The 70,040-nt window shown below is 35.2% G+C and overlaps 7 protein-coding genes and 1 long non-coding RNA gene across 16 annotated transcripts; 3 read left to right on the top strand and 5 right to left on the bottom strand.

Moving 5' to 3' along the window:
* Nucleotides 1-18,006: 18,006 nt before the first annotated feature.
* Nucleotides 18,007-22,940, top strand: LOC113719905 (uncharacterized). Its single transcript, XM_072068854.1, has 4 exons — nt 18,007-18,554; nt 18,918-18,981; nt 21,255-21,480; nt 22,237-22,940. Exons 1-4 carry the CDS (start codon nt 18,104-18,106, stop codon nt 22,855-22,857), a joined length of 1,362 nt encoding a protein of 453 aa, XP_071924955.1. The 5' UTR covers nt 18,007-18,103; the 3' UTR covers nt 22,858-22,940.
* A 3,652-nt stretch (nt 22,941-26,592) lies between these two features.
* On the top strand, nt 26,593-34,960 carry LOC113715229 (BTB/POZ domain-containing protein At2g04740-like). 3 transcript variants are annotated; one of them, XR_003453874.2, is made up of 8 exons: nt 26,593-26,818; nt 27,564-28,192; nt 28,816-28,938; nt 29,773-30,222; nt 31,476-32,342; nt 33,088-33,124; nt 33,245-33,378; nt 34,312-34,383. XR_003453874.2 is itself a non-coding variant. In XM_072069366.1 (8 exons), the coding sequence occupies exons 3-8, from the start codon at nt 28,902-28,904 to the stop codon at nt 34,679-34,681; spliced, it is 1,788 nt and encodes a 595-aa protein (XP_071925467.1). In that variant the 5' UTR covers nt 26,593-26,818; nt 27,564-28,192; nt 28,816-28,901; the 3' UTR covers nt 34,682-34,960. The 3 variants fall into 3 exon arrangements, 2 of the variants coding, with proteins under 2 accessions (XP_071925467.1, XP_027095289.1); XM_072069366.1 differs by having other exon boundaries at nt 31,476-32,235; nt 34,312-34,960; XM_027239488.2 differs by lacking the exon at nt 28,816-28,938 and having other exon boundaries at nt 31,476-32,235; nt 34,312-34,960.
* A 923-nt stretch (nt 34,961-35,883) lies between these two features.
* LOC113715231 (uncharacterized) lies at nt 35,884-36,908 on the bottom strand. Its single transcript, XR_003453875.2, has 3 exons — nt 36,751-36,908; nt 36,346-36,414; nt 35,884-36,234 (listed from the first exon to the last, which is right to left on the bottom strand). It is a non-coding gene; the product is annotated as an uncharacterized lncRNA (long non-coding RNA).
* Nucleotides 36,909-42,447: 5,539 nt separating this feature from the next.
* On the bottom strand, nt 42,448-43,499 carry LOC113715230 (metallothionein-like protein type 2). Its single transcript, XM_027239490.2, has 3 exons — nt 43,371-43,499; nt 42,930-42,998; nt 42,448-42,820 (listed from the first exon to the last, which is right to left on the bottom strand). The coding sequence occupies exons 1-3, from the start codon at nt 43,427-43,429 to the stop codon at nt 42,724-42,726; spliced, it is 225 nt and encodes a 74-aa protein (XP_027095291.2). The 5' UTR covers nt 43,430-43,499; the 3' UTR covers nt 42,448-42,723.
* Nucleotides 43,500-46,952: 3,453 nt separating this feature from the next.
* On the bottom strand, nt 46,953-50,561 carry LOC113713349 (probable GTP-binding protein OBGM, mitochondrial). 6 transcript variants are annotated; one of them, XM_027237062.2, is made up of 6 exons: nt 50,442-50,561; nt 49,252-49,646; nt 48,882-48,990; nt 48,495-48,577; nt 48,296-48,358; nt 46,953-48,188 (listed from the first exon to the last, which is right to left on the bottom strand). In XM_027237062.2, exons 2-6 carry the CDS (start codon nt 49,381-49,383, stop codon nt 47,043-47,045), a joined length of 1,533 nt encoding a protein of 510 aa, XP_027092863.1. In that variant the 5' UTR covers nt 49,384-49,646; nt 50,442-50,561; the 3' UTR covers nt 46,953-47,042. The 6 variants fall into 6 exon arrangements, with proteins under 6 accessions (XP_027092863.1, XP_027092864.1, XP_071925570.1 ...); XM_027237063.2 differs by having other exon boundaries at nt 50,320-50,459; XM_072069469.1 differs by lacking the exon at nt 49,252-49,646 and having other exon boundaries at nt 50,442-50,489.
* Nucleotides 50,562-51,858: 1,297 nt separating this feature from the next.
* LOC113713395 (uncharacterized) lies at nt 51,859-56,772 on the bottom strand. 2 transcript variants are annotated; one of them, XM_027237117.2, is made up of 5 exons: nt 56,220-56,767; nt 55,058-55,172; nt 54,891-54,972; nt 53,746-53,797; nt 51,859-52,248 (listed from the first exon to the last, which is right to left on the bottom strand). In XM_027237117.2, exons 1-5 carry the CDS (start codon nt 56,592-56,594, stop codon nt 52,186-52,188), a joined length of 687 nt encoding a protein of 228 aa, XP_027092918.1. In that variant the 5' UTR covers nt 56,595-56,767; the 3' UTR covers nt 51,859-52,185. The 2 variants fall into 2 exon arrangements, with proteins under 2 accessions (XP_027092918.1, XP_027092919.1); XM_027237118.2 differs by lacking the exon at nt 53,746-53,797 and having other exon boundaries at nt 56,220-56,772.
* A 1,123-nt stretch (nt 56,773-57,895) lies between these two features.
* On the bottom strand, nt 57,896-60,118 carry LOC113713187 (small ribosomal subunit protein uS7). The gene is made up of 4 exons (XM_027236835.2): nt 59,937-60,118; nt 58,894-59,165; nt 58,429-58,632; nt 57,896-58,223 (listed from the first exon to the last, which is right to left on the bottom strand). Exons 1-4 carry the CDS (start codon nt 60,015-60,017, stop codon nt 58,169-58,171), a joined length of 612 nt encoding a protein of 203 aa, XP_027092636.1. The 5' UTR covers nt 60,018-60,118; the 3' UTR covers nt 57,896-58,168.
* Nucleotides 60,119-67,521: 7,403 nt separating this feature from the next.
* Nucleotides 67,522-68,106, top strand: LOC113713754 (ethylene-responsive transcription factor ERF021-like). The gene has a single exon (XM_027237538.2). The coding sequence runs from the start codon at nt 67,522-67,524 to the stop codon at nt 68,104-68,106; it is 585 nt and encodes a 194-aa protein (XP_027093339.1).
* The last annotated feature ends 1,934 nt before the right edge of the window (nt 68,107-70,040 follow it).

The following is a 70,040-nucleotide window of genomic DNA, read 5'->3' as shown; positions in this document are numbered from 1 at the left end:
GAAAAGAAAAAAAATCAAAAAAAAAAAGAGAAAAGAAAAAAAAAAGAAGAAGAAAAATGTGAAAAAAAAGTGAAGGTTGTGTTAGTGTGTAATAAAAATCAGCTTGCCGAATTATGGATTTAATGTTGAGATTTTGGTTAATAGTTGGACCATTTGCTGATAAATGTTATGCGTCATTCATTTTTCTTAGATTAGTTAACCTGAAATTAGAGGAGTTTGTGGTTTAGAAGCTAACCGAAGTGATGTTTCTTGGATCTTGGTCACCCATGCTTGATATATATTTTTCTTGGTATTTTGGCAATATGGTAGATGGAGCAATGACCATTGTCAAATATTGGTACTTATTTGCTGTTCTCATGCTTGAGGACAAGCATGGTCTAGGTGTGGGGGGAATTGATAGGGTGTAATTTTATCATTTATTTTATTATTAATTTTTCCTATTACCTGACCCGATGTGGATTAATTGCTGGATTCTACTCATTTTTAGTGTTTTGCATATATTCCAGAGAGTAGAACAAAAATATGATAACAAGTGCTAATTTGACAAAAAAGGAGTCTAAGGCACAGAGCTCACCCCAGGGGCATTGTTGGCAAAGGCAAGCTTATGCCCATTTTAGTAATTGCCGAAGACAAAAGCATTAAAAGGAGCAACGAAGGGCTGAAGGCAGGGGTCGGCTTCTTCCTCTCCGGAAGGAGAGCCGCCGCAGAGGAGATAGGAAATATAGAAATAGCATAGGACTAGCACTACGGAAGCTTAGCTTTTGATTTCTCTTTGGAGAGCTTTTCGTCTTGTAGCTTAGCCGCAGTTGTTGACTTTTCTTCTTAGTCTTTGTTAGTTAGCTTTTTCTTACGCATGGAAGATTGCTGAGGAGCTTAGCTTATGTCTTTGATTCTGCCTATTCAATTTCTCTTCTCCGAATGTCGGGCAAAAGCGAACACACTCAGTGGACTCTTGTAGCTTTCTTTCTTTATTGAATAGACGAATTGAATTCGCCCAGCTTCCCAATTGATGGCCGCAGCTTTTGCAACAATTTCTGGCGGATTTAGTTCATCAATTATGAACTAATTTTCTTTCTCTAGTCAAGGGACAATGGATGCTTTGGATTGCCTAAAACTTGTGAGATCGATTTAATTTTATCTTTTTCTCTTATTTATTGGTATTTGCATATTCCCTGATTGCAGTGCTTATGGTTGTTTAATTAATTGATTGTCTTGGATCCGGATAATTAGTTAATTTAATAATCTATTGTCAATTGAGGTGTTAAATCCGTAATTGTTTAATTGTCTCAAAATAGTGATAACTGGCATGATTGGGTTTGTGTCAGGGGAATACGCGGGCTAATCTAAAATAACCCTGGTAGTGCGTTATTTGGTTAGAATAGGGCTCCTCTAATACGTAAGGCAATTGAGGAATTAAATTCTACGGGCGTACCTAGGATTATTTCTCAATTAGAGCAGTGATTAACGGGCGTACCTTGATCACCGACACAGTAAGGAGGGGTTGACTGTCATCGCTTGTTTGGCAGTTATAACCTATTTATTAGTAAATAATTGGAATTGCCTTTGCTTATCGATGATCAATTAGGTGCACCTTTGCTGAAGTTATTCCTTGGCTAGATCCTTAATTATCACTCATTTGATTTTAGTAATTTGTTATTTAATTTTTAGTAGCTTTTTATTTTAGTTGAATTTCTTTGATTGTCACCTTCTGCATAAAAACACTCCCCTTGTCACTGTGAACTTGAAAAGAAATAATTACTCCCACTCCCTGTGGATTCGACCCTGCTCACCACTATCTACAGAAACTACTTTTAGTTTGAGCAGGTATTTATTATTGCACAGGCTTCGACAACCTGTAACTTAATTATTATATAATGATGAAAATGACTTTACACAAACTGGAACTACAATAGTAATTGATATGGAAGAGGTCATAGATTCTGGAATAGAATCCTCAAGAAATGTCAATTTGTATGTATACCGGGAATGAGGGCCAAAATCACAAAGGAAATATATTCCAAAGCTACCTTCTGTCCAAATTCACAAAATACTATAACCAAATGGTCTGAACATGAAGTGACCATTTTAAGTGCCAGCGTAAAACAGCACTTAACATGGTAAAACGGTTTTACCAAAACCCGTCTAAAACGGCAGAAAATTTGACAGGGTCATATATCTCATAACTTCATAACAAGTCTCACAATTATAACTTGTATTTGATTCAGATACTTGGCAAAAACACTTAGCTTCTCGAAAAGTTCAATGCATATAACATATCAAATATATATATATATATATATATATATATATATAGTTTGAGGTGTAACGTACATTTTGTTGCTAGGGAGTAAATTTTAACTTACCCAGAAAAAAAGTTTGTGACTTGGAAAGACCATTATTTATGCCCGGTTTAGTATAAGTAAATTATGGATATAACCTTTCATCATATATGTGCAAGAAATTTTACACAGTATTAGAAAATATTATTTAACGAAGTCACACTGCTTGAGAACAATAAAAGGTCATCCTTCACCTAAACAGAGTTCTAAAGTACTATCGTGACTACAGTATCAAAGAAAATGGAATTTCAACACATAACTGATTTCCCTTTCATTCATGTTCAAGACTATCTCTCATCTCTTAATTTCTGAAGAGAGTTTTTATTACTCTATCTGCCTGTATTCTATCGCAAGGCTAGCTTGGAATTAGAGGTGTCAAAATAGGTGATTTGGACGGGTTTAGGTTGGTTAAAATGGGTAATGGGTCTGAGTGAGTCAACATATTTATACCCATTTAATTAGATGGATATAAATGGGTAAGTTAAAAAATGAATTGGATAATCCAATTGCCTATTTATAACCCATTTATTTTGACTTTTTGTAAACTCATTTAAATTTATTTTTGTAAACTAAGTTATCAATTTATATCACCCTTTGCACCCATCATTCTTAAGTTCCTAGTTTATATGGAATTACTTCATTGTCTAGCACTAAATCAATGAATAGGCAAAAGATAATTAAGCTAAAAAGAACAGCTTTCATCGTGTTGGAATAATTCATCATCTCAGATGCTGACCAATCCTTTCATCCATAAACATCAAAAATACTTAAAGAGGAAAAAAATAGAAGATGTCCTGCCATGATTATTATGTAGTGACTAGAACTGCAAACGAACCGAGCCGCGAGCTGGCTCGAATCGAAATCGAGCTCGAATTCGAGCTCAAGATATTAAGCTCGTTAGCTCGCGAGCCGGCTCGCTAGCTCGAGTATATATATATATATATATATATTATTTTTTTATTTTAAGTATATATATTTTTTATTTTAAGTATATATATTTTTTATTTTTTATTTTAATAATAAAATTACATATATATTCTTAATATTTTATTATTTAGGAGAAGAATGAGACGCGCAAAGGTTGACAATAGTTCACTAGATGAATTTTGAAGCATCTAAAATTTAAAACAGCAAATAAGAGGCGGTATGACATGATTAGATGAAAGATCAAAGCAGTTACTCTCTTTCATTCGAATTGGATACTCTCTGTACGCTAGCCTGAATCATTTCTCGATGCGTCTATTTCAAATCATATGCTTCCAGATATATACGAGGAATTGGTCGGACAGAAAAGGAGTACATTTTATTGCACATAGGATAGGCAAAGTTGGAGGAATGTTGGCATAAGATATATAGAAAATGTGATATTAGTTAAAATTCGTCATTTTGAAAAAAAAAAAAAAAAAAAAAAAGAATACCTATCCAAATTGCATTGTCCAAATATTTTTAAGAGGAAGTTTTCTCGGGCATATTAAGGAACTTTTGTTCTGTCCAATGCTCCTAAATTCTATTGCACAGATATTAAGCAACTTTTTTTCTCGGATACAGTTATTCAATTACGTTAATACTGGCGACCATCCTCAACTAAACTAGAGACAGTTTTTTTTTTTTATTTAAACTTTTTTATTTTATTAATGAAAGAGATATACACAATATTTTTCCTTACAGACGTCTAATTTTCCGAACTGAGGGCAAACCCAACTTGTCTAGAAAAATTGCCCCACGAGCTACCCTTGGGAGCATAGTTAAGCTGTCATAAATCTTGACTTGTTGGTGGGGATGAGATGTTCCGACATTGGATAAAGCGTCAGCAACTGTGTTAGCCTCTCGATAACAGTGTGATAAATGAGCAGGATCTTTCAAGAGCTTCAAAATCTGTCTGATTTCCCTTCGAATCTCCCATGGACATTGAATACGCTGCTGAATGATCTCAACTAAAAGCAATGAATCTGATTGAACCCTTATATTTTCGAAGCCCCTATTTTTACATGTTTGAAGACCAATAAGGAGGGCCCAAGTCTCTGCACGGAGAGATGTAGTGTGTCCAAGATAAGCCGAGAAAGCAATCACTGGTACGCCAAATGAATCTCGGAGAACTCCACCACCTCCACCCACTCCTGGATTACCTTTAGAGCATCCATCCGTGTTGAGTATCAACCTCCCTGTCTCCTTTATTTCCCAGCGAACCAATTTATATGCAATTCTACTGACAGATACATGCGATCGATCATACAAATGATGAAAAGACTGCAATTGAAGTTCTTGTTTGAAATGAATCCCCACCATAGACTGTATTTCTGAGAAAATGTTCTTACAAATAGCAGACGATTGCATCTGGACACCCTCAAACATTGCTCTATTTCTTGCTTTCCAAATCTGCCAGCAAAGTACACTAGGTAGAATGCGGTCGATAAGTCGTCGTGTCTCAGAGTCATGTAAACGTAGCCACCATCCTACGATGCGAGGACGCAAAAAAGATCCTGGACACCTGAATCCACATAGGCCTCCAAAATAGTTCCAAACTACCGAGGCAATATGTCCGTTGGCAAATAGGTGCTCAATAGACTCCACAGATGCCGAGGAGCAGCAAAAACACTTTGAGGGAAGTTGGAAGCCAAGCTTACCTAACCTATCTGGTAATGGTAGTCTTCTCAGAAACAATCTTAACATGAAGAATGAGACTTTCCAAGGAATCTGAGGATGCCAAATGTAAGTAAAAGCCATTGACTTGTTGATAAGTGACTAATTTACGTAATAATTGTATGACATTTTATATTATTTTTAGTCACTTTGGTTATATTATTGGAAGAATATGAATCATTTTGGCTATAATTGGTGAAAAATGCTTTTAAGTGATTAAATGAGGTTTTTATCACTTTTTAGTGGGATTTTGTGTATTTTGACAGTTTTGACACGTTTTCGTATTTCGGCTATAACTTGAGCTACAATGATCGGATTAAGATGATTCTTGAACCAATTTGAAGATAAGAGATAGATCTACAATTTTGGTGAAGACATCTAAATCCAGTTTGAAGGTTTTCCAGGTCAAAATGCCGAATTACAATAGCAAATTTCTACTGGTCGAAACTGGAACAAGGCATGGAGCAGGCAAGGGTATTTCAGTCATATCTCAGCCTACACAGATCCAAATGAGGTGATTCTTGATGCATTAGAAATATAAGTCAAAAGGCTACAACTTTCGTGTTTTAGACATGAGCTGGTTCAGCCTCTAACATCAAGAAAAGATCGGTTGAAGTTGGGCCAAAAACAGAACAAGTGATCCACACTCGGATCCACTATTCATCCGAACCCTCGGCTGTTTCTGGGTTAGTGGAACCGAGCTCGGATCCATACGGATCCGAGGCACTGTAGCACCTCGGATCACTGTAGCAGCCCAGATTTACTGTAGCAATCCGGCCGGAATTTGGCCGGATTTGTGGCCGGATTCCTGGCCGGATTGTGGTCAGAGAAGTCTGCTTTTTACGCGGAAAACTCAATTTCACCTCCACCAACTCACATGGGATGCTAGACATGTGAGAAACATTACCAGCTGTAAGGAGAAAGTGTAAAGCTTCATTCCTTGACCATTTTCATCATTAAAAAGAGCCAAATTCATTGGAAGAAAGAAAAAAGAGGAGATAGAGCAAAAGGAGATGGAGTTCATAGCAGCAAAATAGGGAGAGACATACGGGAGAAGCTTGGAGTCTGCAGAAATGTAGCTCTTTCATCTTCCTAGTGTTAGTTTAGCTTAGTATAGAGTAGTATAGTTCAACCATTCTTGTTTATTATCTAGATTAGGATGAAGATGGAGGATGAAGAAGGCAAGGAAGAAAGCTCATGTGACAAGGGTTGTATTCCTTCCAAACTCTTTATCTTTTGTATTTGATTCCAAGTTTAGTTAATATACAAGTTCTGGATTTTGTGTTTAATATGTGTATCTAAAGTTTAAGCCTTGGGTTTGGTTGAACTTTCTATAATTGTTAGTGTTTATTATTTGGTTATTTGACTGCTATGATTTGAGCAAGTTATTTAGTACTTTAGCTCTTGAAATCATGATTAATCTGGTACCATTAATTGTGATTATCTAAGGTGTTGTTTCTGCAATGAAAATTGAGATTTAACACTAGTTCAAGAAGTGCTAAACATAGGGAGTACACTCACGAAAGTAGAGGTGCACTTATGTGGTTTTTAGTGATTCATTTCATGTAATTTCATTGAAGAAATGAACTTGTAGCTAATTTCATAACCATGAAAATAGGTATGGATTAGTTATGAGTATAGTTGATTCACTACGAAAGTAGGTTTCACATGTTTAAGGAAATTACGCCATAATTAGCTTAGATGTAGTATTCAATGATCCAAATATAGCACTTGCATGAGTAGTTAGGGATACCACAACCTAAGGAGCTTTCATTTGCTATTTTCTTGTATAATTTCAGTAGGTTAAATTTGTTATAATTCATTGATAGTCTAAATAATAGAGAAGCTTTAGTAGTACCGGTAATTGCAATTTTCCTTGTGGGATCGACCCTTAATACCCTATACTCGCTCACGATTCGTATACTTGCGATAAATCGCGTGTGGGGTGTTTAGGAGTTTATAAATGTAAAACTTGATTAGAATGAGATTAAATTGATATGTATACCCTGCGCACGTCAAGTTTTTGGCGCCGTTGCCGGGGAAGATTTGGCAATATCGGTGTGAAGAGCAACTTTATTAATTTAGACAATTTCACTTGTTTTTGTTGGTTAAGTGTCTTGTTTGTTTTGAGTCTTGTTGAGTCTTTTATGTTTAATGTCTTGTTTTTGTATGTTTAAAGTCATCTATTCTTCTTGACTAAACTTGTTTTTGAGCTACTTTGAGAGCATGTTTAGGGGATCAAGGAGAGTAGAAAACAGGGGAGGACAATGCTTGAGAAATGGAGGTTTGACAATGGATGGTTACCAAGTGCAAAGCTCCTTCAACAGAGGTAACCAAGAATTTACTGAATGTATGTATTTTGAGGATGGTTTAAGGTGTTTAAAGGCAAAATTTGATGTAATTAAGTTACAAGTTCAAATGGACACCATGATGCATGAAATTGAGCAAGGGAGGAATGCTAATGCTTTTAATTCTTATCATGTGATTTGTGACTTGTGTGGAGGTTATCATGCTACTAATACATGTATGCAAGCACAAAATGTGGATTATTATGATGAATTAGAGCATTACAATCCTTGTTTTGATCAAAATAGTGATAAATGGAGCAATTCTCCTGCTTATGGTTGGGATAATCAATTTACTTATAGTAATTCTTCATATTTTTATGATTACCAATCTGAATGTGTCCAATATGAATCAAAACCATCTTGGGAGTTGGCAATAGAAAAAGTAGCTAATGATTCTAAGCCATCTTGGGAGTTAGCTATAGAAAAATTAGCTAATATGACTTTCGACCGTTTTGATAGGATTGAGAAAAGAATAGATGAATTAACTTCTCACTTTGGCAGAATAAATGAGCAATTGAATGCATTGTGTGAAGTTATTTCTTCTAATAAATTGCAAAATGATCCTAGCATGAATGGTAGGAATGTTGTATGTGAAAATGGGTTGCATTTTGATGAAAATGATGAACCTCAAGAGTGTTTTAATGAGCAAATATCCATTTCACATGATAATATCTTTGGAACTAACTTTGAATCTCAAGAGGTGAGTTTTAATGACTCATTTTTCACCCCTCTTGAAGAGTGCATTGAAAGTATAGGTTCTAAGGGTATTGCTGCCCAAGATACTCTCATGGCATTTCATTTGGTAAGTTCTCAAGTGGTGCATATTCAAGGTAATATCTATGAAACACTTGGGATAGGTAAGTCACTTCCATTTCTCACATCATTAGATCATGTGGCTTTTTCTATTAAGTCACCTTACAATGATCCACCAAGGCCTAAAATGGTGGATTATTCGTTAACTAAACCTCCTTGAAAAATGAGGTGAAATAGTCAAGCTATTGACTTTAAAGAATCGCTTATTGGGAGGCAACCCAATGCTTGTTTAAGTTGGTGTTACTTTGGAGTGATTTTATGTTTAAAGTATAAGTTTGAGTAATTTTGTTGTTTTTCATTTGTAGGTTTTGGAAAAAGATGCAAAAGTGACCAAATGAGATGAAAAAGGCGAAGTTTGATCAAAGATCTCAATACCTCAAATTCAGTAATTATGGTTTTTGATGCATTAAAAAGGTTTAGAATGCATGTTTAGATCATTTTACATGTGCGTGAATGGTTTATTTTGACATAGAAATGATCTAGGGTGTATTTTGAAGAATTGAGGTCAAACTGAAAATTGCAAAAAATTCTGCAATAAGTGCAGATTCAATGGATCCGAGGCCTCGGATCCACTTCTGCAATCAGAGAAAAACTTCGAGCTTCTTGATCCGAGCTCAATCATCATGATCCGACCTTGGATCCTTTTAAAAACGAAGGCTTGGATCACTTTTCAACTCCATTTTTCGTCTTGTTGGCTTGTTTTTAGTAAGTTTTAGTTGTTCGATTAATGTTTTTTTTGTGTTTTGTAGGTGGCAATGGCAAGAGTTCATGCAAATGATCTCAATTGCAAAGGTGTTTATATTAAGGCAAAGGGAGTTTTCATGTTCAATTGCTGCATTTCATGCATTTAAAGTGTTTCATGTTTAAGTTATATTCATGCATGATCATGTTAAATTTGAATTTTATTCAAAAAACATGAAGTAGGTTGAATGTGGAAGGTTGGCCAAGCAAATTTGGAGGAAAAACTGCAGAAAACAGCTTTTTCTGCAGCAAATCCGGCCATAAATCCGGCCAACATTTGGCCGGATTGAAGGCCGGATAGTCAGGGGAGAAAAGAAATTTTTTTCGAGCATTCTGGACAGAATCCGGCCGAAAATTCGGCCTGAAATCCGGCCAAAAACTGGCCGGATTGTAAAAAAAAAAAAAAAAAATCTGTCCACTGTAGCAAATCCGGCCAAGAATCCGGCCGGATATGCAACAGTATAAAAAAAAAAAAAAAATTTTTTTCCCAGAATCCCTCCACGAATCCCTCCAATTTCTGGCCGGATTGTGAACAGTAACCAGCGTAAGATGAATCCGTTTCACGGATTCCTCACAATTTTTCTCCCTTCTTCTTCAACCCAACTCACACACTAACACCTCAAACACACACCACTCACTAAAGCACCATTTTTCACCATTTAATCTTCAAATAACCTTCATCAATTCACTTTCTTCCATCCTCTAGAGTGAATTTCATAGTTCATATTTTTTCAAAAACAACTCTAAAGTGGTTTCAAACTTACCATTAGTTAGGGTTCTACCTTCTTGAAATCACTCAATTGAGGTCAAATTGGAGTAAGTTTTTTTTGGGGGTTTTTCACATCATATTCATCTCTAAACATCACCAAACCACCTTGAGGTAACAATTCTTTACCTAACTTTGTTATTTGAATTTTGCCATGAATGAATATTTTCTATTTTTAGGCAATTTTTAATATGTGAAGTTAGGTGCATTTATTTGAGCTTATTGATGCTATTGGTGATTGTTAGTGATAACTATATTTTGTGATTTGCAGTTATTGTACTTATTTGGTGAATTCTTGCTAGTTTTATGCTTAATTTGGCTTGATGACGAAGTTGCATATTAAGTAGCCAAATGTAGCATTTTAATTAGCTTAGTGGGAGTTTTTTATATTTATGTGAGTAATTTAGATTATCTAATGAATGAAAAGGTGCTTGATTGAATGATTTTGTGAATTCTTAGGTAATTCTAAAAGAAGAGGTGAATTGAAGATGACCTTAATTGATGAAATTCATAAATGCACTTACAATTTTTGTGGTTCAATAGTTTTAGTATTTCATGAATTCTCACGAAGGTCATTTATATTTTGGTTTGGTGTGTTTGTCTCCATTTTGAGATTGCTTTTGTACTTGCGGGGATTTGATCATTGATGACAAAATGTATAAATGGAACTTATTTTGTTCATGATTGTGGATTTTTTTCCCTTTGCTTTGGATACTATTGCACATATTTGATTAGCAAAGATTAGCTCATTTCATGTTTTTATCCCTTGAACATTGTATGGTTCCACATGCTTGATCATTTTTCCTTTTTCCTTGAATTGCATGATTTTGTTGATTGCAACCTTTTATTTTTAAGAAATTTATTTGTTTTGATTTTGTCTTTTTCAGGGTGCAATAAGTGAACTCTCCATTCTTTCTCAAATACGGTTGGAAATTCATCACTTGGACATGGATTCGGATTACGCAAGTTCAATTGAGCAGTATTTTCTTTTACTCCTTATTTATTTTCCTTTTCTCACATTGAGGACAATGTGAAGTTTAAGTGTGGGGGAGGAAAGTATTGAACTTGCATTTACTTGCTAGGTGATGATATTTTGTGGATTTAAATGCTTAGAAATGTTGGAATTATGTTTGAAATGTTTGTCATGTGGATAATTTGCTTGAAATTGGGTTTGTTGGCAGGGAGTTTTCATCCATTTATAAGGAGAAACTCTGTAAAAATTTTTCTAAAATCTTTTCCAATATTTCACTATGACCCAAAAGTTCTTCAAATTCTTGCATTCTCATTCAAAAAGGGCTAATTGTTCCAACCTTATTCTTCCAATTGTTGAAATGTTATATGTATTTTGGAAGGTTTAGTCCTCATTTAACTTGGAAATGTTTATTACGCAATTAGAATTTTTACATTTTAGAAAGTATATTTGGTAAAATGAGGAAAATTATGCCTATAATTTTACATGTTTAATGAGATTTCTTCTCTTTACTTAATTTTGCAAGTAAGTGATTGATATAGTCGATAAAGGTTATATTTCTCCTTTGATTATTCTTATATATTTTCTAAGAGGGAATATCTATTTATTGTCCTTTATTTCTGAAAAAGAAAAAAAAAGTAAAAAAAAAAGAGAGAAAAGAAAAGAAAGTAAATAAAAATTGTTCTACTCCAATGATTCTCGTACCGAGTAACCGGGGGTTGGCATCTACAAATGTCGACATTCGCGTAAAAAGGTACTTGAATTAAGAGTATGCATTAGCAACTTGAATAAGTGAAATGTTGAGTAACCGGGGATCTTCACCTAAAAGTGTCGATTTTCGCGTAAAAAGGCATTCTCACTATTTAAGTAAAATTTGTGTGAATAAATCCCTCTTAGTTATAGAATTTTGAGAAAAAGATGATTATAGGAGGAGGAAAGCTATAAATTGACTATGTGATTTGCTTATTTGTGAAATTAAGTTAGGGTAAGAGATTAAGTTTAACTTGTTGAATTTAGGGTATAATTATCTTTCCTTTACTTGATATTATGAGTATTTAGTGTAAATTGAATAATTCTATAATAATTATTTTCCAAGTTTTGAGGAATTAAATTGGACAAAGTGCATATATTGTTTCACCTCTTGAATCATTGCATTTGATTATGTGTGAATTGCTTGAGGACAAGCAATGATTTAAGTGTGGGGGAGTTTGATAAGTGACTAATTTACGTAATAATTGTATGACATTTTATATTATTTTTAGTCACTTTGGTTATATTATTGGAAGAATATGAATCATTTTGGCTATAATTGGTGAAAAATGCTTTTAAGTGATTAAATGAGGTTTTTATCACTTTTTAGTGGGATTTTGTGTATTTTGACAGTTTTGACACGTTTTCGTATTTCGGCTATAACTTGAGCTACAATGATCGGATTAAGATGATTCTTGAACCAATTTGAAGATAAGAGATAGATCTACAACTTTGGTGAAGACATCTAAATCCAGTTTGAAGGTTTTCCAGGTCAAAATGCCGAATTACAATAGCAAATTTCTACTGGTCGAAACTGGAACAAGGCATGGAGCAGGCAAGGGTATTTCAGTCATATCTCAGCCTACACAGATCCAAATGAGGTGATTCTTGATGCATTGGAAAGATAAGTCAAAAGGCTACAACTTTCGTGTTTTAGACATGAGCTGGTTCAGCCTCTAACATCAAGAAAAGATCGGTTGAAGTTGGACCAAAAACAGAGCAAGTGATCCACACTCGGATCCACTATTCATCCGAACCCTCGGCTGTTTCTGGGTTAGTGGAACCGAGCTCGGATCCATACGGATCCAAGGCACTGTAGCACCTCGGATCACTGTAGCAGCCCAGATTTACTGTAGCAATCCGGCCGGAATTTGGCCGGATTTGTGGCCGGATTCCTGGCCGGATTGTGGTCAGAGAAGTCTGCTTTTTACGCGGAAAACTCAATTTCACCTCCACCAACTCACATGGGATGCTAGACATGTGAGAAACATTACCAACTGTAAGGAGAAAGTGTAAAGCTTCATTTCTTGACCATTTTCATCATTAAAAAGAGCCAAATTCATTGGAAGAAAGAAAAAAGAGGAGATAGAGCAAAAGGAGATGGAGTTCATAGCAGAAAAATAGGGAGAGACATACGGGAGAAGCTTGGAGTCTGCAGAAATGTAGCTCTTTCATCTTCCTAGTGTTAGTTTAGCTTAGTATAGAGTAGTATAGTTCAACCATTCTTGTTTATTATCTAGATTAGGATGAAGATGGAGGATGAAGAAGGCAAGGAAGAAAGCTCATGTGACAAGGGTTGTATTCCTTCCAAACTCTTTATCTTTTGTATTTGATTCCAAGTTTAGTTAATATACAAGTTCTGGATTTTGTGTTTAATATGTGTATCTAAAGTTTAAGCCTTGGGTTTGGTTGAACTTTCTATAATTGTTAGTGTTTATTATTTGGTTATTTGACTGCTATGATTTGAGCAAGTTATTTAGCACTTTGGCTCTTGAAATCATGATTAATCTGGTACCATTAATTGTGATTATCTAAGGTGTTGTTTCTGCAATGAAAATTGAGATTTAACACTAGTTCAAGAAGTGCTAAACATAGGGAGTACACTCACGAAAGTAGAGGTGCACTTATGTGGTTTTTAGTGATTCATTTCATGTAATTTCATTGAAAAAATGAACTTGTAGCTAATTTCATAACCATGAAAATAGGTATGGATTAGTTATGAGTATAGTTGATTCACTACGAAAGTAGGTTTCACATGTTTAAGAAAATTACACCATAATTAGCTTAGATGTAGTATTCAATGATCCAAATATAGCACTTGCATGAGTAGTTAGGGATACCACAACCTAAGAAGCTTTCATTTGCTATTTTCTTGTATAATTTCAGTGGGTTAAATTTGTTATAATTCATTGATAGTCTAAATAATAGAGAAGCTTTAGTAGTACCGGTAATTGCAATCTTCCTTGTGGGATCGACCCTTAATACCCTATACTCGCTCACGATTCGTATACTTGCGATAAATCGCGTGTGGGGTGTTTAGGAGTTTATAAATGTAAAACTTGATTAAAATGAGGTTAAATTGATATGTATACCCTGCGCACGTCACTTGTGTCGGGTCTGCCTGACGTCCCCAAAAGCCGATTGGAGAGAGAACTTACCAGATGTCGTGGGCATCCAAAAGACTTCAACTTCCCTCCCTTCCTCTGGTACCGGGTGTGCCAAAATGGAAGTAAGTTTCTCGCTTGGCATCGTCGAATGTAAGAGATTTATATTCCAGTGACCATTGGTGATAAAATTTTGGAATGACAAATTTGGGATAACTTTTGCATGTAGAAATAACGCACCACTTCCCAACCAGTTGTCATACCAAAAATGACAAGCTCCATCCCATAACATTGAGAGCTCCACTTGTCTACTTACGTTGATCATCCTTCTCCAGATTGCCGAGTCCGTTGTTCTGAGTTCGATCTGACAAGGATGAAGGCTTCCGCAATATTTTGCTTTCATGAACGATGCCCACAAGGATGATCCTGTTCGGAAATTCCACCAAAGCTTGCATGAAAAAGCTTGATATACGTCTCGTAGTCTCCGGAATCCGACTCCCCCTTCCTCAACCGGGTAACACATGTGAGACCATCGTATCCAGTGGAATTTCGAGTCGTCGGTTGATAATCTCCACAGGAAGTTCGAGCACGAACTTTCTATAATTTTGAACACCTTGGCCGGGATCACAGCAGCTGACATTAGATGCATTGGCATAGAAGCCAACACGTGCTTGATTAGAACTATTTTGCCTCCAGAGGAAAGCAGCCTTGATTTCCATGACAAAATCCTCCCTAGAATAGACTGACACACTTCTCCAAAATATGAAGATTTGCATCTTCCAGAATAAAGAGGGAATCCCAAATAACGTATCGGAAATGACTGCCAGGCAAACCCAGTGATACGTTCAATCACCCTTCGTCTCGCCGGTGGCATCGATGGGTGGACCAAATAACAGCTTTTTTGCACATTTATGAGTTGCCCTGAACACCTTTGATATGCCTGTAACACCTGCATGATTGCCTTCAGAGAAGACGAGGATCCATTTGCGAATATAAGAACATCATCCGCAAATGCCAAGTGAGTAATAGTCGGACACCGATATGGAACTTTGAAACCCAGGAACCTCGATTGCATGGTGAGGTTATTCAGTCCTCTAGACAAAACCTCAGATCCTATAATGAATAATGCAGGAGATAATGGGTCTCCCTGACGAAGACCTCTCGAAGACTTGAAGAAACCGTAGGAGGAACCATTTATAATGATTGAAAACCAGACATTAGAGAGTAACCACCATATAAGGTCAATAAATATTTTCCCGAATCCAAACCTCCTTAGAATATTAATAATATGGCCCCATGACATCCGGTCATATGCCTTGGACATGTCTAGTTTCATTAAAACATTTCCACCTCTATTCTTTTTCCCCATGCTTGATACCATCTCTTGAGCTAGTAGAAAATTTTCAGTTATATTGCGGCCCTTCACAAAACCTGCCTGATGTGGGGAAATGATTTTTGGTAGTAAACAAGCCATCCTGTCTGTCAAAATCCGAGATAACACTTTATTGAAAAAATTGCATAGACTGATAGGCCTGAATTGAGAGAATTCCTGAGGATTTGGCGTCTTTGGAATTAGTATAATTGAAGTAGAAGTGATGAATTGTGGTAGCTCCGCCCCATAGAAGAAGCTCAGTACCGCATTGTAAACATCTTGAGCGATCACTTCCCAAGCAAATGTAAAAAATTTGCCTGTAAAACCGTCTGGGCCAGCTGCACTTTCTCCATCCATTAACTTTATGACTCCATATACCTCCTCAATTGAAGGTAATGCTTCCAGTTTTCCATTATCCTCTTCCGTAACCAAGTGCGGAATTAAATGTAGCATATCAGTAGATGATTCCAAAGAGCCCGTGAAAAGATCATTGAAATATGCCGTTGCCTCACTTGCTATATCATCGTCCTTTTCCACCCACTCACCAGTGGACTTTTTGATGCGGTGTATCATTCCTTGAGCTCTTCTCTGCCTTACTACCGCATGAAAATATCTTGTATTCCTATCTCCATGACGAAGCCATTTGACCCTGGCCTTCTGTCTCCAATACTGTTCTTCAATTGACATTGAATACCGCAATTCTGCTTGTGCCTTATTAAGCTCAATTTGACACTCTTCGGAATAATCGTGGTCTAGCAACTCCTCAGCTCGTTGAACCGCCATTTCTGAAGAACGGACAGCGTCAAAAACATTCCCAAAATGTTGATTGTTCCATGATTGAATAGCTCTCCTTGTTGCCAATAATTTAGAACACAATACGCGTAGCGGAGGCCCACCCACATCTTGTTTCCAAACATGGCGAATCACTTCCAAGAGATCTGGTTTGGAAGTCCAAACATTCAGAAATCGGAACGGCCGAGGTTTGTTATCTGACCGAGTTACAAAAGAAACCTTCAATGGTGCATGATCGGAGGGATGTCTTGCCAAGTGAAGTACCGAAATGTCATTTGAAAAATCCAAACAAGGTCCATTGACTAAAAATCTGTCCAACCTTTTTGAAATCCGAGCTCTACTCCGTCGATTATTAGACCATGTGAAAACTAGAGACAGTTATTACTTAAATTAAGAACAAATCTAATCTTTGTACACCGAAATAATCTTTTTCTCACTTGCAAGTTGGCAAAAGACAAACGAGCAGACAAGAAAAGTTCTTATCATGTTACAATAGCACATCTTCTGTGATGTTCGGCAAGCATTTTCATCCATTAACATCGAAATACTAAGAAAGGAAAGAAAGAGAAAGGGTGCCCTGCCATGATTTTAGAGGGACCGGACAAAATTAAAAGCACAGTACTTCAATATTCGTCACCGCTGGAGAGTACTTTTGTGTTTTTGGAATTCTCGTATCAGTAAACTCTAATCCTTTAAAAACACTCAAGAGATCATTCCTTAACAATGTCACAATGGAAGTTTTTTGAGCACGTAACACGAGGAATGCCTGTCTTTTTTAAGCTATAAATTAGTTTAAACAGGAACCTTGATTATAATAAAATATAAGCAAAGGCTGGAAGAATTGAATATATCGGCCTAGTACTGTGATGGCTCAGCATGATATCGAGGCTGGTAAGATGCAGAGCATGGAAGAGATGCTAAAAATTAAGAGCGGAAAAAATACCGAGGGTGGTGAGTCATCGAGCAAGGCAGAGGCGCCTGCTGAGAGGGTGACCAAGGAAGAGCTGCTTAAAACTATGAGTGAAAAAAATATCGAGCTGCCTTCCGGGTTGGTGACCGACGAAGAGAAGCGTAAAATTAAGAAGATGTACGGTAAGAATTAATCATTTGGTGCTTTTTGGTATATATTAAATCAGGGCTTAATTAAGTTATATTACTTTATATAGCTTTATGTCAAAGTTCTATATCCTATTTAATTTGGGTGATTGGAAAGTTTTGGTTTGAGTCTATGCCGCACTGGATTCATAACCCTGTGCTCTTAGTTTCTCGTACTAAATTTTGTATGCTTTTCAAACACGGTTTAAGAAAATTAGATTAGAAGCCAATGGGTTGGTTTAGCTAGCTGAGACTCAGTTTACCTTGGGGAAGGAAAGTTCGAATTCTAATCCCACAATAAGTAGCCTACATTAGTTGGCAATGTATAAAAACCATTATAAAACCTTGCAAATTTTGGTAATCGTGACATTGGAGTAATCTTCCCCTCCTACACTTAAAAAAAAATCTTCACGAGCTAATTAAGTTGAAAATATGTATGTATTACATATATCTTGTGCATTATTGATGTGGTGAATAAAAGAAAAAATTGTTCAAAATCTTCTTTAGACCAACTACAATAGTAAACAAGTTAGGTTGGACAATTTAGTTGAATTCAAGTTCCACAAAAATATGCATCTAGCTTTGGAGAAATATGGGTTCAGCCCTAGTCAAGCCAGCCTACAAGTCATTTCAGTTATAAGTATTCAAACCTTAATTTTGTAAAAGTTTTTAAGAGTAATAAAATAGTGCACAAATATTTGTATAACTTTTGGGTAGTTCCATGTTGATGCATAAATTTTGGGCTTCTTATACTTACAACAATTTTATATTGAGTGCGAGTATGGTTAGAAATCTTATGGTTAAACTTAGAAGTTAAGTTGTGTTATGAAAGTTTTAAAAAAATAATAATCAGAATAACATAAATGTTCCGCATTATTAGTATTATTATTAATAGAAACTATGTGATATGGGGATGTAATGGCATGATTATTTTGATACGATTACTGTTTTTATTACGAGTCCCTTCTGAATCCATCTGAATCTGCTAGACGCCGCCAATTTGGAGGCATTAAGCTCAGGAGGACCGGAGCATCGGGAACAGCAAATTACTAAGGCTGATTCAGCCAATGTCGCAGAACTATACAAAGCAGCAATGAAAGGAAAATGGAAAGATGCTAAAGCCATATTTCGCAGGAATGAAAATGCAAAGACCACAAAAATATCCAACCTTGGCATGACAGCCCTTCATGTGGCGGCGAGCTGTGGGCAGTCGGACTTTGTGGTGCAAATAGTCAAGACACTAACTAAGAAGCAGCTTGAAGCCACCGACCAAGTTGGCCGCACTGCTCTTCATTATGTGGCCTTAGCTGCAAATGCGGAGGCCGCCGAAGCAATGGTGAAGAAGAATCCAGATTTGCCTCACCTTGGGGATTTACAAAACCTCACTCCCCTCTTCTATGCTGCTAAATGGCGACATCCAGAACAAAGCCAGGAAATGGTGTATTACCTCCACCTAGTTACTGAGGAGAGAGAACCTTGTTACCCCTTCACGGGTGATTCAGCTGCCGATCTCATTATAGCAATGACTGCTTCGGGGTCCTATGGTAAGCCCATATAGGATAAATTCCATGTCGAACATTTTCTTTGCTTTTCTTTAAATCTTTAAAAAGAAAAAAAGTCTAAACTTAAGTACTACAATTTAGTGAATTAAAACTCCAAGTGAAGCTTATGGAATCAACGCAAAATATTAAGAAGCTTATGTGGGAACAAAAACGTTAATTCATAAGTAAAATTCTTAGAACTCTAGAATTTGAATAGGGAAAAACATAAATTTCTCAAAGTTGGGAGTGGTTACCCTCTCTGTTCCATAATTGCTTCTGAAGTAAGAAAGATTTTTGCAAATGCTTAATGTCTGAGTTGAATTCTTTCAAACCAACTGTACTAATGATTATAGATTTCTTTTGCAGATACAGCCTTGTGTACGCTCAGGAGATATCCTCAATTAGCTCTTCGAACAAATGATCAAAGAATGTCCGTACTTCATGCACTTGCAATGCAGCCTTTAGCGTTTCGGAGTGGACATAAACTTTCTATATGGGAATCCTGCATCTATGAATGTAAGTGCTCTCTAAAATAAGGAAAAAAAAAACTTGCAGTTCCATCCTGAGATTTTTTAGTTCATGTATAGTATATTCTAGAAATTTTTATATTGTGTTACTTTGACAAACAAATTTCTACTTGAATCTATGTTTAGTTAAAGTAAGAATTCTGTTTAAAATGGAATAAGTATTTTGAAGATGAAAACAGATTGAATTACCTTTACCTTTCTTTATATAAGTAAAAATGCAAAGTGGAAACTCAATGCCCAGTTGGTATCTTGCTACTAATTAGCAACTCTACTTTAATGGAGCTAACTTATAGACTTGGGTCCTTCTTTTCTTGGTTTCTTAAAAAAAAAAAAAAAAAAATTCTTCCCCAAGTGGATTGCCTAAAGGATATAACAAAATAAAGATGCTTACCCACCTATCAGATATAGGACTTCTATCTCTCATGTGGCTTGAATTTGTTAGTAGCTGACTGTCAACTGCATTGCTTTGCAGTTCCTGATTTTATCTGTTCCCCATATGTGTGATGTTTTTTCTAATTTTCCATTGCTCTTAGTGGTAACAATTGATATGGAGGAAACAGAACACGAACACATGGATTCACCAACTAGCAAGAATCGACGAGACGCAGCAGCTTCATTCTTTAAATTTAAGAGCAAGTTCAGAAAAGGTATTGAAGTTCTGTGTCTACTTTATCTTTGTTTATTACTCCAATTCGTTTTTGAGGAATATAGTGAATCAGTGAATGATATTAGTTCTTTTACCACTAATTTGGGTTGCAAATAATGTTTGGTCCTGTACAATGGTTAATGCTCCGGCATTTCTTAAGCTTGGATTCTTTGAATTCTCATGGTCTTCATTTTTTTTTTCAATTTCCAACTTCAGGTATTGACTACTCAAGCCTGGATTTTTTGGAATATTTTTCGATTTTTCATTTCTTTCTCAATTATTAGTACGTAGATTACTGTAGCTGAACTCCTACTAGGGATGGCAATCAGGGCGGGGGTTGGGGCGGGGGCGGGGGGGGGAATTTTTTCCCCCCGCTTAGAAACGGGGCGGGGGGCGGGGGAGTATACCCCCGCCCCGCCACCCGCAAAACAAAAAATATATATATATAAATATATATATATAAATGACTATATATTATATGTAAGTTAATTTATTATAAACTTATGATAATGATATTATTAGTTAGATGTATTATATAATGTATATTAGTTTATGTAATATAATTGATATTATCAATTATATGAATAATTATACATGTCTACTAATATAATTTATTAATTAGTTATACTAAATTTACTAATACATTTATACTAAATTTCTAATTACACTTAATAGAATAACACTTTTTTCTCAAAAAAAAGCACAAACACAATGATGAATTAGTGATTGCATTTGTACAAAAAGTGAAAATTTGACTATTTTAGTTATATTTATTTCATCATATTGGATTGTATTCAAATAACTTCTGTTTGATTGTTTTTATGAGTTTCAATTGTAAAATTACAATGAATAATAATTTGGTGATGTGTTGATATTTTAGTACTTGATTAGTTATTAAAATTTAATTATAATAAAATTTTATTAACCCCGCGGGGGAAGCGGGGCAAGGCGGGGCAGGGGCGGGGGGAGCGGGAGGCGGGGGATGGGGCGGGGGACGGGGGGAACTAATAGGCAACGGGGCGGGGGACGGGGGAGGGGTCCCCCGCCCCAACCCCGCCTCGTTGCCATCCCTAACTCCTACAAATTTATGTGAATGGGTTGCCCATTTTTTAGAAAATTTTTATATTATTTCTCAAACACTGTTGTCCAACCAAAATTTTACTTTTCCAACATATTATCTCTCTATAGTATGTCACTAAAATACGACACCATTATTCTTAAATAAGGTTTCCAAATATACTAAATTTCAATTTAAACGTAAGTCTTGTCGATGCTTACATGTCTGGTCTTTCTATTTGTTGCAGTAATAAGGGAGGTGTCCAAGATAAAGGAAAGGCACCTGCAAGCACTTGGAATTGTAGAGTTTGTCTGCGAGCAGTTAAAAAAGGAAGAAGATACCAATTCTGTTCAGGAATACTTCATCCCTGATAATCATACCCCAATCTTGCACTTAGCCATAGAGCAAGGAGCTTTTAAACTTGTAGAAGAGTGTTTAAATCATTTTCCTGATCTAATTTGGTATGCAAACAGAAAAGCCAAACTGTTGTTATTGCACGTGGCCGTCGAGCATCGCCAAGTGAAAATATTTAATCACATAATAGAGTTGATCGGAAATAATACAAAGGCCTTTGCCGAATTACAAGCTGATAAGGGAAATAATATCCTTCATTTGGCGGCAAAATTGGCTTCTACATCTCAAGTCGCTTCTGTGCCAGGTCCTGCATTTCAGATGCAGCTAGAATTCCAATGGTTCAAGGTACGTAATGCCATGTTGTAGTAATTCGATCTATTTTAAACCGTCTTTACAATACCTTGGATTAGTCTCCTTTGCATGCAAGTTTCTTGCTTAACCTGGCACGTATCATACTTCTAAATACTGCGTTTTGGATCTTTCTATCATACTTTTTCATATCACACCTACATTACACCATATTTTAGTGTGATAGTTGTCTGAATGAACCTAATGGCTACAGGATATAAACTAAAGAGGCAAGTGTCACCTTAAAATATATGGTGTAACAAAAACAAATGCCAGAACGCACAATAGTGCACCCAAAACTAAAGCCTTTTGTAGCGTCCTTAGTTTTCTCATTTTGTGTTATGACTTATTGGAACCTCAAAAAAAAATTTTATACCTAATTTTTAACAAATATACCTGTTTTACCCCTTAACCCTCAATTCTCTCTATCTAAAGAATAAAACAAATAATTTTTTTGAACTGTCTTTTGCTTAATTATATCAGGGCATTTTGGTTACTTTCTCCATTTACGTTAAGTTTAACGGATTCCGTTACATTTATAATTTAGTTCAAAATACGAGATGTCGTGTTGAATATTTTGAAATCACGGAGAACTTTTCTGTATATTAAATTTTCCACAGAGGACTTTTTTATTTTTTACCCCTACAAAGTATTTGCCCCAGTATTAGCAATTGGAGTGCACATAAAAACCTAGTATTAGCAATTGGAGTGCATATAGAAACCTAGACTAATCCTCAAATTAACTGCATGCAGGCCGTGGAAGCAATAGTCTATTACGAGTTAAGGATAAAAAAGAATGACGAAGGGAAAACTCCTCGAGAATTATTCTCTGATACCCATGAAAAGTTGCTAAAGAATGCAAAGGGATGGACGAAGGATTTATCAAACTCATGCATGGTGGTAGCTACTCTGGTCGCAACAGTTGCATTTGCTGCTATGATCACCGTACCCGGTGGCAATGATAGTGAGACGGGCATGCCAGTTCTGGCGAGGAAAAAACTTTTCTCAATATTTTCCATATCAAATGCATTATCCATGATATCCTCTGCAGTTTCTCTGCTTATGTTCCTTTCGATTCAAACATCGCGATACATAGAAGACGATTTTCTGGAGTCACTTCCCAAGATTTTGTTCAGAGGTCTAGTTTTCTTGTCTATTGCTGTAATTACAATGATGATATCTTTTGGCACAACAATTGGACTGTCACTTCAATCAAGGCAAAAGTGGGCTTACATTCCCATCACCATTGTGGCCTGTTTCCCTGCCGTCATCTTCTTCTGGTTGCACCTTCCTTTGCTTTTACGAACGGTCCTTTTCCATTCTCGACCAGGCATGTTTGGGGGCTACCATCTATTGGCAGATGACATGGCTTGACCTCCTTCCACGTCCACAATATGCTGCTCTACTTGATTTACTGTTGCGTGACTTTATCAAAAGTTGTTTGCATGAGATTTCTTTTTCCCATTTATGATTGAAATTTTAATTTCACCTTGTGAGTTTCTTGTTTACGAGCATATTTCTTGTTCAACGTCAATAAGCAAACTTAGTCCAATTTTTATTACTACCGAGTTGAGTCATGTCAGATGCTCTCCCAAAGCTTCTTTCCCTGCCTCTGATGTGGTCGCTTTCTGAAAGCGAGGACAAGCAGGCTAAGGCAGAGAGTCCAAGAGAACGCACTAACCGATATACTGCTTATCGCTTTAGTCGGATGCTTTCCCAAGGCATCCTTCACTTACTTTTTCAACCAGTCAGTCGGAAGCTTTTCCAAACCTTCCTTTCTGCCTTTCTAACTCATGTTTGTGATTACTTGATAATGGACATCTGCGACCACCGAGTTTTGAGTCAGTAGTCATAAAAAAAGAATTAAATTTCTCTTCGAATTGAAGGTCGGAGATTCCAACCTTACTTACAGTGAAAGCAATCCAAAGAGGGTATTAGAGTACCTCTGAAAAGATATATAGTCATGACATGGCCCTAAACTGACTAATTTAATGGGATTATCGCCCATGACGCCCGCTTAAATATAATAGATCCCACGGCCCTAAGGCCTAAAGTAATATCCCAATCTCAACCAAGTGCGTTATGTAGCAATACAGATAATATTTTATGCCTAGCTAAATAAGTTTTATAAGTTTACTTGATTATAAGTTATCACTAGAAAATGGGCCTTTTTTGGATGTACTATTGTACTTCATTAGCACTCCAATTAGCCCTCTTATCCCAAATAATCAATATATATTGGGACATTGCCGCCTCATTCACCAATCATCACATTTATCTGCGACTAATAGCAGACCTGCAATAGTTATAGTGGTTCCACATCTGAAAATTGAGGGATAACAAAAGCAGAGCAGCAGATGGGATTCTGGGACTTGATCAACTCAACAACTGAAGCCCTGAAGCGAAACGCACCCGCTCCAACGGCCGTCATAGATGCATGCAAAGCCTCCTACGGTTACAGCTCTGCCGTAGTTGGCAACATCGATAAGGCCGTCAGAGTCAACAGGATGCGGGCGCTCAATGACTACATGCCCAGCGAGAAAACCCGGTCAAGTATCGCCCTTTTCGCTTCCAAGTTCGCCCAAAATGCTGCTCGTCATGCTCTCCGGGAATTGATCCCTGGTGGAAAAACAGTGGCTAAAATTATTTCTGAGACAATGAATGATGTGAAATCTGAGAATCTCAGCAAACAAAAGAAGTGACCCAAGTTACTGGAGGTGGTGGCGGAGGGAAAGTCTCCGCTGATAAGGTATCAAGTTTCTAGCAACTTAAGCCTGGCAACTCACCTGGAGGACACAAAAGATCTTAATTCAATGTTTAGGAAATGCTCATTTGACTGTTTACCATTGAAGTGAATAGACTCAGTGCAAAACTGAGTAGATTAGCTATGCTTATACTATGATGAGGAACTCTAATCTCCTCAGTGGCCTAGTTCACTTTTGTAAAATCCAAGTTTGAGTCCTGGCTCATATAATGTAATGTCTTCTTCATTATTATAAATAAAATTTCTATCGTTTCTGAAAAAAAAAAAGAGTAGAAATGCAAAGCAGAGGTTTGGATATGGGGTCAGCTGACAAGGGAAACTTTGTGGAATCAAGTGCAAATCAGACGCCAGAAGATGTGCTTCGCATTTTCATGATGAAGGAGTTTATGGGCAGGCGTTTTGCTGATGACTTGGTACTTCCTGAGATTAAGCATGGCATCAAAACCAAGTAAATGGCTGCAATAAGGTCTTTGATCATTAAAAGTAAGGCTTTGCCCTTTCCTACTGATGGAGTAATATGCTTTTCTGATTTCTGTAGTCTACTCTGGTGTGTTTCAGCAATATGTAAATAGTACTATAAGTTTTTTCTTGAATCCAGCTCCTTCAAGCCCTTTTTCTGCGTCTTCCTAATGAACTTGTGAAGTTTCCGGAAATTATAAAAAGAAAAGAAAAAAGTTTGAAGGATAAAAAAAAAATATCTGCGACTAATATTTTCTACATCAATAAATATATTAATGGATTTGGATGAATATGACATATCTTAATTTTAATTTTAACAAAATATTTTGAACATGTAACATACGTCTAAATCCGTAAGTGTATCCATTAATTATTAATGTGTGAAAGATTTATTCTTTTATCTGAGCATTATTAGAATTGGCATATGAAATGGGAATAAAATATGAGAGACCTAGTAAAAGAGCAGCCAAAAAGAGAAAAAAAAAATAGGGAATTTGGTAGGCAAAGGTTGACAACGGCTCAATGAAATGAAAGGAGTACGTTGCTGGTTTCTTTCGAATTGGATGCCTTCCATACAATGGCCTGAGCCATTTCTGGATCGGGTCTACATCGAATCATATGCTTTCCAGATAGGAAGAGCTTATCGAACAGAAAAAAGAGTACATTTTATTGGACACAGGCCAAAGAAAGAGGAATAAATTAACTATGCATACATTGGCATATGACAATGATAGATTCGTTTCACATTGCTTTCATTGCAACATGATGCACAGTACTGTTCTTTGTCCCGGAGAGAATCAATTGGAGTCCATTCCTTATTTGTACAATGTGCTCAGAAAACAAGAGGCCGATGGGTTATTTATTTATTTATTTGTTTATCTTGAAAAAGAACCTAGGGTCGGTTCAATATTTATCAATTACCAGAAATCTAGAGGAACAGGATATTAAAATGATTCCTACAATTTCTTTATGAGCGTGTTATGAAATAAAGTGGTTATTGGAAGTGATTTTTTTTTTTTAAATTGTGTGTATTTCTCATTCTCATGTAACTTTTAATTTTTTAAAGTGAGAGACTAATAGAGGTCAAAACATAAATTCACTAGGAAGAAAAATTATCAAGGCAACATAAAACAGAAAACAAGTTGCTCTATGTTCTTTTAATCATTAAAGAAGAAAAATCTAGAGTATAAGAATAAATCTAGAAGTAAGTAATATCACTTATAGGATGAATCTTCTATACATTGTCAATATATATATATATATATATATATATATATATATATATGCTATCACTGTTTTGTATATGACAATTAAATTTTGCATATGTATCACGCATGCATTCAATCATGATATTTTATATGAAAATAAGTGTTACTTATAAGATCATGGTGAAATTTAGATTAAAACGAATTTCCTATTCCCTTCACTTCTATACTTTTTACTTCTTCATTTGCTTTTTCTTTAACTGCTCGAAGTTCTATTTACTGCACTTTTGACAACATTTGCCATAAAAATTTTAAAGGAATTAAGTGAAGTATGGTATTACACTTAAGGAGATATATATATATATATATATATATATATAGACACACACAAACATATACATATAAGTTTGACTTGTTTAAGGCCTAGTTGTTTGGTTTATTGCTTTTCGGATTTGTCAAGAATCCAACTAAATATTGTTCCTTCTCCTTTGGTGATTTCTGATCTCTAGCACAAAAGATACGATGCCCACTCACACAGCTACGCAGCTGTCCAACTGACACTTGCTTTTCGTGGCCGGCGCAAATTCGAACAAGTTATCAAATGGAATAAGATGTGCTTGTTATGGAATTTCCTTTGGCACAGCGTTGTGGTTTAGAATATCTATCTATATATACCAGTGACTTCACTACGTAAATTGCATCAAAAGGCTTCTTCGTGTATAAATAAATAGAGCAGCGATCGAGATATAGAGAGAGAGAGAGCAAGAGCAAGAGCAGAAAGAAAATAGCCATGTCCAGCGTGAAGACCCTGGATAGAGCCTTTAAAGTCGATCGAGCTATTAATAATGCATCCAAAAACTTCGTAATCATCAGATTTTTTGATCGAGGTTACCCGGATTCCGGGAAGGTACATCATCTCCGGCACCCTCTATATCTATAAGCGGTTGGCTGCAACACAACATAATTGTTTTAATGAATTTTTTCAATGGGTGTCCATTAAATACTCATTAGCACATCTAGATTACACTTAAATTGCTATATGAATATACATAAGTACGATTATTATGCCCTCTGCATTTAGATACTTTTCTAAATTAATTACATTTTTTTCAAAAACAAAATATTTACTTGAAACCCTTCTTAATGAGTGTCGCAATTTTTTTTTTTTTTTTTCACTTTATGTTTCAGAAAGGAAAAGTAACTTTTTTCTGGTAAGCTTTATGTAAGCAAAAGTATGATTTTTATTTTTATTTTTTTGTTTCAAGAAATTTGTATTGTAACCTTGCAATTAAAGCCACGATTTGATTCTCGAATTTCGAAGAAGTTGACGAAGTTAAACAGGCCATAGTTGTGCTCTCGAATCTGCAGTGTTGATCCAAATGAATTTTGAGAGATTTATCAACTATTTTGGTGTTTTAAATATACTCATCCAAAAGAAATTTTTACGTTTCAATGTTTAGAAGATTTTTTATTTAAAATATTCTCGTTAAAGGAAACTATTGTTTCTAGCATTATATCATAAAATTACTTTTTCGCTCATGGAAATAAAACTTAGCAAATATTCGTTGCACCAGAGAATGACAAATCAAACCCTAAAAAATGGTTATGTATTTGTGCCCCTAACCACCTGTCATCTTGTTGTCTATTTGCAGGTCACTGACTGGGTAGCATATTATTCCAGGATCCTAAGCTTCTTCTCAGACATATACGAGGTGGAAAAGAAAGATGTACCTGAACATGTAGCTCGCTATAGCTTGACCGATCAAGACACGATATTATTCTTCTACAAGGGAAGTGCAGTATATCGTCTCTCTGAAGCCGACATTTCGGCAACAATGAGCTCTAAGGATTTCTTCGACACTACGTTTGAGATCATGAGTAAGGTGCTTCAGCCGAGGAGGTGAAGGGCCGAGGGTTTCAGATATGTGCCCTCAAGATCATGCGCACCAGGTTGCCTGCTATAACTATTAGTGTACGTGTTGTGGCACAACTCCAATAGGAGTTTGTGTGTAAAACGCAAACCTGTCTCTGTTTCTTGTCTTAGCCTTGCAGATTGAATAAACTGTCGGGATTGCCCTGCAAACATATGGATTATGTTATAATATATATAAGATTAGTACTTGGTTTGGTTTGGTATGTACTTGGTGGCTTCTTGTTATATAAGGCCTGATCTGAACTGGCAGGAGTATGAAAATGAAACGATTTCACACAATTTCATTACGCAATTCTGTTCCTTTACCTGGAAGCGTGCTTGCGGACCCGGACCTGATCAAACTATAAGGTCATCTCTTTCCTGATCTCATACCAAAACAACAATTCAAGAAGTGGATCTTTCTTTAAAAATTCAACAGTACGCGAGAACGATAAAATACAATTTATTTATTTTTGGGTTAAATTTTGCATTCTAGCAAGTACTTTTACAAAAAAAAAAGAATGTGAAACCAAAAAGTTACTTTTAGGTAAATTTTGAGTTTTAGAAAATTTTTTTTTTTTCTACCTAGTGACAAATCTAATACCCTTGTACCCAAAAAAAAAAATCTAAAATCTAGATAAGAAGCAAATGAAAACATAAAAAAAAAAAAAAAAAAAAATTCATTTTCAATATATATTAGGATCGATATAGGAGATCATATCCAAGTGCTATCCTCTCAAAACTAAGTGTTTTCAAACTCGGATTGTTCGACTGTGAACGGGATAGGTGTCTAGTACCAGTTTACTTTAAGAAGGTAAAAGAAGAAAGCTAGGTTAAATCAAACCTCGCGACTCAATGACAAGAAGTTTTTTATTTTTTTTTTTTTTTTTTTCTGGCTACTTTTTTCGTCGTTATTTATTTTTCTCTCACTTTCAGTAAATCACGTCATGTCTCCATCTGAGTTTCATCTTTCAAACACATACTAATTACAGATCCATAATCAACAATTGGGTATAAACCGAAATGGCAAGAAAGGAGAGGAAAGAACAGCAAGAAATAGAACAACAAAACGAGAGAGATGGACTTCAAAGGAAGTAAAGAGATACAGATCGAGAGTAAGAAATTCTAATCTTTATATGTTTGTAAAATAAAAAATAAAATAGGTGTTAAATATTTGATATTAACTTTATTTGTTTCTCAAATTTATCTTTATCTTTATTATCCATTAATCATTATCTCTATTATCAACTGATATACAAATCTTATTCAACCAAAATGACCTTCCTTCAATTTTCATATTCTCCCTTACTAACAGTTTTTTTGCTTCCAATTATACATATTTCTCTATAATACACTTTTTATGACATATTACATAAAATAGTTATATTTACTTACACTATTTTTGTAATTCTTTTAATTGAAAATATTTTTTAACAAGTTGGACACGCATCAAGAGTGCCTCGCTTTCAACCTCTTGTATAGCCTGCCCAAGGATCACTGAAATAAATGGGCTGAAATCGAGGATTCAGAGCGTCAGCCTAGGAGGCGAATCTTAGGCCTGTAACTACTTAAGTTTCCAGTCCTTTAAGTCTTAACTCACCCCAGGGCTTAGTAAAGCCCGGTCGATAGATGCATTTGACAGTTTAATCCATGTAGCCATGTTGGACCCTTCCACGCTAAAGGCCCAATACAGTCTCTGTCACGGTATCATTCCCTTCCTTTCTATCTTCCTTGCTGAAATTCTGGAAATCGTTTTCAGTATTCCTAAAGCCCAGAAATTCTGTCGGTCAAAATTAAAAAAATTCAACAGCAGCATGATTTGTCCTTAAATTCACAAAACCCAGATGTTTAATTTCTACCACAATTACAAAGCAAACTTCACTGACGCATTTCATCGAACACCTTTGCGGCATTTAATCATTACTAGCAATTTTGATCCTCCATTACAGATATGTCAGACTTGGATGGAATTGATTTGGACCCTGAGGACTTCACCTCCTCACTTCCCTTAAAAAAGGTCCCATACGGCGACGTTTATGAGGCTTCCAGGGCCGGGGACGTTGACCGGTTGAAGTACTTGTTGGAGTCCGGCGTCAACGTAAATGCTCGGGACCAATGGGATTCGGTGGCCCTTTACTACGCTTGCCTTGCGGGGCATTTGGATGCCGCTAGGATGCTTTTGGAAAGCGGGGCCATTTGCTCTGAGCACACGTTTGATGGCGATCGCTGTCACTATGCCGCGCTTAATCTTAAAGTTAGGAAGCTATTGAAAGCATTTGAAGCTCGCCCGCCTCCTTTGGGGCCTTTGCAGGCTGCATTGAGGGAGACCTTCTTGGGGTGTTGGGCTAACAAGGCTTATTTGGAGCAACTGGATGGCCAAGCTCAATTCCCAATTCCAGGTCTGATTTGAATGTTTTGTTTTTGTTCTTGCCCATTTGACTGATGTATAGTTCTTAGATTAAAAAGAGAATATGCTGTAAAAGGAAGGAAAATTTAGTCGAGGAATTCAAAAGGACTGTTTTGTCTTTGAAAAAGCTTAATACTTTGGAGCAACAGCATATGAGAATACTTGTTTTTATGTGTAAATGTTAGAAAGAAAAGTCCTAAAGTAGGAAAGGAAAGAGGACAAGTATTTGGGAGGCCAATATCCTTGTGAAGAAATGAAGAAAACTTGTGAAAGCTGGAGTAACTAACAAATACCACACTGAGTTCTTTTTCCGTGTTGAGAAGATTGTGTAATCTTGAAAAACTTGAAATCGAGGTTCGGCTGTTGATTCAACACTGGTTTGCACCATTTGAGTGGTTGAGAGCATTACCTAAACGTTGTTATTGAACCTGGTGTTTGGCGAGAACCATAAATGTTCAACTTAAGCCTGGAGTAAAATGACTTTTTGGTACGAATATTCGGCTTAAGATGCTCCAGTCGAATGTTTCTCATGGAGGGCATATAGTTAGGTGCAGAAGATTGTTATGCCCTGATGGCGTGGGGATTGAAAGAATTCCAATGGGACAAATACAATAGCCAAATAAAGGTGATTGCAAAGGTTTTCAATAGGTTTGTGTGCAAAGATTAGCATTTTGGGTAATTTAAGCATGGTCTTGGGACTCGTTTTCTGATTCTTTCTGGGAAACTTTTGGATTCAACTAGGTCTTATATTGCTTGGTTTTAAGGCTATATATGATGGGCTTCTCTTCTATGATAGATCCTTTGGAAAACAACAATTGATAGTTAGGGTTGATTGATGGTCCTTATTTTCTTTCATCCAGTTTGTGTTTTCCAAGAGATGCTTGCCTTTTGATCTATTCTTGCATTAGTTGGTGCTAGCTCATGATGGCTTTAACTAAAAACAAGGCTTACTTCTGAGACTTATTTCACAATTTTATTTTAAAATTGCGTAAAACAATTTTCCTTCAAAATGCATATCAAAGCTTCACATTCTTTGCCAGATTTAAGGTGGCATTATGCTGAAACACGCTGGAAGATTTGCTACATCTGATTGCTTTGCTTGTGGATGCTTTAGTTTGATATTAATTTAATATTAGCATTTTGGAATTCATGTTGTGCTGTTTTCTGACTGATAAACTATATAGACATTTCTCTGTCAGGAATTCTTATCTTCATTAATCTGACCTGGAGTAATAGAATCAATAGGTTATTCACCAAATGGAGGATCCACTTCAGACCACTTCCCTGCAGATGCTGTGCTTTATGTGCAGGGAAGACCTATTGAAGCTCATAGAGTCATCTTGAGTGCCCGTTCACCTTTCTTTAAGAGGAAATTTGTGACAGATTGGAAGGATCGCAAGGAAATAAGATTCTCAAGGGAAAAGCTATCTTACCCTGCTCTTTTTAGCCTCATTCACTTTTTTTATAGTGATCGGCTTGAAATCTCAGTAGATGACATGGAGGACTTGGTGAGAATTTGCAGAGTTTGCAAGTGCCAATCACTTCAAAAAGTTCTTGAGAAAGAATTAATCCATCAACAGTATGCAGATTACAAGGACCTTAGGGAGATAGACAACTCTCAGAAGCGATTCATTTTGCAGGGTCTTTCCCTTCCACAGGATGACCGTCTTCCTGTGGCCTTACATGAAATTCTTCAAATTTCTCTTGCCAATTCAACAAGAGAAGAAAGCCTGGATAGTCCTGTTGATAGTCTTGTATCTCGTGTTGGTTTAATGCAGATGGTTGGATTTGAAGATGATCTTGCAGATGTTTGTGTGCTAGTTGAAAAGAAAATTTTTAGGTGCCATCAAGTCATCTTAGCATCAAGGTCCGAATATTTCAAAGCAAGATTATCCCGGGTTAAGGAGTTCCATGAAGGAAGAGACAGTTTGCCTGATAGTACCCTTCCATGTCTTGAAGAACATGATTTGAGCGTGGGTGCTTTTGAGAAAATGATAGAATATATGTAAGTTTATGCTTCACTTCGAGTAGGTCATGTAGTTTGAAGTTTGAATTAGAATCATAGTTCTTTGTGCTGGAGGTCTCCACTTGCCATAGAGTTCCTGCTCGTAGGTGAGTTGAATATTTACTATGCTCATATAATTTGACTCAGGTGTCATAGCCAAGTATCTCCCTACTTTTCTTGTTAATAGTGTATATTTGGTATTTAATGAGTTAACTGTTGAAGCATGCAAAAGAAACATATTTAAGAGAATGAAATAAGTAATATAGCTACTAAAATGGGACATGCTGGTGAAGTAGTATCTCATGCGTAGAATAGTGACCTTGCTAACCCCATGAGACGAGATTTGATGGCCTGTTTACTTTGTTCTATTAGTTATTCTGTTTCTTGTTCAAATTGGTGTTCCAGAATGTCAAAATTTCATTATGAATTCTACTTTCTCAAAAGATAATTCTGGCATGTTTACTCTTTCTATCATTTTGTCCCTTCAAGCTTCCTTCTTGTTATATGTCTGATGTTATTAGTGTGTATTTGGCTTTTAATTTGGTTAACTATTAAAGCATGGAAAGAAAATATATTGGATAGAAGGAAATAAGGAATATATTTACTCTAACAGCACGTAGTGGTAGAGCTCATCTCATGCATGATGTAGCAATTCTGTTGACCCCATCATGACCCATATATTACTTTTGTGATATTTGGTTCTTGTCCTTGTTCATTTTGCCGTTGCTCACTGTCAGTATAATGTTAGGTGTTTAGTTTCTGGAAAGATGATCCTGGCATATTTACTCTGTCCAACCTTTTGTACCTTCAAGCTTCTTTTTCTTAATATGTATGATTTTTGTGCTGATTTAGGTACACTGATGGCCTGAAGGACATAGATCCTGATCAGGTATCATTCGACATTCTTATTCTTAACAGAATTGGAGCTGTATAATAATGCTGTTTGTTGAGTTTTGATTACTAATTTCTGGTAGTAAGCTTTTGGTGATGGTTTTTTTTCTCAATGCAGGCTGAAGAGTTGTTTGATGTGGCATCAAGATATCTTTTATTTTCGCTTAAACGTGCTGTCGCTGATGCACTGTTGCCGCACCTAGAAATGGTTCCTCCAGCAGAGCTCTGTCATTGGCTGATGTTGTCAGACATGTATGCTTTTTGTTTATGCTTTATACTTATTGCTTCTTAAACTCTTTTCTAGCTTTAAAAAGTTGAAATTATCATATTATTCTTTTTCTATATCTTCTAAGCATTTCATTTTAAATAGGAAATAAATGTTAACTTAAAAATGAAATTTCTTATTACGAGGAAACTAATCTGCAAAGGTGGATATTGCTAGCAAAGGAGCCTTCCATGCCAGTAATATGCTGCTGAAGTATTCACATATAGTTAGTTAAACATTGTTTGTTTCTTCAAGGTATTCTTACTTATGCTGTTTGACCTGTCATCAAGTTGAAGTTGGAACAATTTCATGCTCTGTGAGAACAGACCAAAAGGGCTATAGTTTCTTCAATCCAATCTGATCAACTCCACTAAAACCACAACAATATCTGTTATGAAATGATGGGCCTAAACCTTGTGGCCAATCTCTTGGCTCTTATTTTTGAGGAAAAACTTCGGTACTTGATCTGGTGGCTGCCAATTGGTAGCCCGAGGCCCCAGATTTTAATTTCCCATTTTTTCCTTGCATTTGTTTCTAAGATGGTTAAGGGAAAAATATTTTGATGATTCTGACTTTTTGCTCCTGCTTGTAAACTTCCAGCTAAATACATGTATGCTCTTATCTTCCTAATTGGGTACCCGGACATGGTAAAAGATAATAGAAGGTTAGGCTTTCAGAACAAATTTTTTTAAGTGGGACAATTTTCAACCTTTTTTTTTTTTTGAGAAAATTTGCATGTTGGTTCATTTTGGTTGACCAATTTCCTATAAATAGGCATGCTGTTGATTATCAAATTAAATAGGAGGGTAAAATATTTTTCCTTCTTCTGTTGAATGCAGTTTAACCTCTGTCGTGCAATGCTTTATTTTGTTCATTTAGCTAAATGCGATTTTGTTTGAACAATCTTTTAAATGATGCAGGTATGGCGTAGTGAAGATTCGGGAGCATTGTCTTGATACAATAGCTTGTAACTTTGAGATATTTGCTGAAACTCCGGAGTTCAGGGCTATGCTTTTAACACTTCCACCACCTTCTGGAGAATCCACTCTTCGTACCACAGCTCCAAGTGCACCAGGAGCTGAATTGAATACAGTTGAGGAGAATCTCCTAGATGATTTGCGAGAGAAATGGCTCGAGGCTGAAGGAGCTGAACTTGATAAGAGAGACGAGAGCGCACTAATTTTTGATAAACGCCTAGAGATGCTTGTGGTAGTAGCTGAGCAAGAGAAATCTGGTGCCCTTGATGAGAGTTCTGCATCTGTTCCAGAAACAGCCTCCTCGTTACCTTGAACCTTCACACCAAATGGTTCAATAAATGAATGAATACTAAGCTTATCAGAAGCTGTTACTTGTAGGAGTGAAATAAGAAAAGAAAAACAATTGTTAGTTACATGAAATCTAGCCACAGTTTTCTTTTAAAAGAGAATTAGGGTTTCTGGTAGTTCATGCAAAGATCTGATTTTTTTTTTTTTTTTTTTGGGAATTTGTAAAGTAACTCCAATATTTTGCTGATATTGGATTGAACTCCAGCTAGATATAAGCTTTGCACAGAAAGTAGTCATTTGCTGATGAATGTTGCCCTTCGTTTCAGTCATAACATGGGAATTCCTCCTAGTCATTTGAAGCATCAACCAAATTGCAAGTTGGTGCTGCTGGCCCAATTTGCTGATTTTGTGGAAACCACCCCCGGTATGTATCTTAATTCAGACAGTATGGTGAAGGAAGCTTAATTGCAGCTAATGTTGGGGAAGTGCATGCTAGATCTCCAGTAATTACAATAATGTTTTTCACTGAACCAAACAACTGTTGTTTGACAACTAATTGGTGCATCATGAATGTGGTGAATGGTAAACTTTTAGGTTTCCTTGTTTCTCGTAGAATGAAGAGGCAAGATCTTCAAATGTAACTACGTCTTCATACGCATGATTCTATATCACTTTGTTGAAATATATCCTCCAGAAAGACACGATTAGCATATCATACCCTTCACATCTTCAACCCTATAACTTTGAAAGGCAATTATTGAATTCCAAGTCATGACATGGTCAAGATCAGCGCAGCATACCATATTTCATGTTCAGTTAAACTGAATCATGAGAAATGAATGGATACTTAAAAGAGAAATGAATGAATTAGGAGCAATGACAGGATCAAAACAACGTCTGCTTTATTAGGTTGAGCATTCCAACATCTATTTTACATGATCTCATTTTTGTTTTATTTTATATATGACAATTGAGGGCTTTCCAAGTTTAATCATGTGCCACAGGATGTGTATCTAACTCGTTTGATGCAGGGAAGAACTTTTGTTTGCTGCATAATGTTGTTGCTGTAGCACTAGCACAAACCGTACTTTCTGAGGTTCTGTAAGTTTTCTGTGTCTTGTTGAATAGTTGTTGTTAATGTATTCTTCTGTACGATCAAATTGTTGTCAAGATAGTCAAGATATATATACACACACACACACATATATACATATATAACAACATTCATTTCTTCAATAAGCAAGCATTGCAATTCAGTAAACTGACACAAAACAAGGATGGTTACAAGGACTCAGGAGTTCACGGCCATGATTTATCTGACAAATCTAGGACATAGATTTGCAGAAGCCATGACCATCTTATTATATATTACAAGCACAGACCACATCAAAAGCACTTCTCTTTCCCCCCAAAGAGTTTTCTTGATGACAAGATCAGAACAGCTGCTTTGGGGGACTTGGAACTAACTATATATTATGTCTTCAACAGGTACAAGGGTCACATTTGCAGTTTGCACCGCACTTGCAGCCATGACCTCCTTCAGCACCAGAGCTATTCTCAGCAGATTCATCAGAGTATCTGCATCAATGGCGGATTACCGATATAAAACTTTTTCTTGGGTTGAGTTATATTTTGGATCTCGACATATAAATAAATAAATATGAAAACAGGATATGAACTCAAACGTACGTGTTCTTTGGTGCAACTCCCTCGATGATGGTCACAGTTGTGACCTTTTCCACATCAGGATACATCTTTCTGCCGGCAGAAACAAAATTCAAGGAGAAAATTCAGTTCAAATATTCAATGAATAGAAACACAAAAGTATAAGAGCAATGACCAAATTCAAGATTATAGCATAACCATACAGACATGACCATATTCTGACAAATACCATCAATCAAGGGCTAATTTAACAGATTTGTCAAATGGGATTTTCGAAATCTAAACAATCAGAAAAATCACATGAAATTTTGAATTTTTATCATTTGCATACTCCTCAATACTATTTTCCCTGTAAGTGGCCAAAGGATATGAGAAAACACCAGATTAACTATACATATCTATGCTCAAAAAAAAATACAAGAACTTTACCCGCAGTTTCCTCCACAGGAAGACATCTTCACAGAGATGTTTGAAGAGCAGAAGAATATGTTAATGGACAATACTACTCGTAAAATCAACTCTTGTACGAGTTCTTTGCCAGAGTTGTTGGCTTTATTTATAGTGCAAAGCTAAAGAAATTTGTTGACAATGATATGAACAAGTGTACCAATAAGAGGTGATTTACGTATACTAATCAAATGGATTAAACAACATTTTGTCAACACCTATCCTTTTCTACACTTGATCATTGATTACTTGGACATTTCGTAGCAAACACTCCATATGAATTGGCTTTGCTATTTATAAATATCCTATCCACCGGGGTATGTTATTGAAACTTGTAAGGCATTGATAAGTGATAACTTGATTGGTTTCCTTGTGATTTATTGTACGCATGCACTATAACAATTGGTTTATTGTCTTGGCTTTTATGAATCAATTTTGACAGATTTGGCATCTTATATTCTACCACATTTGGAAGATTCAAAATTGTTTTACACGTCAAAATTGACAAGAAGAAGGCGTAAAATTGATTTGGGTACTCTAACATAAATAGCAATTGATTTCGCAAATTAACTTGTTAACTCTAAATTGCATCACGTTCAAATCATAGGGACCAAACTTTTCATTTTTTTCGGTTGATTTTTTTTTTTTTTTTTTTTAGCCAGACCATTGATACTTGAGGTCAAGTGGTCGTGAGCTGGAAGACTTGGCATTCTCTCTTGCTTAGAAAGCCGTCAGCAACGCGTATGCCTTCAAATCTTCGCTTTCTTAAGTTTTGCCTTTATGTCCTTGTTACTTGTCTACTTTAATATATTTTTCCTCTTGAAAGTAACGTTCCTCAAAGTAGTCTACCCTTTTAATACTCTTTTTTCTTTTTTCCTACTAGGAAGGAGTGGGATCAAAGGAGTAAAAGGTTAAAAAGAAGGGATTGAGACCTAATTTTCTGAATTTTGAAGTTTCAATCTTAACTATTAAACCAAGACCTCTTCGATTAATAGGACACTCGTTAAAATATCTAAATTATACCTAACTTATTATGTGAATGCACGCATACCCATTTTTATTCAAACCCTTAATACTATATAACCAGGGATATTTAGTCAATTGCAATTTATAAAAAAAAAAAAAAAAAAAAAAAAGGAATCACCACTTTTTTCTTTGAACTTTTCTTTTTATTGATTAAGATGAAACGGGTGTAGCGAATGACTATTTCTATTAACTAGAAAAAAAAAATTTATTATGACTGCTCTCTAATACTTGTGATCTTTAGAATGTCACAATCAAGAACTCATATTCCAAGCATTATGTTACTATCAACTTGAAGATCGTGAATGAAACTTGCTGCTATACAGACACAATTAAGAATATTCAAAACATATTAAATCATTAAAAAGCAACCAAAGCGAAAAGTTAAGCTTGTTGCATTTTCTTTTCCGGTTATTGTACTTGTTCATTATGAAAGAATCCTTTGATCGACGAAGAAACATTTTTCGTAAATAATTGAATTAGCAGGCGAGTACGAGGACTTATATTTTGCTGTTACCATATTTAAATTTGTAACAATTAAAAGCAAAGATAAATTACCTTTTACCCCTTGTAATTTGATGCTGTACTACATAACTCCTCTACGGTTTATATATATGGTTTAAAAACTTATATATAATTCCTCATGATTTATTTATTTATTATTTCCCTTCCATCTCTTTTGTATTTTGAGAAAATTAAGATTTTGTAGGACAAAGTATTAGGTTTTCAAAATCATTTCTTTAACCCAAAACTAACGGTAACATATTAACCCAAATCCGGAGGGATTTATACATAGATTTTTAAACCACAAGGGGGTTATGTGGTAAAATATGAAACCACATGGGGATAAAGTTAATTTACCCTAAAAGCAATGAAGAGAGGGCTTTTTCTTGTTTTTAATAAAAGTTAAAATTGTAAAAAAAATGAAGCAAATAGAAAATGATCAAACGTAATGAGCGTTTTTTTTTTTTCCCCTTTTATTAGGGTGCTTCACTCAATTCTCATCCAATCACCACTTATTTAATGGTGTGAAAGATTGCAAGTCCGACCAAACGTATAGCGTGATCACCCCCTTTGAAATTGTCAAAGAGTGCCTGCTGGCTACTGCTCCACAAAAATGAATAAGACACGAGAATCCCTTTCAAGTTGTTGCTTCCAAGATTTTTACCGTAACGGGCAAAGCAACTTGATTTTAATTGATAGAAAAATTCAAACACATCGGCTAAAATGGACAAAAACTATTGACAAGAGATTGCATTTATGTCTAAATCAAATCTAAGGCAGCTGATTCTGGTTATTGGGAAGAAATTGTGTTTGCATCCACAATGGATTACATTCATGGCTTACACTCATCTACCATATCATTACTATAATATCCCCTTTTTCATTACACTATCTCTCACTATAAATTATACTCTACATAATATAATAATATAAATTCACAATCAAATCACATATTTATTTTAATAATTTACAACACTTATCCCATAAAATTTAAAGCTTTTAAAATTATCAAATGGGACATGCAACCAATTTTCTGTTGCCTTGCATGTCTAGTATGCGTGTAATGATTATGATAAGAGGATATAATTTTTGGGTGTAATACCCTTTATTGCACCCCATTGTGGATAACCGAGTTTTTCTTGTCAAAATAACACTCTTTCCAAAAAATATTCTCAATGTGATTAGCTTTCAAATTTTATTCCCATAATGATGTTATTATTGCCATCTAGTTATCCTAATTGCTGTGTAGAATAACAAAAAGGGAAAGCTTTAATCTAGTCTATAATTTCTAACATGAACTGAAAATTTTAATTTTTTTTATTATAAAGGCACAAGCAGATTGATTTATCTTGAGATTATCAATTCGAGAAGAATATTTTCAACCACCGAAACAATATCAAGAATATAATGAAGTTTTAGATATTGTTAATATAAATATTGACTTCTCAAAATTATGTTTGTCAAGAAAAAGATAATGAAAGGAAAAAAATGCGGGAAGATTCAGAGAGAGAATCGAGGAAGATATTAGATAAGAAAAAGAAATGGAGCTCGCTTTTATCTCTATCCCAGTACATGTGTAACCTATGTGGCAAAAAAAAAATTGATAAAGGTAATAAATTTTAAAATTAAATTATTTTGGATATATGTTTTGATAGTTCTTTTGGCAACAAACGTCAAGAATTGCGCATAGACTCCACCAATTACCGAGCAACTGGTAATGGCACATCACTTATGTTAAGAAAAGTTTACAGTAACCGTTGGCCCTTAGTCCAATGGTCAGAAAAGAGCTCTTTCAAAAACTCTCCAGTGCAGGGGGATACAGAAAAGTGCAGTAATGCACTTGTTTAGTCTAGTGGTTTATCTCCCAACCCCCATACAGGTCTGTCTAGACTCTCCCTTCCTAAGAATAAGAGTAGAAATAGGTTAGATGGTTGCAGCTGCAGACAAAAGAAGAAAATTTTATGGTGATCTTTATTCTCTCATCTTTATTTAGTACCAATATAGTCCCTTTAGAAAATCATTTTCTCTTTTTTATATTCAATCACTAATTGCCACATCATTGACAATAGTAGAATTTACATTTTACATTATTAAAATTGTTGCAATTTAAAGGTTAACACTCTTTTATCATCCAACCGTAAATTTTAAGTTGAGGGTTTATGATACCCGAAAGGTAGAACAGATTTTGGTCAGTATGACAAATTTACGCTTTTCAAAGCGTACCTCAATTTTGGCCAACAAAAGGACTAATTTACTAAATAATATCCATGGCAATTACGGGTGTGCATATTGATCTGTTGATCGAAAGACCGCGTGGACGCTAACTTGCATCTTTTTTTTTTTTTGTCAACTCCGGTAATGACTTTTGTTAAGCAATTAACCCTAATCCCAGATTAACCTCCAAAAACCGGCCACTAACTTGCATCTAATGTATGGTAAATTCGTGTTCAATATTTGACCAATATATTAATTCGGTCCCAATGTTTCGTCTAAAGCAAATTGGTTCCTAAAGGTTTTGATTTTAGGCATATTCATGACAATTAATGCAAATTCAAGGATGACTAATGATCAACACTAACTGTCAACATCAAATTGGCGTTAGTCAACAAACTTGAATTCGCACTTTTAATCCCTAATATTTTGATTTTGAATAATTATATTTCTCTAAATTTTAAATAGTAATATTAAGAGTTGTACGAAGATATGAGATGTAAATTAGAATAAAATTGTATTAAATGGATAATAAGAATTCTAATTAAATTTATTTTTCTTCTATTTGATTTTTTATATGATTTATTCAAACCGCTAATATCACCATATACTTGTATTCTCTTGTTCATAGACAGTGTTTGGCATCAGTCAAGGCCCCGCTTCCTCCCGTGAACGCATGTTTGAGGAACAGTAAAAAATTTTGCTGATGATTCAAATTGAACTTCTATCGTGAGATTTATACTTGTGCACGGGAAGTATTCATTTGCTGATGAAAGTTGCCCTTCTCGTTAGCAACAACATTGGAACTTCTCCTAGCCCTTATGAACCCTTCTCCTCTGGCGCGCGCACATATACATACATACATATATATATATATATATATATATATATATAATGAAATTATGATTTTTTTTCCAATTCAATCATGTGCTGTGTATCCGACTCATTTGATGGATTGAAGATCTTATTTCTCCTTTTTTTTTGGGTTAAAAACAAAAAAGCTCTATGTAGTATACCTAATACACAGAAAAGCTCCTTGTGATTTCAAAACATACAAAACGATACATCATGTTTTGAACTAAATTGTAAACTAACAAAATTCGTTAAACTTAATAAAATCTGATAAATTTAATGAAAAATTTAACGGAATCCGGTAATTTTAACGATAAATTTAACGAAATCCAGTAAATTTAATAGTCAAGACCGTCATTTTCATTAATTTTAATGAATTTTATTAATTTATAATTTAATTCAAAACATGAGGTGTTATTTTGTATATTTTAAAATCATAGAGGTTTTTTTTGTAAATTAAGTATACTACAAAGGACTTTTTGTTTTTTTATAAATATGACAATTTATTACATTTATTACATTATAATTGCAAACTTAAAAATTATAAATATGACAATTTATTACATTTTTTTTGTAGGATCTACTGATTCTACGATCCGATCTTGCAAACCAAAAAACGATTCTAGATAGGATCTCGATTTTGAAAACCTTGATGATGATTCAAATTGAACTTCTATCGTGAGATTTATACTTGTGCTGCACACATACATATATATATATATATATATATATATATATATATATATGTACATGCACGCGCGAGCGCACATACACATACATATATACACATATATATATATATATATATATATGTACATGCGCGCGCGAGCGCACATACACATATATATATATATATATAATGAAATTATGATTTTTTTTCCAATTCAATCATGTGCTGTGTATCCGACTCATTTGATGGATTGAAGATCTTATTTCTTTTTTTTTTTTTTCTAAATAACGTTGTTGTAGCACCTGCACAACCTATATATAAATGTGCCAAGTTTTGTAAGGTTTTATATTTTGTTGACTAGTTGTTAATTTTTGGTGTGCAGGAACAATTGTTGTGAAGATTTGACCACCAATTGGAGATGCATGACAACATACATTTCTTTCTTCAATAAGCATTGCATTTCAGTGAACTGATACAAAGCAAGGATGGTTGCAACTCACAAAGGACAACACAAGAGAACATAGACATAATTAGCTAACAAATCCAGTACATAGATTTGCAGAAGCCATGACCATCTTATTATATATTACAAGCAAAGACCACACCAAAAGTACTTCTTAATTCTTCCCCCCAATGACTTTTTCTATAACAAGTGAAGAGAAAGCTGCTTTTGGGGAGTTGTACTAGCTTTGTCTTCAACAGGTACAAGGGTCACATTTGCAGTTTGCACCGCACTTGCAGCCATGACCTCCTTCAGCTCCAAAGCTTTTCTCAGCATTCTCATCAGAGTATCTGCATCGGTGGTAAATCAAAAACTATGAGGTTATTCTTTGGTTAAACTGATAAAGGGCATCCCAATAAAGCAATAAATACGAGGAAATAATTGTGATTTCAAACGTACGTCTTTTTTGGTGCAACTCCCTCGATGATGGTCACACTTGTGACCTTTTCCACATCAGCATACATTTTTCTGCCAGAGGAAATAAAGTTCAAAGAGAAAATTGAAGCAAATCAGCCATTTATACATGAAAACAACATGTGGAGAGGGGCTTTATTTATAGTGAATTTTTAGTAATTATGCTCGAAAGATTTGCCTAGGTTGCATGCACAAAATGAAAAGGAAAAATAAGTTAGTGGGGTTGAAGTTAGGAGGATGTTTGAGCACAATGCATGATGATGTAATTGGAAATTTTTGACACGAGGAATGAAAGTTCAACTGGGACTAAATCATAACACAAAAAAATATGCTAGCCATGACCAAAGAATATTAGAAAAACTAGAGGTTAAGTATAGGAAAACATATATTATTTATTCTTGTAGAAACAAATTCGAGAAACTTTACCCGCAGCCATTGCCGCAGGTGCAGCTAGAGCCGCAGTTGCAGTTGCCACCGCAAGACATCTTCACAAAAAAGGTTTTGAATCTGTATTAAATTTAACTCAGTAGTAAGTGATATTGATCACTATTGTGCGAGTTTTTTCTGGCGGAGTTGCTGGCTACTATTTATATTGCAACGGGAAGAGAATTCTTGACAATGATTTGGACACGTGTACCAATAGATGTGAGTTACGTAAACTAATCAAATTGATTAGCCTGCTATTTATCAAAAAGCCTGTCGTTTTCTACGCTCCGGCGCATTTATTTATGGGGCGCAGGGGGAGGCAGCCCCGAGCCCCTTCCAAGCCACCCTACAAATTTCGTACCAAGATACTCATTTGTCAAACGAGTCATGATTAAAACTCAATATTACACAATTTATTTTTATTTGGACATTTCGTAGTTAAACACTCTATATGAGATTCTTTTTCGGAAACGATAATTATTATATAACATATCTATTCTAAATTACAGCAGAGGAGGAGTCTAAAGAGATTTTGTATTAGGGGTTAGTACGTACGCACACCTTATTAGATTAAGAGAGTGTTTTGACATAATTTTTAGATTTTTTTTGTTGCAGGTGGGATTTAAATCCCTACCTACGGTCCAAGCCGGATCTTAAGACCCACTTGGTGGCCACTGAACTAGGCTCAGTGATTAAACACTCTATATGATTGGCTTGCTGTTTTTTAACTTACCTAAGTGAAGCATTGTTTAGTGATATTCAGTCTTCTAGACAAAATATGGTCCTTGGTTTAAGATTAACAATACATATTTTCTGATTTTCAGGAAGCATAATTTTTAAATGACAAAAAGACTAAAACTTAATTTGGGTTCTGTAATTTGTATGGCAATCGTTTTCGCAATTAAACCTGGGACTTGTTAGGTCTAAGTTTCCATCACGTCCAAAACATAGGGAGCAAAGTTTCAATTTTACTTATGGTTTCTATTCAGCCACATTATTTGTTCGGTACATGGGGTTCAAATGGTAATTTGGAAGACCAAAGTCACCTAACATTCTTTCTTATAAAGCTAGGCATAAATCGAAGTATGCCTTCAAATTTTTTCGCATTCATGTTTGGCAAACAAATTTTTGGCCAAATTTGTCTGCTACAAGTTTTTTAACAACTTAATCAACAGTAATCTCAAAAATTTTTAAACTATACATTTCAAAATATCCAAAAATTTGCATATTTTAAAAAATTTTCCTACAACTTCTACAGTAAAGTACAGTAAAATTTTAGACAAACACAAAAAAAAACTCATTTGCTAAACGGGACCTTTATTTGAAAGTAGCTTTCCTTAATATGATCTTACCCTTTTTCATGTTCTAATCAAACGGGTTACAACAACCAGGGATATGGACGCAATTGAAACAAAAAAAAAAATTTTTTTTCCAGTTCCTGCCTTTTTTTTTTTAGCTTTTCATTGTGTTAATTAAGCAAGAATTGTTATAAAGGTCATGGATTCTATCAGAAAACATTTTTAAAAAATTGACTGCTTATTCTAACATAGGAAAAAAAAGGAAATTTATTAGTGGATCTGTATTGATGACTATTAACTACTGTGTGACCTTTGTATTCTAATTTCCAAGCTTAATTCCGCTACAAAGATACGATTAAGAATATTCAAAACAGAATAGAGCAATAAAAAGCTAGCTTAAAAATGAGATAAGCTAGTTCCACACTCTTTTCCAATTAATGTTGGTGTTCTTTAAAAATGATATTAAAAAAAATCCTAGGATCGATGCAAAGATATTTTACATAAATAAATGAATTAGTGGGAGATTATGAGGACTACGATTTTTTTGTTACTATGATTAAATTTTGTAAGAAAAAGAAACAATGGAAAAAGATTTTTTTTCTTGCTTATAATAGGATTAAAAATTATAATGAGTGAAGAGAATAGAAAATGATCAGATAATTAGGGGGTTTATTTATGTTTTTCGGCCTTTTTTTTTTTGTTAGCAACGATACATTTGTATAACTTACTCTATCCTAATCTAGGAGGAAGGGGAGCCTAAGAAGATTATGATAGGAGGTTAGTGGATATACAGATCTAACTAGGTCAAAAAAATGCTAGTCTAAACCCCTCCCTAATGGCCACTGAGCCAATGACAAGTGGTTTACGTTTTTAGGCCTCAGAAGTGGGACAATCGATTGTCGCCCATCATCATCGCTTATATTCACGGTAAGAAATATTGGCAGTCCCACCAAAAGTACGGTGTCATCACGCCTTTGAATTTGTCAAAAGTGCCGGCGGCATGCGCCTGAATTCCAAAGTCCAAACAAGAATTCAACCACATTCTTCTTGTCTTAGTTGTCTATGGACTATGACCACTGTACAATGCTTGAGAGTCCCTTTCAAAGATTGTGGGAAATGATGGCAATGTCCATGATTTTCATCGCACGGGCAAAACAACTTCAATTTTTTTTTTTTTTTACCGATAACATCTATATTATCCTATTTTATAAGAGAGGAAGAAGTATTATATAAAATAAAATATCAGAGAGACGACAGATTCACGTGTTTAGATCGTAAATTATTACATCTTATTTACACACATTAATTAATTTGTATTATCAACATATTTTTCAATTATTTTTTTATCTCACATGCATCATATCAAAAAAATATTATAGTATTTTTTTCATAAAGTTATCTCAAATAATTGACTATCCATCCAAACACTTGACAGCATTCATACTATCCTATTCTGCATAGGAGAGGAAAACCAACTGAAATGTATAAGAGATTAGAGAGAAGACAAACTTATCTGTATCAAAGGAAATCATCCACCTACAATCCAAAAAGGAATTTTAAATCCTTAGCTAACTTGTCTTGGGTAAGTTGGTTACAACTTTAACTCTTTTTTTTTTTTTTTTCAACCCAACCCAACGCTCCCCTCCCCTCGGTTACATCTTCAACTTAAAGCAGGCAAAAAGGATAATATATCTCCCTATCATCAGCTTCTTGCTCGAGGAAAAGGTTAAAAATATCGACGAGAAATTCCAGTTTATGTCTAAATCAACTCCACGGCAGTCGACTCGGCTGACGAGGAAGAAGTGTAATTTGAAAGGAATGCCAAAAAAATTAGTGGCTCCTACGTTACCGACATTTGATTATCCAATCTATTACGCAACTTTCACAATGATTTTTGTCAATATGCCTGGATCATAAAGTTCATGACACAGAAAATGCATAATTAGAGGCCCCTTTTCGTGAATGAAAAAGCTTTATTCTTCCAATCGCAGAAATTGGATTCTAATTTTCCACTCATGATGTAAAAGTAGCTGAATTTCGGACAGCCTCTGCTCAGGTAAAGACATGAGAGGAGTGGATGTGGGTTGGAAATTATTAAGTTTCTTACAAATCCTTTGTTGGATGGCAGAAATTATTTGTGCAAATGAGATGATATTACAAATGATATTGGTGTCTTGAATGAATGGAATCACTCGTTTTGATAGAATGGCTACAAAGCGTCCAATGACTCTTGGGGTAAACTCATGCGGTACTCGGCATCACTATGTCTAGGAAATTTACTGCGTCAAAAGGAACAACTACTTTGCATTTTTATTCACGTAAAAGATGATCGCAAGTTTTTTCATTCAACAGCACAAACATGAATCTCTACAATTTAGTCAATTACAATGTCATCCAACTTCAGTTTACATGACTCTCCTCCGTTTACAAGCATCCTGAGACCATCTTTTAGTTCTGGTACTCCTTCCTCGAGAACAGCACAAACTGGAAATATGGGAACTCCAGGCACTCTCTGTTTCAGTTCTTCATAAACTTCTTCAGCCCCTGCTTCATCAGTTTTATTTGCTACTATCAAGGATGGCCGATTGGACAAACCCTGACGATAAAACTCGAGCTCCAAAATTAGATCCTTGAGCTGTTCCCAGGGTGGAATTCCTTTTCTACCATCTAGTGCAGCAGATAAGTCGAGAACATAGGCCAGTACTTTTGTACGTTCTATGTGACGAAGAAAAGCATGCCCAAGCCCACGATTTTCATGGGCTCCTCTAATAATTCCTGGAATATCAGCCACTGTGATAGAAAGATCCTCATAATTCAGATTTCCTAAGTTAGGCCTCAATGTTGTGAATGCATAATGTCCGACTGCAGGTTTCGCCCTTGAAATTGCTCCAAGAAGAGTACTTTTACCCGCATTTGGCATCCCTACAAAGCCAACATCAGCAATACTCTTCAGCTCTAATAAAAGAACCGCCTCAGAACCAGGCAGGCCCACACTGGCAGATGCATGCTCTTCATCGTTGTATGCCTCATGCTTTGGCGTCTTCCTAGGAACTCTTGAAGAAGACACATTGCCTAAGCCACCATCACCTCCACGAGCAACAATTATTCGTTCTCCTGGTTCTGTCAATTCAGCAACATTATACTGGATATCCGCTGCTGCCTTCAATTCTTCTTCGGATTCTACTTCAGACATAGCATCACCATTGTCTTGACCTTCTCCTGCCCTACAGCTTTCTTCCCTCCAGGACTTAGTAGCTTCTTTATTGCTGGAAGGTGTGACTTGAGGAGGAGATGAAGCATATATAATTTCTGCTTGCTCTTCTGCAGCAGACACTCCAATGTCAGTTCCTACACAAGAAGATGCTTTGACATCACTCTTACTGATCGATTCTATGGACTCCACATCAAGTGAACCAGGAATTTCCCAGGGGTCCAAAGCTTCAGAAAAGCTTTTCTCCACTGCAGAAGGAATTTCTCCCTCCATAAGATGTATTACTGTACCAACAGGCACTTGGACAACCTACAAGACCAGGGTATTTCCAATTAACCAACAAAATCATATTTACTTAGAAAACTAACAACAGATGATGATGAATCCTATCAAGATGATGAAAGAGAAATAACAACCTTGTCGCTGCCTCTGCTACCTATCATATTTTTTGAAGCACCGTGACCACCTCTTCTTGCATTCTATTAAGACACAATAGCAAATCAGCAATTCAACCAATAAAGAAACACCAAAAATAAACAAAATGGCATCAAGTGAAACTTGGAACTTAATTCTATGCCAGACAAATAATGCTACTCTTAGACAAAGAAAACATACAACATGATGTTGCATACAGCTGAAGTCCCAAAATGAAGGCGAACATTCTAATATTACATCACCACCTCTTCCTCCATTTCCACCTACATAACGTCCACAAGTACATCAGAAGCGCTAATATAGTTTAATGACAAGAGGAGACTATAGATTGCTTTTCAGAAGATTTTCATGCCTGACATTATCTACAAACTTGTGCGCTGGAGAGGCTTATACAACATAACATCAAACTGCAAAGAACGCTACTGTCATTTCATTAAGAAAGGTTGGTCTTTGTAATTCTGACAATTATTTTTACAATTTATAGAGGATGCATTTGTAGAATCTGGAACAAAAGGAATAGTATCACTTCAGAAGGTCATTAAGCACTATTTAGTGAATAGAACCAACCATCAGGTTTACCACGCCGATCATGCCGGCTTCGACGGAAGCTGGTACAACCATTGCCCCCGTCACCTCCTTTAGCCCAGAGCCTAAACCGGTCAATCATCTTGCGCTCCTGCAACAAAAAGATAAATAGATAGAAACATATTTGCGTACAAGAGCATTTTTATGCATTAAGACTAATTAAATCAAACTGAATATGCAATTAAACCAAGAAAAATTCATAAACAAGTAACCAATTCATACAATGTGATGATGTAAAATAAACTGTTAATTGCAAAGCATCATGCACTCATGCAGCACAGCAAACAGTACATGCACATGATGCAACAATCCAGAAAGTGAGCTGTGAGAGGGAGGATGGAAGTGTGAAGACCTGCAAAGGGGCAAGCTTTGATTTTTTGCAAGGAATATCAGATGAAAAGCGCATCTGCAAAATGCTTGATGATCTAGAAAACCTTCCCACAATATCCAGATATTCAAGGGGTTTCCGACCACGAAACCACATCTCAATGCCTCAGTGTCCTGAAATTCTCTGAGGTTCTACAGCTAGGTGCAGACAAGAAAAATGTTATACGTCTCGCACCTGGAGTGCATTAAATCATTGAATCTCCTGAAGCGAAATCTCCAAGAAGACTCTGCTTCACGAAGAGCTCTATTTGTGGTTGAGCCGTATTCAATGTCTCAGCTCTTCCAATGCCTGTTTACTTAAAATCTAAGTTATCTTTATTTGAGTCTTATATTTCAACTGCATTGACCAGTGACTGAAGTCTGCATGAAGAGAAGAAGTGAGAGACTTCATTGATTGCTTAAAAACAAGCACTGGAGCAAAAACATACAGGCATAAAATTCCCACTTCAAGGAAGAAGATATCAAACACCGAAAATTCCTGTGCAATCGATAACCGTTCACCGATAATTCCAGTGCAATCAAAGTTTAGAGCTCAAGAAATATCTTATCTTTGCGGAAAAATATTGAATAGGTTTTTTTATCGGTCCGAAAGTCTATTCAATAACCCTTCACTCATGAACTCTGCTAAACAAAACTTAAGCTTATCCGAACCATTTGTCCTCGGCTGCAACAATTTTGTTTACCCATTTACCAAGGTATCAGGCTACATCATGATTCAAATGGTAAATACATTAACGACCAAGACTCTTTCTGGCACCGTATATAGCCCCAAGAACAGTTGCTCCAAGATGAAATTTCAGTTCCTCTAACGCAAACTTTTCTGCTATGATTGTTAGCACTAGTGAGACCCAATAAGTGCAAAACGCAGAAAACTTTAGGGAATGAACTAAATAGCAAGTAGAAGTTTCTATGGGACATTTCATCAAACAGAGCAAACGCACGATAGAAAAGGAAAACTCACGATAGAAAAGGAAAACTAACTTTACACTCTTGCAGGTGAGAGAAATATAAACCAACACCTGAAGATTCTTACTCGAGAAATTTTGTATTTTGTGGATAAAAAATGGTATTTAAACCAAGCTGTGATTCAAAGAAGTGCGCGACTCTGGGACGGACGACAGGTGCGAAAGAAGATGACTGCTAAAGGCAACTTACCAGAGCACTGCCGGGTGCAGTCCCGCGCGTCATTTGGCTGATCAGATCCGTACCTTGCGGATTTTGATCCTTACCTGATCCGCATATCCATTGAAATAGAGTCGGGTCAATAGATATCCATCTTAATCCACTTATCATTTTAATTTTTTTTACACAAATTATTTATACTAATTTAATTTTATATTTTATACATTCATATAAGATTTAATAAATTTTTTTTTCAAAAAAGTCTTTCACTAAGAAACAAGCATGCCAAGAGAATACAGGAAAAAGTAAAAAAAAAATTAAAAGAATTCAAAATCAATAAAACCTTGAAATGAGTAGCATTTTTTTTAAATATATGTTCCATATTAATTAAACTCTTTTTTATAAAATATAAGATCATGAAATCTACAAATGAATCTTGTAAATAAATTATAGTCTCTCATATTTGTAATTCAATTTGTTCAATGAAATTGCTTATTTAACTCTAAAAATATTAACTTATAATATGGGCATAAAAATAAAAATAAAAAAATATATATAATATGTGCATATATATATATATATATATATATATATATATATATATATATATATATATATATATATATATATATATATATGCAGAGTGGATCGAATACCTGCGAATTTTTAATTATGTGACCCTAATCCGTCCAGCGTCTAAGCACACAGGTATCCGACCCTTTTTTGATCCGATCAAATAATATGGATCGAATATTCTAATTTTCAAATCGGATCGAATTGGATATGGTAGATTTTTGGATTAGCAAGTAATTTTATCCACCCCTAACTGTCATTGAATTTGTTTGGATAAGAGTTTATTTGGATGATTTATTTGAGATATTTACTGTAGCACTTTTTGTGATGTGATGTGTATGAGATAAAAAGATGATTGAAAAGATGAAAAGGTGATTGGGATTTGTGAGTCAAAATTTTTTTTTCCAAATTCTCTCTATCCAAACAAACTCATGGCCTTTTTCGAAATGCTTCTATAAAAGCTAACTGCTAAAGGCGGCATTCTATTGCTGGTGTAACCAAGCACGCCTTCTTTGTCTCTCTCGCCAGTTAACAACGCCTTCAAATTCATTCGGCCATCTGAAGCTGACAGAAACAATTGAGGACTGCTAAAGGCGTTGTTCCTTCTATGGACATCAACCACGCCGTATAGTATTCAAAGGCTTAATGTGCATGGGACTCCGTACTTAGTCATTGAAATTTTATCACGCCTTCATTTCAGACATTTAAGCGGTACCTCCTAGTTGTATGTAGTAAATTAACTCCATGGACCTTCTGCACCATCTGCAGCCTGAGGATTGAATGGCTGAATTTGAATAGCAAGCCATTGCATGTGGCAATATTGTGTAAGAGAATTCATTCTGTCTATGAATATTGTAAAGTGTACACTCTTACCAAATCAAGAAGATAAGGCTACTCTGATATCAAATTTTGTTGCAAGTACTGCCATGTACATGAAATAAATGCTATCTGCAGAATCTATTCTGATTGACATACACCAAATGGACAAACTTTCAGCAGTTTTTCCAGAGGTAATGAACTGACGATCACTTCTTTCAGTAGATTTTATACACTGAAGTACGACTACTGCACCGACTATTGATGTGATCTAGATATGCTGCTGCAGTGTTGCAAATGCTTTACAGGAATCTACTAGATAAAAGGAAAAAGAAAAAGAAAGGAAGAAAAGAGAATTTGTACGATCAACAAATGCTTCAGTCATAACTCATAAACGCTCTGCCAATTGCGGAAACTGCTGCAGTAACCAAGTGACACCTCTAATGGCAACCTGCATAGCCAGAAAGGTAACTAATGTAAACGTGCCTGGGAACGCTTGAGACTTGGGAAGGGGGTATTGAGGGGTGGTGCCTGGGAAGAACCTTTAGACAAAGATACCATCCATTTATACTTCGAGAAGACTTGAGCCTAACAAATGCGCTAAAGTGATCCACAATTGAGCAAGCTTGACTATCACTATGTTAAATGTGTATTCATAGTTCAAGTGATGTATTAGATACCAATCTGCGTGCCAATCTTTGTAACAATATTTTGCAATCCCAACCTTAAACGAATAGAGTGGAACAGAAAACCAACACTTTTTAAGCATTGACCAGTGAAAGAGCCTAACAGGAAAAGTGATGAACAAATTAAGACAAAAGATATGACAGAGCAAGTAAATAAACTTTTGAAGCTTTCTAGCAAGAATCAGGAATGCAAGAGAATCAAATAGCAACAAGGACTGTACAAAAGCCTGAAGGAGCTAAACTGTAGAGATCTTGATAGTGATGTAACCTTTTTGCAACTAAAATAGTTTATTAATTTCAATATTCCTGTATGTAAAACAGACCAGTTGGAGATGTTTTAGTGCTCATATAAATATGACAAAATTGGTCAATGCGATTATTTAAGGTGAAAAAGAGCAAAATATAGCCACTATTGTCATTTCAAATGCGAAAGACATCAGAGGGTATGCTCTTTTGTTTCTTCAAAAAATTCAATTAAGAAAGGAGAAGACTTGGGCTGACGATGGAAGTTTATCAGACTCTTAAACTAAACTCAAAAATTGTGGTCCCAAAAACTGAACGTCTGAAACAGTATCTCCCTATTCATAAAGTGGCAGGGGCAAGCAACGGAAAAAGGTTCAAATTTTAGCCAGATGGTCATTTACATCAACTGGGCATTTAAAGTCTATTGTATCAACAAAAATTCCTAACAGCTGAAACCCATGGTTTCAGTGTGATGTAATTTTAACTCAAGTTGCGCAATTCTCAATTGCTCTTTTCAAGACTTAGGTGCAGTCCAAATTCAAGCAACATGCCAACTATTCAAACAATGAAACCATAATAATTGAGCCCTCACTGGTAGTAGTGATCCCTGCAAGAACTTACCAGACAATAGCTGAGAAGCCACTAATTGGTTTCTCAACAATTTTTGCTTTAAAAATATGAGAAGCAAGTGGAGAAATCAATTTAAAATTTGAGAGATTATTACTTTTAGTTCTTTGAATTTGTTGTTGCTAAGCATGATATGAGCTATCTTGTATCATTTACATTGGCTCAAACAGATATTAACTCATAAACCTTCAAAAACACATGCACCTGAGGTACTTGTTTTCCTTTATTTTGTTCTCAAGGGACTATGAAATCTACTGTAGGTGTTGTGGCTCATCTGTTATTGAAGCATGCTTCCTAACCTTTTTGTTTGCATGTATAGAGAATAAGTGGAATTGAACTGTTTAAGATATTTAGCATTTGAAATAGGTCAAAATGGATAGAAAAACAAATACCAAAGCTGACTCTCCAGGCTTTACTGCAGGTTCCACACTGTCTCTCCCATAACTGCATAAGTTTAAGATCAGTATCACAATAACAAGGTAAAACAAAAAAGTGCCAATTTTATCGAGGTGTGTATTTCCTCTATATATTTTATTATCGGTCATAAGGCACTACAACACACAGTTTCTCCGAGGCAACAAACTCTGAAGCATGAAAGCAACTAAACCATTTTGGATGGGAAAGATTATCACTTAAATTGAATAACTTGGCTATCTGTTTCCATATCATACATGACATTCTCCACAAGACAGTGAAGATTGAAGTTAAAATTGACCACTCTTTAGATGAAAATCTAGTATAAAAACCACTGCAAATATCATGAATTTTCCAGATATAGCTTACAAAACAGAATCATGACATTCTCCACAAGACAGTGAAGATTTAAGTTAAAATTGACCACTCTTTAGATGAAAATTAAGTATAAAAACCACTGCAAATATCATGAATTTTCCAGATATAGCTTACAAAACAGAATCAATGAGTCCAATGCTAAATAATTTATATGGAAAGATTATTCGAGATCCAAATTCTACAGATGAGCTGGGATTCAATATCTTCCAGGAGATAAAAGGCCAGTGTGGGTAACTTCATTGGAAGGGGAAGGCATCTATTCAGACGCTGTATACCAATAAGACCAAAACCAAAAGGCATATTGTTCCAGGTGAAGCAAGTTTCTGCTACATAGGCTGTCATCCATGTTGAGAAATGCTTTTCTGCTAAGCTACAAATAATATGTAAAGTTGCCATAACATAAATCTTTCTTTCTCTTCAACTTCTACTACTTTCAAGTACAGTGACATTGCCAAAATCATTTTAGTTTGAGGGAAATGCTCAAACAACCAAGACATGCTAAATCAGGCATTTGATAGAGTAATAAGAACATATTATCGCCTTAAACAGTTCCCAGTTTGTCTTCTCTAGGTGTAAATCAGTTTGAAATGGAAAGCCTAGAGATGGGACATTATTCAACTTATCACAATTCTTTATTCTTTTGCCACATACTTGAAAATTTTAAAGCCGTAACTGCCCAGGGGGTAAAATGCTGAAAAATTCATCCGAAACTTAGCACGCATCAAAGCCCAACTTTTCCACTTACATTATTTGTCTCTGGCCATTCATAACTTCTAATCGATAAAAGCTGCAACCCTTGCTAAATGGAAAAGGCTTTCGTTTCCACTCTGCCAGCAGTTTTATCTTCAGCCAAAATTTGGTGCTATTCAATTGGTAAAAACCAGTGAATAAGAGGAAAAAAGCAGGACATACCCAAGTGCCATGTAACCCCCACACGACAAACATCATCCTCAGATATATCATCAATAACAAATTGCAGATCAGTGCTGATAGAATCAATGAACTTCTTGAAGAAATCTAGGATTGCCTGCAACAACATCATGTTAATCTACTAAAGCTTGCCAGGAAAACAGAACATAGCTATGAATGGTGCAATTATGGGCTGTAGCAAAATAATTGATGGTAGATTTCAAAGAATACAGGGTCTTCACCTGGGTAGACAGAATAGCATTCTGATGGAATACCCAAAAATCATCCCTAGGTATGATTAGGCATGTTTGAGTATTAGAAACCAGTTGTCATGTAATTTCGGTAGCATTACTTGGAAGTCTCAGTTTGCTGCCTTAACCAAATTGATAAAAAAATCCACACAAATCACTTCGATCTGAGCTTCAACTGATTAATTTGAGCTCAATCTAATTAGGCAGTCAAGCTAGCCTCCATAAAAGAGTTAGTAAACTTGAGCTTGAACCATAACAACAATGGAATTGAACGTATGCTTCAAGCTGGAGATTTTACTAGGTATTTGTGCAAAAGCATTACTCTCGATTTCTACTTGGGAAAAAAAAACAAAAAAAAAAAACGTTCACCAAATAATCATCTAAAATATCTGCAAAAAACTGTCCACTCCCACTTCATACCATATATTTGTCACACTGCACATTTGTTGTTTTTTCTGGGTAGACCTACTATTTTATAGCTCCGTAACATCTTTCAACATCAACTAACTTAAAACATAAAGAGAGCGTTAAAAAGCAATGGTTGTATCATGTATGAAAAACTGCTACTCAATAACCAATCTTATTTATTAGAGAATCTGAACATTTCCGGTAATAAAGGATCTTTCTTCCTCGTTTCTATAGTAGAGTTCGGCTCCTGTCGTCCCCATTCTTACTTCCCATCCCCTCCCTCTCTACTATGACGTCCATCCATGGCATCCTTACCTTTTCATTTTCTTTTGCTTAACTACAAAATTTCTAAACATTCCCACAAGCCTTGTAATTACGTTAATACGAGCTTGAAAAGCAAAGATACATTTCCCAGTATATTTGCATACTCTGGTACTTATCAGATATCAAAATAGGATAAAGAGGTATAATCAGATAACAAGCAGTAGTTACTGATCAGTGGTCACCTTCCGGCCGACAAAGGGTTGAGGGAAGATAAGGTCCTCATAAACACAACTCTCAGCGATAAGGTTCTCAACAGAGCCCAAATCATGGCCATTAATTCCTTGATAAAACTTCCTGACAACAGTTGAAGCAGAATCTAGTGAAGTTAAAGAGGTTTCGACCACCCCTTGGTTGCTGCTGGTGGCACGTAGAACCCACTTCCTTTTAATTTGACCGCCGCTACTAGTAATGGAATAATAACTCCTTCCCGTGGCATAGCAGCAGCAGTTGTTCATGTCGTGGTTGTTAACGTTGTTGGAGGGAAAGACAAGGAGGTTTGTTTTCAGATGGAGGGGAAAGTAGGATGTGGTGGTGGAAGTCATCATCCTCATTGGCATGCTGATTCCTTCCTATTGGACCTCCAGTGAATGTTGATCGATGATGCACTTCCGATTGTTTTTCAATGGACGGTTTTTTACTATTTAGCGGCTTTGGTTGTTGACAAGAGGAAGTGGAGCATTTGGCTGCCCAGACGTACGTTTAAGGAGTATTTTCGGGACAAAATTACGAAGAGAAATAACGAGAAAATTTGGAGTCCTAAAAATTTTGGTTTGAACGTGCCATATCGATTTCCATGGTGAGTGGTGTTTAAAAGATAATAATCAAATTTGAAAGGTTAGAAATAGATGTACAAACGAATCGAGTCGAATTAAATTTCGATCTAATTAGGTCGAGTTTTAATATAATTTTATAAAATTCAAATTTGATTTCAAGTTCGAGAAGTGCAAAATATCAAATTTAAACTCGAGCTTTAAAAGATAAAAAAAAATATTTATTTTATTTTAAAAAATAATAATAATATTTTTTAATAAATAATAAAATATTAAAAATATATATATAATTTTATTATTAAAAAAAATAAATAAAAAATATATATATATAATCAAGCTCGAGCGGATTGCAGGCCTGTAGAAATTTCACGTTTTTATTCATCTGTTAAGACATTTAGGTTAGAACTTTCAAGTTTTTATTCATCTGTTGCCATTTAAGCAACCATTGCAGAAGATTGAGGATTTGATTAAATGCTAGAGAGGAATTACCCCATTCGAATTGGTAATCAAATTCACTGTTGAACTAAAACTAAGCCTTCTCGAGCTTCGTATTTGATTTTGATCCGCTTTACTTTCTTCCCATGTTTTCTTATGCCCAAAGGTGCCGCTAGATATCAGATTGTTGCTGCTCAGGTTTGCTTGAAAACCGCACTTACATTCATAAGAAAAGCCTTCTGGCAACTCATTACAGGCGACCCTCCTCATTTGTGGCAAATCAACTTGCCCTAATTCTGTGTGTGAAGTGGGCAACGAATCACAATCAGATGATCTACACATAATGAGTTAACAAAATCCATATCAGATGATGTACACTTTACGAATGGTTTTACAAATTTAGCATCCACTAGCAGTCGCTAACTTTCATTTTTACCATTAGTTGCTAACTTTCTACTAATAGACCAGATTAAAGATTGTCATTACCATTGCTGAGTTACCTGTCTACCGCACAAATGCACCAGCCATAAAAAAAAAAAACTGACAGTGACTAGGAGTTGCTTCAAACACAAAATATTCAGCAAAAAATATGGTATTGAACACAATTAAAAGGCCATAGTAACTGAAAAATTAAATGAAAACTGCTGCAATGATTAACCAAAATTGCAATCTCATAAATATGGATCCAACCATCACTATCTATTGATTTACTTGTAAAAAAGGTATAGAGTAAGAAGGCAACAACAAAAAAAGATGTCCAACAATGAAATCAAAGCATTCCATCAGAATACAACTCTAATGATTTACTAGAAATCCTCTCAGTCTCACTTTACGATTTACTAGTAACTAGAGGAGCAAAACCGGGAGCGCGAAAACGTCGTCTAACTGTGAAGTCCCTCCCAATCCATTCAACCAGAGAACAACTCCTAACGGTTGGCTTTTGCAACCCTTTCAATCTCATCCTTCTTTTTGATTGCATAACTGCAGGTTCACAAGACAGGAATCAGTAAATATAGCAAAATCTAGTCAAAACAATATACCAAATAACCATTACAGACAATCATTTGGAAAGAGAGGGTCAACATAGTGAAGATACAGAAGATGCTAAACCCAAAACCAAGCACAGTAACCCCTTATGCAGATGGCAGCAGAAGAAAAGCTGAAAAAGAAACAGGTAGCAATTTACCTGTTAGAAGATCCCTTGGCAGCATTAATGAGTTCATCAGCAAGGCATTCAGCAATTGTCTTGATATTCCTGAAAGCACTCTCGCGCGCTCCAGTTGTGAGGAGATATATTGCCTGGTTTACACGCCTCAATGGTGAAATATCAACAGCCTGACGCCTCACAACACCAGCAGAACCAATACGAGTTGCATCTTCTCTTGGTCCACTACAAAAAACAGATAAAAAAAACATTAAAGAACTAAAGGATATAAATGAAAGCACAAGAATAGTTTATTGCACTAGAATACTAGTAGGCATAACAAATTTTTTTCTATCAGAAAATGTTTGGCACAAACAAGAATTCCACTTCCCATTTCACCTTCCTAAAGTCCCATAAACTGACGGCAAACTATTCTCACTGGTGATTTGATTCTCCAATTCTTCCCCCTTCCAGTGTAATAAGCAATCATCAAGCAATTCATATTACCTGTTTATGACAGCGTCGACAATGACCTGAATGGGATTCTGGTCAGTCAGCAAATGAATAATTTCCATAGCATGCTTGACAATACGAACAGCCATCAGCTTCTTTCCATTGTTGCGCCCATGCATCATCAATGAGTTGGTCAACCTCTCCACAATTGGGCACTGGGCTTTCCTAAACCTCTTTACTTGGTACCTCCCAGCTGTGTGGGGCAAGTAAACAGGATGCTTGGCCGCAGTTGCAGTTATGTAATCATCAACAGAAATGTCACCAACCTGGATAAACCAAAATTCGCCAAAAGTTCAATAATTATCCTATCTTCCTTGATAGATCACAGCAGACTCCCGAGAGAGGAGAAATGTCACTAATGTAAATGCAACATAATTCATATTTAAGTGATCGCAAGAATCCCACTTTGACAAATATACTTCCCAGGAATAACATAATCTACAGAAAACTAATGGTCCAATAAAAGTACAGACCAAAAAGGATATAGAAGTTCGGAAGCGTCACCATACTATATTTCAAAAGAGCTACATCTTACCGAGTCTAGTTCCTATTACAATTATTTGCTAAAGAACATGACCCAGCAAAATTGAAAGACTAATCGGCCTTTGCCCCTTAATTCCAAGTCACAACCAATAACCTTCTTGTGATTTATATAGTTTTCCTAAGTATTAATCCTAAAATTATATGAAAATGTTCATCCGAAGTCTACTAATTACTCTGATAGCATCTCTACCTACAGATTCTAATACAAGAAGTTCAGAAAAAAATTTAGATATGAATCATCTTCAAATACGGACCCCAGAAATGCAAGATTAGTTCAACTCAACTCGAGAACACATCGATTCCAACCCCAACGTTGGGCAAAGTAACCAAGGAAGATAGGATTCCACCACAAACCTAAATACTAAAGTATTTTAAAAATCATCAAAATTCGTCTAGCAATTCTTTTCCTTCTGGATTTTCAACAATAAGGCGAGCAAAATATGTAGAACAAAAATAGAAAAGAACCAAAAAAATAAAAAGTTAAAAGAGCAAACCTGAACATCGTCGTAAGCCCACCGATTAAAGAGCAATACTTCACTGTGAACCTTCTTCTCCTCACCTGCTGCTATCGCCATTGTTCTGTGTGTGTGTGTGTGTGTGTGTTGGGGGGCCGGGGGGGGGGGGGGGGTCGGTGGGTAAAGAGAAGGAATGATAAGAGTAGAAAAGAGACTGGAGAAACCCTAGGCGCGGAAGATCAGGAAGAGGGATTTTATTGCCCAATTGGGCTTTCTGAGCTCTTTGTTTTGCCCAAGCCTACTTTGCGTTCGAAGCCTACAACAACAAATTCAACTTCAGTTGGTTAGAGATCTTGAGTAATGAGACCCAAACTGATCCAGCCCAATAGTCATAATTTGTGTATAACTAAAAAGTTGGTTCATTACAACCGAAATTGTGTTGGTGAAACTTGGCCCATTTAACGCAGTCCAATCTAATTCTGCAGCACAGGTTTTTTTTTTTTTTGAGGTCTGGAGGCTAATACCCCCAGTTGGGCTGCAGCACAGGTTAACCATCGAGGTTTTTTATTTCTTTTGCTTGTCATTTCTTTTACTATTGTGACTAGAAATTGCAATTTTGAGTATGAATGTATAATTTTTTTTTTTGGAAACCGAATGTATGAAATATAGTTGTACTATCAACATTATACTCGACTATAGTAGCTCAAAATTTGATTCCACGTTTACAAGTACATAAACAAAGGAACATGAATGGGGATTAAACAAACAACTAAGAAATAATAATGTTTTCTTTGCCAACAGCAGAGAGATTTCTTTATGGCACAATAGCAAAAGAAATCTCCATTTGTGCAAGGAATATTTACACAAAATATTAATTCAATAAATATTGTTTAATTTTTTTCAAAAAAAAAAATTTTGTTCGGCAGACTTACCTGTATGATATTGTGCCATCAAAATCAAAATGATAGAGAATATATCTTAAAGTTACAAAATTAAAGAAAGAATTGCAGTTTCGATCTCTAATGTTTAGCCTATATGTCAAATTGGTATCCAATGTTTCAACCAGAACAAATTTAGTCCTCAAAATTTGTGACTTTAGGTAGATTTAGGATAACCGATAGAAATGGAATTATGATTAACAGTCAATATCAAGTTGTCGTTAGTCAGCAATCTTGACTTTGCACTTTTGGTCTCCAATATTTTGATTTTGAATCATCATATTTCTTTAATTTTTAAATAGTGATATCTAAGAGTTTTAGCATGAATTGAGATGTAAATTAGAATAAAATAATATTAAATGAGTAATAATAATTCTAATTAAAATTCTTTTTCTTTTTATTTCATTGATTCATGCTAATATTATATCATATGTTTCTTTTCTTATGCATAGTCTTAAATTTGATTTAATGTATGTATATTATTGTTTGTCACTGTTAATAATTTATTGATAATGAGTTTTATTATTTTTATTTCTACAGATAATTAAATATCCTTTAAAAAATAAGGAATATATACTTTTTGTAAATTAAGTTGATCTTTTTTATTTTTTTTGTCATTTTAATAGGTTCTAAATTGAGTTTGAATGAAGTTGGCATTATATATATATATATATATATATATATATATATATATATATATATATATATATATATATTCTATGAACCATTAAATGATTATCAAAGTATGTAGATATTAAAAACAAATGCTTTAAAACTACACCATCGAACAATTAGTTTTAAATTGGTAGGAAAGGCAATAAAAAATAAAATATAGTAATAATTTTAGGCTACAATCATGTTATTCTAATATAAAATTTTATAAAACACTTTATTTTGACACAACATAATCATAACCTTGATAATCATCTAATGGTTCATATAATATGTATAAAATGCTAGTTTCATTTCAAATTCAATTGATAAGCTATTAAAATATCCAAAAAAAGATCAAATTAATTTACAAAAAGTATATATTTGTTATATTTTAAAAGGACATTTTATCAAATTTTTATTATCATTAAAAATAAAAATGATGAAACTCATTATCAATAAATTATTAATAGTGACAAACAATAATATATATATATATATATATATATATATATATATATGTATATAATACCAAATTTGAGACTAACTATATAAAAGAAATATGATATATTATTAGCATGAATAAATGAAATAAAAATAAAAATAAAGAAAAAAGTTTAATTAGAATTCTTATTATCCATTTTATAGTATTTCATTCTAATTTGTATCTCAATTCATTCTAAAACCCTTAATATCACTATTTAAATATTGGAGAAATATAATGATTTAAAATTAAAACATTAGAGACCAAAAGTGCAAAGTCAAAATTGTTGACTAATGATAATTTGATGTTGTCTGTTAATCGTTATTCTATTTCCATTAGTTGACCTAAGTTTGCTCAAAATGACAAACTTTGGGGACTAAATTTATTTTGATAGAAACATTAGGAATCAATTTAGCATACAGTCCAAACATTAGGGATCAAAACTACAATTCCCCCCAAAATTAAATGTAAACTTAAGATCACCAAAATATTTCAAGAATTATGCTACATTAGTATCAGTTGAACTCTTATAGGTGTGCACGAATTAAACTAATTATAATTTACAAGAAAATGTTAATTGCACTTCTCTTTTAGTTAGTCTCACTTTCAGAATCATTATTATTATATGAATGATCGTATGTCACAAACACGAAGACATGCATGATATGAGTTCTCACTAACCAACCCATCCAGCTCATGATGTATTGTTCTAAGGGAAACAATAATCCAATTTCTCCACCATTGAAGTCTCTATGAGCTTATCAAATCAAATACCAAAACTCTACAAAAGTTTGCGCGTGAAAGATTTCCGACATACTTAATTCCATGTTCTAGATTAACATATGAGGGATCCAACACAGATTCGATTACCACTAGGCAACATTTTATAGTTGTTAAAGCTCTAGTTTAATTTGTCACAGTAATATGCAAAGGTAAATATTCATTGGCAATGGCGACCATCAAGTCTTTAAGATTTGGTGGGGTGGGAGGCAAGGGTTTCCAAAATTGTGGCAAGGGTTTTCAAACCTTACCTCCCATCAATTGCCACGGTTGTGGCTTTCTAAATCCAGGCGAGTGTGTAGTGCACTCGTCTGATCCGATGATAGTTCAGTTCCCATCGGTCCTCCTTTAGATCCAGTTGGATTCCCCAAAATAAGTTAGAATAGGAGTAGAAGTAGATGTATAATAGACTGTTACCGATTATAAAAAAAAAAAAAAAAAAAAAATTCATTGGCACTTTTTAAGAACTTAAAAAAGCTGATTGCACGTGTTTCATGTTGGATTCTAATTGAGCCTCAATTGGTCAATGTCTTTCTCTGACTTTCTTCTATTCTACTGCTTTTTACTTTTATCAGAATTTTCCAATTTTAATTAAAATTTGTTGATTTGAGTTACATATGCTGTGTTGGATGGTCTCGCAATGCTTTGTTTTTTTATAATTACTTTCTTTCTAGGGTCATTGTCACTTTTCAATTATTGCTTTGGTGTCGATGAATAAAAATACAAAAGAAATCAAAAGTTGATAGTGAGGGAATATACCTCATACACAATCACCAACGAGGGCTATACCTTTTATATATGTGATTACATATTTTTTGTGAAAGTGTACATGTTTATCTCTTTTGGTGCATACATTTTGATTATATTTGAGTCATTAAGATCTAACTTATCTTAATTGGTGGAAACATTAACACGATGATGATAAGGTCCATGGATCGATTGTTAAACTTTTCTCAATCACTTTTCTTCCTCATATAGTTTGAATGATAAGGTTCCTGGTTCGATTGTCAAACTCTCCTCAATAACTCTTCTTCCTTGTATAGTTTGAAATCTCTATTTGAACACAACACAAAAAAAAAAAAAAATCAAACTTTATCTTTATTTGGTTCATCCTTCAATTAACCATATCACAACTTGGAAGAAATAGGCTGAATTGAGAACGTTTTTTGTACGCAGTCGTCTTGAATGTACCAAGCATAAAGTATCTGGGTAATTCGTTTGTCTTAGAAATATTAGTCTGTGACCAACATTTTAACTCAATATTTTGAAGAGTGCTTAGATTAAGTTTAAGGTAGATCTTTTATCTTAGTATTAATTTATTTTCCAAAAAAAGCTTTAATTGACAGAAACGAAAATCACTCAGCATGGAAATGATTATCAAAATGCTTTGCAAAACGTGACAGTTTGAAAAGCTAACTTCCAAAAAATCACATTCTAGAACGTTAACTGTCAATGGACTTCTGGTCCAAAACCCTAAAATTGATCAAACTTTCGTTGTTGTGGGCGACAATATTGTTGAACAAAATCTTTGGCAAAATGCAAAGTATGTGTCAAGTTTGTAGTAACCAGTATTCAGTATTGATAGCGGCTTGTGTCGGCAGATACAGAGCTTTTGTTCCAATGTTAGGCACTTCGAAGACAATTGCTGATTAAAAAAATAGGCAGCTAGTCATATGAGAAACTTTGAACAAGAATTCTGGGCAAAATCTGAGTGTGTTATAAGTGATTATTTCGGCCAGTCACATGAGAAAGTTTGAACAATTAGTCTACATTCATAAAATATGAGTCTTTTGTTGGTATTCCCTTGGTCGCTTTGATATCTTCGTGGTCCTCAGAAAGAGATGAGGCTAATTGGTTGGATAATGCTGGTAAAATCAAAAGCCCGTTTTTTGTTTTTCCAATTCAAGCTCATACCACGTACGAGAATGACACTTCTAGTTATCTGACGACAAATGGAGAGAGAGAAACTCTTTGGTACCGACCCAATGTTGATTAGCACGTTACCCTTCACATCCATGAAACAAAATAGTCAAGTTCCAGAAATAAAATAGATCGATATCCAAGGAAAGGAATCTTTTAATTGAAAATAGGTACAGGTGTTTCTTCGATAAAAGAATGTGAGTGGATTGAGTATGAACCCTTGTATCTGGACATGTAGAAAGCAACTCTGACAAGCAACTGTTGAGGTTGTGTTAACAAACTCTATCCTCGTATTTTAGCATGCTTCTTGCTCTGTGTTACTGCTAGAAGACTGAATATTCCATACTAAAGTTTTTCACCTACATTAATCAGGTTTTGGATCACTTCACTCATCGTCAATTAATTTTAAGATAGAAACCCGAGTTCTTTATGAATTATCTGCTCCTCAACTCACTTATTTTTTCGGGGAGGGGGGACGTAGAAAATACTAGCTTGTAACGATATTTACAATGAATAACCATAGTTCCCTCTTCCCTTCAGTTATATTCGATTGATATTTATATTACACAAGCATTCCTCAATTGTCGCGTGGATTATTTGCACAAATTTGTGTGCTTGCATCATCAACACATTTTCAACTACTGTTTTATTTCACAAATATCATATCAAAAAAGTACTACAATATTTTTTTAAAAAAATATCCCAAGTAATCTACTATCCAAACATGTGTTTGGTTAGTATATTATTTGGGATTTTTATAAAAAAAAAAAAAATTAATGTAGTGCTTTTTTTTATGTGATGTATATGAAATAAAAATGTGTTGATGATACAATCAAATAAATTTGTTTAAATAATCTACCCTCCAAATAAACTAGAAACCCAATTGGTTGTTAGTTTTTTGATACCCCAACACCATACAACACTTGTAACCTCAATACGTTTGATAGGTTTTGCACATTTTGGAAATAGTTTAATAAATCCGAATAGCATCTAACTAATCTTATCAGGAATATATATATATATATATATATATATATATATGTTTTGTGTGTGTGTGCGCACGCGCGCTTCGATTTTTATTTTTATTTTTATTTTTATTTTGTTAAGGGGGAGGTTTTGGATGTTGGGACCTCTCACTTACATTTTTTCTCTCGTATCACCCAATTTATCCCTCCCTCTATATATGCTTTATTTATCAAGCACTTGACTGAAGAAAAAATTTTGCTAAGAAGAAAAGAGCTTTCTATTTGCAGTTTTTGTGGGTACATGCACATGAGTATTATTAAATTGCAGATACAAGAAAACATTTACTATATTGGACGGTACAATATCTCAAAATGTGCGACATATAGAGAAAAACATACAACAGGTTTCATAAGGATTATCTCCACTTTGCATCAATTGTTTGCAGCAGACTTTGCATCTGTACTTCACATAGTTTTCTGGTTAACTATATGTGAAGTTATCGAAATTTGAAATAAAATTGGTAATTTTAGGATGCAAAGCATCAAAAACAACTTCCAGCATCGATATAGTAGTAAATGATAACTTTAATGTGCAATATGTCTATAACAAAAGTTGAGTGTGGAATGGAAGAATGGTCGAAAAGGTTACGCATGCAAACTATAATTAATTTGGTTTTTGATAAATACGCTTTGAGAGTACTGATCATTTGTTCCTAACTAAATATTAAAAACTAATGATCATTTAATTTATCATTTTAAGCTTTCATTTATGCTGTTGGAGTGCTGCATTCCGCGTATATGCAATTCATATCAAACTTGTTTTTCAAGTCACCGTAGGTTGGACCCTAAAGAGAGTATAATCAGTGACTCACTTCAAATGGTTTTTTTTTTTTTTAGGTAACGAAAGCATGAGATTTAAAAATCGGGAAGGGAAAAAAAGAGCTTAAATTCGAGATCTTCATTTTAGTCACTAATTAAATCAAGACTTTCTCGACTAATTCAAATGTTTAATGCACCTTAACTTCAATTAAATATGCGAAGATATGATGTAGCTTGAAACTAAAGGAAATGAAAGGAAGAAGGAGAAAAAGAAAAAGGTAGTACGTACACATACAACAAAGGCAATGTTGTAGCTGTTCGTATTTGGTAAAATGAAAGGATTTCGAGGATCAATAATTAATAAGAAAAGTTATTTAAATTAATTTGAGCTTTGTAATAAGCATTGGTGTTGAATCTTGATTTGGACCAAGATCTCTTCCTCTTGAAATAAGCACATCCTTGTTCTGTAACAGGAAACACGGCTTTCGACCTTCATATGTAGCATCATTATCCACAAACAGTCCTAGTCTTTTTTTAGAGAAGTTTAGTCCTAGGAGACAATGATCAAGCTAGCCAGCTAGGTTTCCTATTTCAGATTTCTTTTTGGCGTCACTTCCCAGGTACATATTCTACGGGGCACGGGCCAATTGATTTCACTCTATTTTCTTACAAGACTAGAACCCTGGGTAAAAAATGAAAAAGTAGCAAGTACTAATATGAATGCAAATCTAAGGATTTTTCAGAGAGTTATAGGCTTATAGCCGCATATCTGGAACACAAATATGCACGCGGACAATGTAAAAATGGGAAACAAATGAAGATTACATTAATAAGAAACAATTTGGTCTTTTTCTCTCCAATTGATTATTAATTATTTTGCTGTGGTCACTTTCAATAAAGGTTAATTTCTCCGACCCTGAAATTACTCGGAAGCTGCCTTTTCTAACCCTTGAACGTCAGGCTGAGCAATTTGGAATGACTATATATGGCAAGGGATGAATATTCTTTTACATGGCACTGAATTTTGATCAACAGATTATCCATCCTTGCAAACCTGACTGATAAAAATGGAAAGCAACAACGTTAAAAAGAAAGTTGGAACCCCTTCTGTTTATAGAGGGGTCAGGAAGAGAAAATGGGGGAAATGGGTTTCTGAAATAAGAGAGCCAGCAGGAGATAAAAGAAGAATATGGCTTGGGAGCTTTGATACCCCTGAGATGGCTGCTGCTGCCTATGATACAGCTGCATTTCACCTGAGGGGGCAGGCGGCCCAGCTAAATTTCCCTCACTTGGTGGATTATCTTCCTAGTCCAGCTAGCTCAAGTGTTGAAGATATGAGATTGGCAGCTCACGAAGGTTCTTTGCTGTTGAAGAAGTCCATTGGAGACCAGCATAATTATGATGATCAAGCTGCAGCAGGAATTCCTGTTACCGTGGTCGATTATGCTGCTCAGCCTGTCACAGTAGGACTCTCCCAGAGAGAGATTCAGGCCATTCATGACTTGCCATTGGAGTCACCAAATTACAATATGTGGATGGAGATGACATCTGGCTCAAAGTTTTTAGGAGACCCGGTCATTTTTCCAGGTGACTATGACCATGAAATGACTGACTATGTAGAAGTACCTGATGATTCCTTGTGGAATCACTAGGGAACTCTTTAGCGGTAGTAGACATGGGAGATCTTTCGGCAGGCTTGGTTTACACCCTCACTTTTAAATTATGTGGTATATTCAAGAGGTAAATGGATTTTCTTGTGTCATCATATCTCATCCACCGTCACGTTTTTAACATCATTATATTACCATGATTATATATCTCTTGAATGTACCACAAAATCCACAAGTTGACAAGTAAACCGAGTATTCTCCCGTATCCGTTCATTGATTTCTTCAAGCATTTACAAAGAAGTCACAAGGATGGTCACAAATCTGTGCAATTAATCTGTTGTTTCAACCAATGTTACCTTAATGAATGCCAACAATTGAAGATTGTTCTTGTTTCTTTCTTTTCTCTTTTTGGGAAATCTGATTGACCACCAAACACATCAAAGGAGTATGCTTTCGCAACTCATTGGATTGGCTGTAGTTTGACGGTAATGATAGATGGAAGTACTAGTCCAGGTAATATTGCCATACATGCATATTCTTTTTTGTAAAAATGGTTAAGAAGATGATCAAGTACTAGTCCAAGTTATTAGCTTGGAGCTGATTTGGGGGAGTAAGTAGTTTATGACTCCTTTCGTGATCTTCCCCGCTTGGTTAGAGGAGACATTACTTTGGATAGGTGGGGTTGCCCTAATTTCCGTAGGGGTAGATATAAAGGATAGGTTTGGTTAATTGCTCAGACATGCTGGGGGTGCTGTCTCCCTCTATATATTTTTGATTCCTTATAATAATATAAAATTTTGATTCAAAAAAAAAAAAACTGGTTCATCAACGTAGCTCTCTTCTGGTCATTATTGATTTATTAGGTATGTAATTTTCTGGCCATTAATCTGTTAATGCTGCCCGAATCAACGCCAAAAATTAATTGACGATTGTTCCTGTTTCTTTCTTTTCTCTTTTTTGGAAATCTGATTGATCACCAAACACATCAAAGGAGTATGTTCTCGCAACTCATTGGATTGGCTGTAGTTTGATGGTAATGATAGATGGAAGTATTAGTCCACGTAATATTGCCATACATGTACATATTTTTTCTAAAAATGGTAGAGAAGATGATCAAGTTATTAGTCTAGTTAGCAGGTTCATCATTGTAGCTCTCTTCTGGTCATTATTGATTTATTAGGTACGTAATTTTCTAGATCTTTTCTCCTTAACTGATCAACCAACTTCATGCTTTCAACGATGTTGTCGTTTCACTAATACACTAAAGACGATTCATGGTTCAAAGTCGTTTCTGAAGTAGTGAGATTTTTCAGTTCACAAAATTGAAAAGTTTTAGCAGTTTATTAGGGTCCGTTTTGCTGGTCTGCGTCTTGCATTATTTGTCTAAAACTTACTATAGGGAGGAAATATGGGAGAAGGGGGGAAAGAACGGAGTGAAGGGTGGAGGAAGGAAAGGAAGGAGGGTGAAGGAGGGGGACTTGGCTCTTCTCCAGTAGATCCCTTCTCCATTTTTCACAATGAATATTTGGATACATAACATGTATCTTCATTTGTTAACAGGGTTTAGAATTAGTCAAATTTAAAATGATCATGTCTCTTTCTAATAAATGAAAACACATGTTGTGCATCAAGATGTTCGGAATCAAAAATGGTAAAAATCCACTAGAGAGGAGCCAAATCCGGAGGAGGGAGGGAGGTAGTGGCACTTCTGGTGTTGACGTGTGTTTTTGGGTATTTAAAAAAAATTTTGGTGTGCTTTTTTGGGTATTTTTGTAATAAAAGCTTAAGGTGTTCTTAGATGTTTTTAATAATGCAAATGATATTACTACTCCAAAAAAAAGGTTGAGATACTAAATTTATAATTGTTAAAAATGAGATAATCACCTATAGTCTAGATTCTCTTACAATTTGAATATCAAAATTACCCTCCAGATATAGTTTAATGATCATTTTGTAATATTCTTATAGAGAACTCT

This window comes from Coffea arabica, chromosome 10c (assembly GCF_036785885.1).
Source record: "Coffea arabica cultivar ET-39 chromosome 10c, Coffea Arabica ET-39 HiFi, whole genome shotgun sequence".
NCBI classification, from domain to species: domain Eukaryota; kingdom Viridiplantae; phylum Streptophyta; class Magnoliopsida; order Gentianales; family Rubiaceae; genus Coffea; species Coffea arabica.
This window is presented reverse-complemented; position numbering and strand designations above follow the sequence as displayed.

What these genes read in the sequence shown, in the direction of transcription:
- LOC113719905 (XM_072068854.1), top strand. Translation starts at nt 18,104, where the DNA reads ATGAAAGGAAAATGGAAAGATGCTAAAGCCATATTTCGCAGGAATGAA. An exon ending in GACTGCTTCGGGGTCCTATG is followed by an intron (nt 18,555 to 18,917) that starts GTAAGCCCATAT and finishes TTTCTTTTGCAG; the next exon opens with ATACAGCCTTGTGTACGCTC. An exon ending in TAGAATTCCAATGGTTCAAG is followed by an intron (nt 21,481 to 22,236) that starts GTACGTAATGCC and finishes AACTGCATGCAG; the next exon opens with GCCGTGGAAGCAATAGTCTA.
- LOC113715229 (XM_072069366.1), top strand. Translation starts at nt 28,902, where the DNA reads ATGGACTTCAAAGGAAGTAAAGAGATACAGATCGAGA. An exon ending in GAGAAAATGATAGAATATAT is followed by an intron (nt 32,236 to 33,087) that starts GTAAGTTTATGC and finishes GTGCTGATTTAG; the next exon opens with GTACACTGATGGCCTGAAGG. An exon ending in AGGACATAGATCCTGATCAG is followed by an intron (nt 33,125 to 33,244) that starts GTATCATTCGAC and finishes TTCTCAATGCAG; the next exon opens with GCTGAAGAGTTGTTTGATGT.
- LOC113715230 (XM_027239490.2), bottom strand. Translation starts at nt 43,429, where the DNA reads ATGTCTTGCGGTGGCAACTGCAACTGCGGCTCTAGCTGCACCTGCGGC. An exon ending in ACCTGCGGCAATGGCTGCGG is followed by an intron (nt 42,999 to 43,370) that starts GTAAAGTTTCTC and finishes TTCCTCTGGCAG; the next exon opens with AAAAATGTATGCTGATGTGG. An exon ending in GGAGTTGCACCAAAAAAGAC is followed by an intron (nt 42,821 to 42,929) that starts GTACGTTTGAAA and finishes CCACCGATGCAG; the next exon opens with ATACTCTGATGAGAATGCTG.
- LOC113713349 (XM_027237062.2), bottom strand. Translation starts at nt 49,383, where the DNA reads ATGTGGTTTCGTGGTCGGAAACCCCTTGAATATCTGGATATTGTGGGA. An exon ending in CAAAGCTTGCCCCTTTGCAG is followed by an intron (nt 48,991 to 49,251) that starts GTCTTCACACTT and finishes TTTTTGTTGCAG; the next exon opens with GAGCGCAAGATGATTGACCG. An exon ending in GCTGTATGCAACATCATGTT is followed by an intron (nt 48,359 to 48,494) that starts GTATGTTTTCTT and finishes GTGTCTTAATAG; the next exon opens with AATGCAAGAAGAGGTGGTCA.
- LOC113713395 (XM_027237117.2), bottom strand. Translation starts at nt 56,594, where the DNA reads ATGCCAATGAGGATGATGACTTCCACCACCACATCCTACTTTCCCCTC. An exon ending in AACCCTTTGTCGGCCGGAAG is followed by an intron (nt 55,173 to 56,219) that starts GTGACCACTGAT and finishes ATGTTGTTGCAG; the next exon opens with GCAATCCTAGATTTCTTCAA. An exon ending in AATGGCCAGAGACAAATAAT is followed by an intron (nt 53,798 to 54,890) that starts GTAAGTGGAAAA and finishes AAACTTATGCAG; the next exon opens with TTATGGGAGAGACAGTGTGG.
- LOC113713187 (XM_027236835.2), bottom strand. Translation starts at nt 60,017, where the DNA reads ATGGCGATAGCAGCAGGTGAGGAGAAGAAGGTTCACAGTGAAGTATTG. An exon ending in GGGCTTACGACGATGTTCAG is followed by an intron (nt 59,166 to 59,936) that starts GTTTGCTCTTTT and finishes TGGTTTATCCAG; the next exon opens with GTTGGTGACATTTCTGTTGA. An exon ending in GTCGACGCTGTCATAAACAG is followed by an intron (nt 58,633 to 58,893) that starts GTAATATGAATT and finishes TGTTTTTTGTAG; the next exon opens with TGGACCAAGAGAAGATGCAA.
- LOC113713754 (XM_027237538.2), top strand. Translation starts at nt 67,522, where the DNA reads ATGGAAAGCAACAACGTTAAAAAGAAAGTTGGAACCCCTTCTGTTTAT.